The sequence below is a fragment of the Chlamydotis macqueenii genome, chromosome 6 (genome assembly GCF_036417535.1).
Source record: "Chlamydotis macqueenii isolate bChlMac1 chromosome 6, bChlMac1.mat, whole genome shotgun sequence".
NCBI classification, from domain to species: Eukaryota; Metazoa; Chordata; class Aves; order Otidiformes; family Otididae; genus Chlamydotis; species Chlamydotis macqueenii.
Window position 1 is genome coordinate 45,103,075 of NC_141561.1, and position 60,948 is coordinate 45,164,022.

At 50.0% G+C, this 60,948-nt stretch overlaps 3 protein-coding genes and 1 pseudogene across 3 annotated transcripts; 2 read left to right on the forward strand and 2 right to left on the reverse strand.

The window, feature by feature from the left end:
• Positions 1-4,518: 4,518 nt before the first annotated feature.
• On the reverse strand, positions 4,519-14,222 carry LOC147600378 (ubiquitin carboxyl-terminal hydrolase 36-like). The gene is made up of 15 exons (XM_086751270.1): positions 13,994-14,222; positions 13,701-13,922; positions 12,851-12,958; positions 12,457-12,559; positions 11,757-11,824; positions 11,252-11,322; positions 10,756-10,838; positions 10,312-10,423; positions 9,871-10,011; positions 9,457-9,557; positions 9,032-9,155; positions 8,582-8,771; positions 8,356-8,447; positions 5,671-5,805; positions 4,519-4,584 (listed from the first exon to the last, which is right to left on the reverse strand). Exons 1-15 carry the CDS (start codon positions 14,220-14,222, stop codon positions 4,519-4,521), a joined length of 1,845 nt encoding a protein of 614 aa, XP_086607396.1.
• Positions 14,223-14,596: 374 nt separating this feature from the next.
• On the forward strand, positions 14,597-34,714 carry LOC147600379 (E3 ubiquitin-protein ligase RBBP6-like). Its single transcript, XM_086751271.1, has 12 exons — positions 14,597-14,762; positions 15,792-15,891; positions 16,089-16,127; positions 16,709-16,745; positions 18,307-18,351; positions 19,504-19,592; positions 19,695-19,791; positions 20,630-20,769; positions 21,779-21,945; positions 22,691-22,794; positions 23,242-23,376; positions 34,325-34,714. Exons 1-12 carry the CDS (start codon positions 14,597-14,599, stop codon positions 34,712-34,714), a joined length of 1,509 nt encoding a protein of 502 aa, XP_086607397.1.
• A 384-nt stretch (positions 34,715-35,098) lies between these two features.
• LOC147600380 (ubiquitin carboxyl-terminal hydrolase 36-like) lies at positions 35,099-40,644 on the reverse strand (annotated as a pseudogene).
• Positions 40,645-41,018: 374 nt separating this feature from the next.
• LOC147600381 (E3 ubiquitin-protein ligase RBBP6-like) lies at positions 41,019-58,232 on the forward strand. The gene is made up of 14 exons (XM_086751273.1): positions 41,019-41,184; positions 42,204-42,303; positions 42,501-42,539; positions 43,121-43,157; positions 44,719-44,763; positions 45,903-45,991; positions 46,094-46,190; positions 47,029-47,168; positions 48,178-48,344; positions 49,090-49,193; positions 49,641-49,775; positions 57,044-57,160; positions 57,586-57,646; positions 58,150-58,232. Exons 1-14 carry the CDS (start codon positions 41,019-41,021, stop codon positions 58,230-58,232), a joined length of 1,380 nt encoding a protein of 459 aa, XP_086607399.1.
• Positions 58,233-60,948: the final 2,716 nt, after the last annotated feature.

The window sequence follows — 60,948 nt, forward strand, 5'->3', positions numbered from 1 at the left end:
TACACGTGGGACTTCCCCATCCTCCCGCATCACCCACCAAGTACATCCAGGCCCTTCAGCAAAAGCAATCCCACGGGTGGGTTTGCCTTTGCCCAGGGGAGGAATAACCCAGACCGTCTTTCCTAACATACTCCTTAGATGCACCACAGGGACTTTATCACCCTCTGCAATATGTAACAGTTCTGGCTGGGCAGGGCCAGCTCGATTGGTGGATCCCCGAGTGTTGACTAACCAGGTGGCTTTTGCTAAATGTTTATCCCAATTTTTGAAGGTCCCACCACCCATTGCTTTCAGTGTAGCTTTCAGCAGTCCATTGTGCCATTCAATCTTTCCAGAGGCTGGTGCGTGATAGGGGATGTGGTATACCCACCCGATGCCGTGCTCTTTGGCCCAGGGGTCTATGAGGTTGTTTCGGAAATGAGACCCGTTGTCTGGCTCAATTCTTTCTGAGTGCCATGTCGCCAGAGAACTTGCTTCTCAAGGCCCAAGATGGTGTTTTGGGCAGTGGCGTGGGGTACGGGATAGGTCTCTAGCCACCCAGTGCTGGCTTCCACCATTGTAAGGACGTGGCGCTCACCTTGACGAGTTTGTGGGAGTGTGATGTAATCAATCTGCCAGGCCTCTCCATATTTATACTTCAGCCATCGTCCTCCCTACCAAAGAGGCTTTGACCGCTTGGCCTGCTTAATAGCAGTGCATGTTTCACATTCATGGATAACCTGTGCAATAGTGTCCATGGTCGAGTCCACCCCTCGATCACGAGCCCATTTGTATGTTGCGTCTCTTCCTTGATGGCCCGAGGTGTCATGGGCCCACCGAGCTAAAAATAGCTCACCCCTGTGTTGCCAGTCTAGGCCCACTTGGGAAACTTTAATCGTAGCAGCCTGATCCATCCTTTGGTCATTTTGGTGTTCTGCCGTGGCTCGACTCTTGGGTACGTGAGCATCTATGTGACGGACTTTTACAACCAGATTCTCCAGCCGGGCAGCAATCTCCTGCCACAGTGCGGCAGCGCATATGGGTGTCCTGGTTCTGGCTAGAGCAGAGTTAATATTCACCTGAGCTGTGCAGAGAACTGGAGCTGGTGGCCCCTATTGCTGGGGCACCCAGCTGGGATAGTTAACTAATGAGCCAACAGCTGGGGTTAATTTACCCAGCTGAGCCCATCCCATCTCAGAATCACAGAATCACAGAATTATTATCAAGATTGGAAAAGACCTAAAAGATCATCCAGTCCAACCATCACCAGTACTTCTCAGCTAAATCATATCCCTCAACACAACATCCAAACGTTTCTTGAACACCCCCATGGTCGGTGACTCCACCACCTCCCTGGGCAGTGCATTCCAGTGCCTGACTACCCTTTCCGAGAAGTAATATTTCCTAATGTCCAGCCTGAATCTCCCCTGGCGCAGCTTGAAACCATTGCCTCTAGTTCTGTCACTGTCTACACGAGAGAAAAGGCCGACCCCTAGCTCACTACAACCTCCCTTCAGGAAGTTATAGAGAGCTATAAGGTCTCCCCTGAGCCTCCTCTTCTCCAGACTGAACCATCGCAGCTCCCTCAGCCGCTCCTCATAAGGCCTGTGCTCCAGACCCCTCACCAGCTTCGTAGCCCTCCTCTGAACGCGTTCCAGGGCCTCAATGTCTTTCTTGCAGTGAGGGGCCCAAAACTGAACACAGTACTCAAGGTGCGGCCTCACCAGTGCCGAGTACAGGGGGACAATTACCTCCCTGTTCCTGCTAGTAACACTGGTTTTGATGCAAGCCAGGATGCCGTTGGCCTTCTTGGCCACCCGGGCACACTGTCGGCTCATGCTCAGCCGAGCATCAATCAGTACCCCCAGGTCCGTTTCCTCCACACAGTCCTCCAGCCACTCCACCCCAAGCCTATAGCGCTGCCTGGGGTTGTTGTGGCCGAAGTGCAGGACTCGGCATTTGGTCTTGTTGAACCTCATCCCATTGGCTTCAGCCCAGCTCTCCAGCCTGTCTCTGGAGACAGTTCCCTCTGTAGGGCGCACCTCCGCCAGTTCCCTCAGCACTCTTGGGTGGATCTCATCCGGCCCCATGGACTTGTGGCAGTCCAGTTGGAGTAGTAAGTCTCTGACCGTTTCTTCCAGAATCACAGGGGGGTTAGCGTGCTCCCCAGCCGAGACTACCAGGTCAGAGAGAGGAGTACCCTGAGGATAACTGGTCTGACCTTTAAAGACAGACGTAAAGAAGGCATTCAGAACCTCCGCCTTTTCCTTATCCTCAGTGGTCACATTCCCAGCCTCATCCAGCAAAGAGTGGATATTCTCCTTTGTCCTCCTCTTACTGTTAATGTATTTATAAAAGAGTTTCTTATTCCTTTTCACCCCTGTGGCCAGGTTAAATTCAAGCTGGGCTTTTGCCTTTCTGATTTCACCTCTACACATCCTAACGACTTCCTTGTATTCATTCTCTGACACCGTGCTCAGGGTATCAGTGAGGAGGGTGCTGAGGGGAGCCTCCTGCTACATGGAAGAAATGGGGTGTGGAGATTTGTAAGCCATCGTACTGTGTTGGTATTCCATCACTGTTTTGTGGTTTTTTTTTTTCTATTATTGCTGTTAAATTTACTTTTTATTCAATCTCAACCCACGTGTTTTTGCTGGTTTTTTTTGTTTACCAATTCTCCCCCTATTCTCTCGGAGGGTGGGGGAACGAGAGAGAGACTGCGTGGTCTGGTCCCGGTCAGGGCTGAAGTACGAAACATGGTGTTTCTGTGCCTGTGAACCCCCTGGAAAAGAGCGCTCTGGGGCACTCAGAACCCTGGGCTCTGTTTGCCCCTTACACACAGACGTGTGTGACCCATCCAGCCTTCTTCAAAGGGAAGCTGTGCGTAGAACAATTTATGGTCTCCAGCATTTTTAAACTGGTATTTAAGGTGCAGACTATTTGAAGGAGAAGCTATCCACTGCACCTTTAATTGAGAAAGACAGATGCAAGTGTCATGATTTCATTTTACAGCAATAAAAGGACACACAGGTTGGGAGCTGGGAGATTAATTTTGCATTCACATTAAGTGATTTTCCGACAGTTAGCACAACCTGCAGGTTTTTACAGTTGACTGTGTCCTTTCAACATACAAATTGTAACATCAGCCTTATGCAGAACACATTACTGAAGGCAGTTGGGTTTTTTTTTGTTAAGCAGAATTGTTCAAATGTTTTTATGACACACTGGTCCAGACACCAGCAGGGTCTAAGGGAGTGACTGTCGGTTATTTGGACCTTCAAGCCCCTGTCGCTCAGATCAACCACTCATGGTTTCGTTTTCATATGCATTCATTTACAGAAGGAAAAAGCTACTTTCAAGATTTTAATAAATGGTTATTTCATAAACACAGTAACATAATCAGTTCCATTAACATTAACAGAAACGTTTACTGCTACATGACTAATTTGTTTGAACTGAAACAGTTTACAAAAAAACACCCAAAACCTGCAAAAATTTACTAGGAATAGAACAAAATTAAAATATGTCATTTTAGACATACTCTAATCAAACAGCCTCCTCCTCTTTCATAGTCTTTCCCCTCCTCCATCACGTTGTTCCGTCATGGCTACTCCTTCTTTCATAAGCCTTCCTGTGATATGGTGGAACACCTCTGTATCTGTTAACGTTCCCCCGCTCTCGTCCCCCTTCAGGTACAGTCCGTTCAGTGGGAGTCCGACCTCTAAACCCTGGGGACCTCGATCGTGAACGGTATCTTCTGTAGGGGGGTGACCTTGATCTGGAATGGCGAGAGCCACGTGACCTTGACCTGGCACGAGAGTTACGGCTCTTCCCTTTGCCTCTTCTTGGATGAGGTGGTGATCGCAGGTAGGAACGGGAACGGGAATGGCTAAGTGATCGAGAGGAGGAGTTAGTGCGGGAGGAACTTGATCTTGAATTGGAGTAGCTGAAAGAGTAAGATGAAGCAAGATGAGGAGACTTGGATCTTAAAAAAACCACAGCACACACAAAAAACAGATGATGTTAATTCAAAACAGTCACTCTCCCCAGTTCTTTACCTCCCAAATTTGGTTTGGTTTCTTTACCTCTCCACAACTGCTGCTTTGTCAGTGGAAAAGCAAACAGGAAGGGTCAGTGTATGTATGGTCTGTCCCATGAACGACCATAGCTGTTGACTGATTTAAACTGGTGCATACTGGCCGCTACTGGTATGTGAACGTGCACATTTTTCACTGCTCCACAAGTACATCCAGTGCAAATCAGTTGTGTTGCAGTAAGATAGAAAAAGAGCAAGTCCTAACGGCTACAGGGCAGTAACAAACACCAAGAAAACGTGATTTAGCCTGGAGACAGTAAAGCTCAACTCTAAAAGGCCAGCTTAGTCTACTTCGCTTCATACTTAGGTGGTGCTTGGAACGGGGTGAAAAATACTTGTCCTGCAATCCTACATACAGGGCTATTTGATCAACACTTCTAGCCAGGTGTCCCAGCAAAATCTGGCACATACCTCTCGCTCTGACCAAGGACAGCGATCGCATTTCAAGCAAAATCATATCGTAACGCTTCTACACTTCGCCTCTCGTCATACGACTCCATGCCATTACTCTAGGAAAGACCCTGACAGCATGACTAAGAGAGAGTCCCGGTTAAAATCTCTCCATGTATCCACAGGAGATACAGAAAAGAGGAAATCCTTCTAGACAATCTGCTTCTCCTTCACAGAGGAACCGAGAGGAAACGGCCTTAAGCTGCACCAGGGGAGGTTTAGATTGGATATCAGGAAAAATCTCTTCACCAAAGGGTGGTCAGGCACTGGAACCGGCTGCCCGGGGAAGTGGTTGAGTCACCATCCCTGAAGTTGTCCTAAAATAACAGTGTGGAATTTTCCAATCATTTGCTCCAGCAGTATCGGCTAAGTTGTTAAAGGAATCATGTCGGAGGCCGATTTCTATTGGGAAATCAATTTCTACAGCCCTGTTCAGCCAGCAATCAAAAGCCTGGCTTTCCACCTGATCCTTTAATTAGATTTAGTTTTTATATGTAATTATGGTTTGCTCAAAAAGTATTCTTTGTTCAGAGTCCTCTTTTCAATCACGTAGCAGAGGTTTTTGTAAAATAATCTTACTGCAAGCACAGAACCCCTTTGTTAAAGCCAAGTCCAATTAAGCCATTTAAAAATTAATTACCGCCTGTATTTTCCACAGCTCTCTGCGCATACGTATTCCATTATAAATCAGCTGCTGTATAAGTGATGTGTTACGGCCTCATTTAACAGGTGACAAGTAGTCACCTACTGCATTTCTGTAGAACACTTACCGTTCCCAGCCCGGTCTGGCACCTGAGCAGTGAACTGCAGTGGCTCTCATGGGGTGACCTTTTGGAGTGGGGAGAGGGAAAAGGGAAAAAAAATCCCATTCAGTTTATCTGAAGATTTTTTTATTTAAGAAATTCTGAAGTTCCTGTCACTTACCAGCTGTGGGTATGGGCTGTCCTGGGGGGCCCAGCAGACTCGGCAGTGCTGGCTGTCTCAGTGCAGGAGCCTGACAGCCCTTGTGAATACAAGCAAGAGTTGCAAAATAAGCTCTACTGAAATACAAGACTCGCTGCTTGTGTTGACATAAAACTGAGCTTCTCTTCCAACACACTGCCGACGGACAGCGAGGAAGATGTAGCGAGTTCAGCAGCACTCACCAGAGCAGCAGGAGGGGTAACAGCCAGGAGTGGTGGTGGAGGTGGTGGCAGTGGCGGCGGCTGCTGCTGCGGCTCCCGAATCTGCGCAGAGCGCCTTTTTGTGTAGCCAGTTCCGTTGCTGAAGCTGTTCACAGCCTAGAGGCAGAGAAACATTTACAAAGAGGTGACAGGAAACTTCAGGAGATGTACGAAGAAAAGCCTCCACAGGGTACAACCCCTTGTGTATTCCTGTCCGTGCTATCAGCCCTACAATAAATCAACACACAGAGGTGTGAACAGATGGCATTAAACACCGGTATCAATGACTGGCAACGCAGAGTCTCTGTCTTTGAGGGCCTTCACTGTTAACACCAAACTTGAAAGGGAGGCAATCCTGTTAAACAACAGCGGGACCTGAATTTGCCCCATGGCCTCCACAGCGTTGTGAGCTTCTGTAACAGCAGATCATGTACTTGAGCAGGTGTCATAGTTCAGCCCCGATTGGACCAGACTACGCAGTCTCTCTCTCACTCCCCCCACCTTCCAAGAAAACAGGGAGAGAAAATATAAGGAAAAACGGCTCGAGGTTTGAGATAAGGACAGGGAGAAATCCTTAAAGTTACCGTCACGGGCAAAACAGACTCGACTTGGGGAAAACTATTCATTTATTACTACAAACAGCAGGAGAATGAGACAGAGAACAAGATAACCTCCCCCCACCCCAAGCTTAACATTATCTCTACCACCTTCCCCCCCCCGAGCGGGAATGGGGGTTGCGGTCAGTTCATCATACGTTGTTTCACGCCGCTGCTTCGTGGTCGGGGGAAGAACTCCTCACATTCCTCCCCTGCTCCATCGTGGGGTCCCTCCCACGGGCCACAGTCCTTCGTGGAACTGCTCCGGCGTGGGTCATCTCTTCCACGGGTGCAGTCCCTCTAGAACAGCTGTCCCAGCGGGCCACAGCTGCCTTCAGACATCCACCTCCCCCGGTACGGGGTCCTTCACGGGCTCCAAGTGGATCTCTGCTCCTCCGTGGACCTCCATGGGCTGCAGGGGAGCAACCTGCTCCACCATGGTCGTCACCACAGGCTGCAGGGGAATCTTGGCCAGGAGCTGCATTACTCCTCCCCCTCCTTCTGAACTGACCTTGGCGTCTGCAGCCGTTCCTCACAACAGGCTGGCAGACGCCTCTCAGGATCCTTTTTCCATCTTATTCACTTCTCCTCTCCTCTCCACTTCTTGCAGCTGGGCTGGACCGAGTCGGGCCCAGACGGCTGCCTGGCGAGAGGCCAGAGGGTGAGGCCTGCAAGGCCCATGAGGCCTGTGCCTCCCCCTCTGCGCCTCTGCCCCCGCTCAGCTTCTTCACATCTTCTCTTCTCTCTCTTTTTTTTCTGTTTTCCCCTTCTTAAATACGTTATCGCAGAGGTGTTATCATGAGACATTCTGCTACCAATCGGCTCGGCCTTGGCCAGCAGCAGGTCTGCCCTAGGCCCGGCCAAGTCCCCTGAACAAAGGGCAGCGACTTCTAGCAGTTTCCTACAGACGCTAGCACCTTAGGCCCCCCCTCACTAAACAAAACCACGACAGCAGGAAACTGAGCCGTATTCAATCCAGCCCTGCTTAAGGCCGTGTCAGTGAATGCTTCCTTCCCTGCCAGCTGTTTGCAAGTAGACTTTTCTGACAATCAGTTTACGGAAAAGTCATCATGTTACCTGGCGTAGGAACCTGTTGGCAACTAATGCATCTGGAGAAACGTCTGTCTGGTGACACGTTGGGCAGGTGTGTTCCTCAGATTCCAGCAGCGCTGTTCTAATGCCTGTGAAGAATTAGAATCATCAACACAGATTTTAGCCCAACCAAGGACATATTGAGAGTTCTAAGCAATGCTAAAAAGACATCTCTGATTAATGGGTGAATGCGGTCTTGAATGGAGAGCATGGAGCTCTAATTGTCCAACAGCGTACAAAATGTCTAGTACGAAGCAAATACCTGTACGGTTTTGATATTTCACTGTTGTAACATTGGAAGCTGTGGCGAAGGCTCTGTCCTGGTGTTTTGACTCGACTTTTTTCCTCCGTCCAGTACAGTGAGCAGTCCCCAAGCTCAAGGGGTGGCCGAAAAGTTTTGCCTGGTGGTCAGTTCTGCTCGCCTGCCCCTGGGTGCTCCCCTGCATTATTGACATAAATAAAAACTCTGTGGTCTACCGAAAAGAAGTTTTTGTGCGCCAAGAGGAGAAAATAAAAGGTGGAGCCCAGAGAAAGGGGAGCGGAACAGAGGCAGAGGGAGGGAAGTAGGGGGTGGTAGGAGAAGAAATCAGAGTTGTTTTCAGTCAGAAGCACAAAGGAAAAAAGGAAGGAATCTGAAGAACAGAAACCCCGCGCACCGTCACCAGCCCTGGCTGCACAGCGGCGCCCACAGGGCCGGTCCCATGCCGCTGCCCGGGGAAGAGGCAGCTCCCCAGCCCTCCAGCTGCGGCCTCACCTGCTCCCACTCACCCCAGGGGAGCGCTACCCCGCGACGGCCGGCGAGGCCGCCCCGCCGGAGAGACTGGCAGAGCCGCCCCTCCATCCTGAGCGAGAGGGCAGGACCCATGTCTCCTGCAGCACTCAGGGATGTGAGCGACAGTGGGGGCCCGGCCCCGTGCCCCGACCCAGAGGGAGGGCAGAGACACTGCCACAGCCCTGGGGCTGGGGGGGCTCTCCCCACCCACCGCCGGCTTCGCAAGATCCCCAGTGCTGGCTCCACGCTCGCCCCCGACACAAGCCCCAGCTCCGAAGGCATGAGGTGCCTGCCGAAGTCTGCGGGCAGAAGCTCAGGCTCACCTTTTTGGCAGAGAGTGCCGGCTTCTTGGCCCGCGGTGGTGACGCGGTGCTGCTCAGGTCCAGAGCAGCGCTGGCCCACAGGGACCGACTCACATTTGCTGAGGGGGCACTTTGGGGTGCAGCTGGCCTGGTGCCGGGGCCAGCAGGGAGGGGCAGTTTGGGCCATGGGGACTCAGCGGGCCGCTTCAGCGGAGCAGTGCTGTTTGGCAGCTTCGTCCCCATCCTGAACGTGCCGCGGGCCACAGGGCCTCCCACCTCCTCCAGCCCTGGCAGCTTCCTCCCCGGCAGCACGCCTGGTCTCTAGACAGAGAGAGAGAGAGAGAAGTTCAGAGAGGAGAGAGTTGGAGGCAGCCAGGACACAGAGCCACACTGCCCTCCCCATCTCTCCCCAGGCCCACACAGGATCCCTCCTGCAAACCCTCCTCCCTCGCGCCTGCCCCTTCGGAGCCGCGCGCCTGCCTCCCCGCCAAGCTGCAGCCCACCCGCCCGCGCAGAGCAGACGGGGGGCAGCAGCTGCCAGCTCCCGGGAGCGCTGGCCGAGAGCAGCCCTCAGGACTCACCGGGCCCAGCAGCGGGGAAGACACCGTTTTCCTGACCCGACCGCAGATGGCGCCGGTGCGGCCAGGCCGGCCGGAGGCAGCTTTGGCCAATGGCCCCTCCGGGCTCTTCTTGGGGCTGGGGATTCTGGCAAAGGCAGAGCAGCGCACGCATTAACTGCGAGGGTTTGCGTGATCGTAATGCTCTCGCCAGAGATGCACGCAACAACAGGAGCCAGGAGCTCCGAGGAGGTGAGGGGCTCTTGCCCTGCACAAGGTCACGGCACGGGGCTGGACCTCTCCCTGCCACCCTCCTCCCAGCCAGTGCGTGCGCACGGGCATGGGGCTACGTGGGCCCAGCTCCTTCCAACAGGCAGGCACGTGCTACCAGCCCTGTCCCAGATGCTGAGAGCAGGGGACAGGGGCCGGGAGACACCGGGCGCTCTCACCTCCGGTAGAACAGCAGGTAGGCCTGCTGGGCCAGGACCACTGAGATGTTGCTGGGGCGGACCAGGTCATCGTCCATTTGGTACCACTGCCCGTTGCTGGCCTGCGGAAGGAGAAGAGAGAAGGGGGTCGGGCTGTGTCCGGGGACCCTCCTGGCCTGAAGAGCAGCAGGAACAGCGCCCGCCAGCAGAGCCCCTCCCCCCCCAAAACCCACAGGCGGCCCAGGGCAGGCAAGGGGACTCTGCGAGAGCAGACCTCCACGCTTCTGTGGCAGAGCACAGCCTGCACCCCCCACCCACTGCTCCACACCACTCCATCTGCTGAGCACCCTCCTTCCTGCGCCCCACCAGCAGGGACCCACCAGCGGCCAGCAGCCCCCAGCCCAGACTGGAGCCAAGAGAGCGCCGCGGGCTCACCTTCACGTGGCAGTAGTAGTGCCCTGACTGGCTGCTGGTCCCAGCGTGCACCAGCACGGCATAGAGCCCATACACAACAGGATCCCCGTTCTCCTGGGACATGTAAGGGCGGACGTTCAGGAGCTGGGGATACGGCACGTTCTGCGGAGAGAGGACGCCTTGGGAGCCTGCACAGCAGATGGCTTTCTTGCTACAGCAAGAGCAGCTCAGTGGTCCTACGCGTCCCATCGCTCGAGGGAGGGGGACGCGCTCTCCCCAGGCAGAGGTCACGCTGAGGAAGATGCCATGATGAGCCAAGCTCCCCCCGCACCACACAGCTGGGGAGGGGCTGCAGGACTGCAGCAGAGCTCACGCTGTGCACAGGACCCCCTCCCACCCTGCCCTGGGCAGTGGGGCCTGGGGCCAGGAGACAGCCCCTCATCGGTGTTGCCAAGCACTCACCTTTGTGATTTTGCCTCCACCAAATTTAGCAACGCGGTTCAGCCTGAGCATGAGAACGTGGGAGGCTCGGTGGATAGTGAAGCCTTTGCTTGCTGACACTTTCTGCATGCACCTGGAGAGGAAGAGCTGGAGCTATTCAAGCTGTTCCACCACCCAGATGATTGCCAGCCCTGGCCAAGCGGCAAACCCCACAGAAACGACCCTGACGACCCCAAGCACCGCTCCAGGGCAGCTGCTCACGGCCACGTCTGCTGGCCCACGTCCTGCTCACGAGGGGAGGGAGCTGAGGAGTGGCGGGCTTCATTGCAGGCTTCCATGGCCACGTACTTCACGGTGTGGCCACGGAGCAGGTAGAGAAGCCCTCCCGTAGAGCGACAGGCTTTCCACCTGCTTCCCACCAGCACACCCGCGGGCCCCTTCCCGCCCACAGCCCCACACACTCACTTGGCACATGTGTAGGCGTTCTCCCCGCGCAGCACAGCCGGCCTCACAAACTGCTCCAGCGCCTGCTCGAGGTTTGCGGCTTGCTGCAAGGACAGAGCAGAGGTCAGGGCACGAGCGGCCTGTCCACACGACAGACCAGCTCCCTGCCGAGATGCCGGCCCCAAGACAGAACCCAGAACATGAGCACAGGGCCACGGACAGCGCCAAACCTGTGAGCCGGCCACCAGCTAGCCGCTGGCCAGCATGCCGCGAGGGACGGCCCCACTGCCCCTCACCACCACAGAGCCCCGGCGGAGGAGTCGTGGCTCACGCTCAGGCAACGGGCGCTGCTCTGCCCGGCACAGAAGGCAGCGCAACAATGGAAGCTGCTTCCCCCTGGCCTGCAGCGTGCCTTGGCACTGGCAGGTGAAGGAGCCTTGAGAGCAGGCACGGGGCAGCTGCAGGAACATCCCCGCGAGAGCAGAGCTCCTCCCCGTCCCCGACCCTGCCGCACTACCTCGATCTCCAGTGTCAGGTCCAGGTACGGGTCATAGGTGTCCGAGACGCCCTTGCACAGCGAGCACTTCACTGCGACAGAAAGAGGAGTGAGCACAGCCTGGCACCACACCTGCACCCGCCACCAGCCCAGCGCAGCGCAGGCAGCTGCAGTATTCCTGCTCTGCGGGTGTGGGCTCTGGGATGGCAGCACCGCGATTCACAGCCTGGCAAGGAGGAAGGCTGGCAATTCCACGGTGCGCTGGGACAGCAAGTGCTGCTGGAAAGCTGGCAACACAGGTTCCTTTGCTGGTGGCAGCGAGCCGGGGACCCGCAGCCAACAGCCTTTTCCATGGCCGCCACAGGGGCCACCACCCACTGCTGCCGCAAGACTGAGCAACTGCAGACACCCAGCTGTGGGGAATTTGCACAGCTCAGCAATCTTCCCAAAGATTTGTACTGCAAGGCTGTCAGGGAAGCAGCAGCGCTGAGAGTCACAGGCCCAGGACGTGGCAGCCAGCACTCACCACGGGACCGCAGGTAGCCGCCAAAGATCTGGTGAACCAGCGTCGTGGCCTGGGTCTGGCGATCCAACCTAGAGACAGCAGCACCAGATCACGCACCACCCCTCCACAACGGCTGCCACCGCTGTCTTCTCAGCGCAGCTCCCCTGCGCGCTCCGGCCAGCCAAGGGGCTGCAGAGCTGCGGGAGCAGAGGGAAGTCGCAGCCTCTGCCAGGCTGCCCTCCCAGTGCCGGGGCTCACAGGGTGACACCGGGCTCCCACGTGCACCTTCCTCTAGAAGGAGCAGAAACTCCTGGCCGCAGCTCAGAGCTGGGCGCTGCACACAGCGGCCACGCAGGCTGCCCGGGACAGAGGGCCCAGGGGAAAGCTGCTCTCCCGCAGCCACAGAGCTGGGGCTGCCCTAGCAAGCACGCCTGCATTCCTCAACCACTGGGACAGCATCCAAACCCGTAGCAGCCTCAGCATTTGGGGACAGGAGCGCAGCTGTGCTGGGGCAGAGGGGTCAGGAGAAGGGAGAAGGCAGAGCTGTGTCACAGAGGGGCAGAGGGGGGCCATGCACCCCCAGGCCCCTGGAGGCAGCACCTCCCTCTAGGAGTCCCAAGTGGGGGACACGCTCACCCTACCGTCCCCTCCCGCGGGCGCAGGGGACCAGCGAGGGGGCAGCGCAGAAGAGCAGCCGTGGGCCGTCAGAGGCCCCACATACCTGCTAGAGCCATTCAGGCAGGCCTTCTGCATGGCATCAAGGGTGCAACACAAGAAATCATGCGCGTCCTCCTGCCTGCCGAACTGCATGTGCCAGGCAATCCCTGCAGGAGAGGGAGGAATCAGCCCCAGCACATGATGCAACAGATGCAGACCTGTCCTCCCTCCCTCCCTCCCTCACTCCCTCGGGGCAGGGACTCGGGGTCTGAGCCCCCTCAACCCAAACCACACGACAGACTCATGCCGGCCACGGAGGAAGCTCCGCGCAGCCCCTGGCAGGCTCCGTGAGTCACCTCTGAAGAGCCAGCTTGCCAAGACCCGCCCCGATCTCCCGCCTTAGGCACCGCGCTCCTGCATGGTGACGGGAGGGGAGGGAAGGGCAGCCATCCTTACGCTTGAGGCCCTGATGATAGACACTGGCTTTATTGCTGTGCCGCTGCTGGAAAAAGCCTGGAACGTGTGCTTCTCCATAACACACAGCATGCAAAAGCCTCTTCGCTGGCCTGCAGCAGGAGAGAAGACAGGACGTCGGGACAAACCCCGGAGAGATGGAGGCAGGACAGGGGGCAGGGGACCTCCGGTCCAACACAGCTCAGCCGCGCTCAGTTTTCCCTAGGAGCTCTGTGCTCCGGTGCAGCTCGGGGGCATCCCGGGTGCACAGGGACCACCACACGCCACCCCAGCTGGCGCAGCCCGAGTGACAGTACCAGCCAGCGCAACCCCCCAGATGAGACACTGTCCACGTGGACGGAAAACAGGTCACAGGGACGCGCTGGAGGAGCCCAGCGCTCGGCCCTGAGGGGCAGATCCCAGCAGAGCCCTACGCACAGGGCTGCGAGCCCCACATGCTCCCCTTGGGCACAGCTGGGAGCGGTGCCCGCCGGACTCCCTTTCAAAGCCCCCCAGCAACAGCAGCTGCTGCCTGCACGCAGCCTTGGGCCCTGCCCTCACGCGCTCCCCGCAGGCAGGGGCTGTGTGGGACCCCCAGCTCAGCCCCCAGGAAGCCAGCAGACCCCCTTGGACCCATCTCAGTCCTGGCTACGCCGAGCTGAGACAAAGCCTCCCCGGACACAAGGATGACCTCTGGACGGAGAAACAGGCAGGAGGGAGCAGAGCAGGCGCATCCCGACACCCGCACGGCCCTGGCCAGAGCCACGCACAGAGGTGCTGAGCGCGGCGCCGGGAGCAGGACAGGCAGGCACTCCTCCTCCCCTGCCGCCCGCCGAGCCGGGCCTCCCCACTCACAGGTCTGGCTGTGCTCCCTGGAGAGCAGGTAGTTGGCGAGCGGCGGCGTGTGGGTCAGGCACTGCAGGCCGGCGTTGAGGAAGCAGGTGTTCCCCACGTTGTGCAGCCCAGCGCCGACTGGGTACATCTGCTCCCACTCCATGGAGAGGCGCTCCGCAGGGAAGAGCACCTTCTGGGGTGCGGGGATGCCATCTCCCACGCTCCCCGACTCACGGCCGCTGCCTGCGGGGAGAGGGGCGGTGAGCCGCAGGGCTGCGAGCGCGGGGAGGCTCCCCCTCGCCCTCTCTGCCTACCCTGCTTGCCGGGCAGCCCCTCCTCGGGGCCGCGCTGGCCGTCAGCGGCCTCAGCCTGGGGGCCGAGCAGCGGGTACTTGCCCCGCAGCCGCTCCCATGGGCAGGAGGAGCCGCGGCTGGCAGGCTCCCACTCCATCTCCTGCAGCTTCTCCAAGGAGGCAGCCAGCAGCCCACCCAGCTCCCCCTCCTCGCCCGCCTCCCTGCGGCCCAGCTTCAGCGCCTCCTCCATCTTCCTCCCGGTCAGGGTGATCCAGTCCAGTGGCCCTGGCTGCACAGCCAGCAGACAGGTGACCGGGCGTGGCCGGACTGTTCTGTTTGGTTCCGCTCGTGGCGCCAGGCAGCGTCTTGTCGGGGCAACGGAACGTGGCCTAGAACCACCGCTGGCCCAGCCCCTCTGCTTGGTGCCCCTAAAGCCCTGGCGGAACGCTGAGGCCGGGGCACCGCAGTCGCCGTAGCCACCAAACACACCGGCCTGGCAGCGCTGTGTGCCAGACAGGGAGCGGAGGCCGAGCCGGGGCTGCGTGCCCCAACTCAGAGCAGAGCCCACGGCCCTGTGTGCTGCGGTAGGCGCCGCTGCCGAGGACACACCGCCTTGCCCTCACCATGTCCTGCCTGCACTATAAGTTCTCCTCCAGCCTCAAGTACCACACGCTCATCTTCAACGGCCTGCACATCTCCCTGCGCGACCTCAAGCGCCAGATCATGGCCCGGGAGAAGCTGAAGGCGCCCAACAGCGACCTGCAGATCACCAACGCCCAGACCAAAGAAGGTGCGTGGGGGCGGCGGGCGCGGGGTGGGAAGCGACAATGGGATTCGCCCTCCATCCCTAGCTGGGACTTGTGCTGGGAGCCCCACAGAGCTGTTCCTTCCTCGCGGCTCTTCTGACAACCACCGCCAGAGCTGTGTTTCAGCCACACAGCCAGGCTACAAGTGCCCGCGCTTCATGTGCAACGTGGAGAGCTCACTAAGGTTTTGCTTTCCGGGAATTCTTCAGGGAAAATGATACGGAAATGTGGGAGGATATCTGATAAGAACAGGCTTGCCAGATTTCTTTGAAATCTGCTGGAGGAAGCTGAACGGGATGGCAATGGAACAGGTGGCTGACTTGAAGAAAAACAGCGGGTTTGGTCACTTAACTTTGCCTTCAACTTCTTGTACACCGCGGCACTGGAAAACTGGTTCTGTGGCTGTTGCAGAAACTGCTCCCCAGCAACATTTTGGGTCAAGAGTGCAGCTGTGAGTTGGAATCTCAGCAGGGCCCTTAAAGCCATCGTGCACTTGAGTGTTGGCTGCCTCTGAAGGACAGTTTGGCATTTCTTGTTAATAGAACTGCTGCTGTACACCAGGGACACTGCCACGCAGATGCTATGGAGCATCAGTTCATCATTCATTTCTAACCGTGGGTGGTTTTTTCCCTGATAGTGCACGGTAACGGTGTCGGGCCGGTACTGAAGTTTTGCGGCAGAACATTTATGGTGAATATAAGCAAGAAGGATTCTTAGAGAAGTCATAAATTCATTTAAATCTGCTCAATGGTGCTTGATTCTTGGAGCTGATAATGGGTTTGTATTACTTAGTATGATGTTTCCGTTTGGTGATCTGCCATCTTGAGGAGCTTGAATGTGATTGGAGACTTTGGGATGGGATTTTCAGAAATAATGAGACTTGTAAATTGTTTTCACTCCTTGAACATTATCTTTTTTCCTTTAGTTCTCTGGCACCCTTACAACAGTCTTTTCTTTAGAATGTGTTCTAGAGTTTTTTATCTCTTCCTGATTTATTCCTGTATTGCTTTCAGAATACACAGATGATGATACCTTGATTCCGAAGAACTGCTCGGTAATTGTGAGACGAATCCCTGCTGGAGGAGTTAAAGCTCCCAGCAAAACCTCTGTCCCGTGAGTGTCCCTAAAGCATTGTATTCTTTGGTAGCGGGTGCAGTCTGTTCACTTTTTCCTGGATATTGGCGTACAGAGGCATTCAGATTTCTCTTTCCTGTTAAAGCTGCTGTTAATTTTTGTTGTGATGGGGTAGGTTCGATGTCCCAAAGCAGACGGACATTTTTAAGCCTGCTGGGACAGTATGTTTGTCACAGGACTCCTAAATCACACCAGATCCTAGGAACTGCTGTCAGGTGACATTTCTACTCCTGTTTTCAGCCCATACAGCAGATGTAACACATTTGGTATTTTTGGCGCTGCCATGGCTAAATATGGTCAGGTGACTGATCTTTTTGCGCTAAGTACACTTGCCCTTCGCAGTGTCTAGGCCATCACTGTTCTTTCTTAGAAACTCAGTTCTGTATCTGGTGCCTGTTTGTAACACCAGGGATCTACAGCTTGGCTACAGTTACCTTCCTGGTTTGATGGCTGGTTATTTAAGAACAGGACACTGTAGCACAGATTTCCTGGTTTTGATACTTAGAGAGCAGAGGCAAAATACCTGAGGACTTCCTCTTGCCCTGTTGTGTTCTGTCCCTGGAAGTCTTGGAATAATTTGTGACAGAGTAGAATTGGGATGTTTGTGGTTGTTTTTAGTGGCACTGGATGTTCCAGGAGAGAACAGTTTATGTATATGAATAAATTCCCACATTCGCTGGGCTATCAGAACATAAGGTGCTGATGTTGAGGCTTTATAATCTGTCTTCACTGCTTTCTGTGGGGTACAAGTGCTTTATTTCAAGTTCTGATCACCTTTCTTTCTTTCTTTTTCTAGAAGTCCAGCTGAGCCAGTGAGCGGAACACCAAAAGCAGTATGTAAAAACACACTCTCACACTTGTTCCTACACACCGCGCTTGATTCCATACCCACATACACACATACTTGTGCACTTTATATAAAACACACACACACCTGTGTCATTTTTGCCATTTTCACTTTGTGTCCTTCGCTTTTGTTTTAAATACTTTTTTTTTTGCCTAATGCAGTTTACAGACGTTATCAAAAACCACTGACAAACCACTCTTGTTAAAGTTGGTGCTGTTCCTTACATGGGACTTGAGGTTCCAACAAATACCAAACCCAACACATCCCATCCATGTTGAGAACAGTTCTGTGAGGCTAACTGATTCCTTTTCACATCCTTCAATACTTGGGTCTTTATTCCTAGAACTGGATAATTGAAGTGATGTTGGTTGGGCCCCTCTGAGGGCTTAAACTTCTTTAATAGATTGCGGTGGATTTAACTTGTTGTGACACAAAGTGGTCTTCTACAGCTCTGCATTTGATCTTTCCACTTTATCTGATGAAGCAGTTCAGTTTAGCAGTTTGTCTGCAAATGAAAATATCTAAAACCCAGTGTGGAGATCTTGCTGCAGGGTTAGAGCCGGGTGCACCTGTGGGTAAAATCCCCGTCGCTTTCCTGAACTTCTGCCTGCAGTACATTTTTGGATCTGGGTGACTTCAGGGTTGATGCTGCTTTAATTTCCCAAAGGTGAAGCCTTTCTTTAGTGTACTGCCACTTGGAATTTACCCGTGGAGAAGGGACAGCATTTTTCTTCAGAGTTGACAGCACTGCCATTCGGCTGCTGAAATATAAAGAAGTAACAGAAGGAGATACTTGACTGGTGATGGTCGAGATCTTGATTTGTCACTCGGGTCGAATACTATGCGTAACTACGCATTTCAAAATAGTCCTGATAGCAGAAAAGTTACTAGGTGGTGTTTTGTATTTTTCACCTTTCTTTTAAGGATAACTGCTTTCTCTTCTCTGGAATGGTGAGAGGCGTTCCTCTAACCCTGGATCATTGGATCTGATCCTGGATAAGCTGTCATCTAATCCAGAAGTTCATGAACAAAGTATAAGCTTTTGTGCATACTTGCTGCTTTTGATATTTGTTTAGGAGAAAAGAGTGCCACCACTTTCGTAAGAAAATCAGACTGTTGCCTGCAGGCCATACAACAACTGCTTCCTGAAAAAGGACAAGAACTAATTAACAGTTTCTGAACGGTTCCGTTTCAGTAACTGGTCGATGATAAACTGTTTAATGCTGGACTCCAATAGACAGCTTTCCTAATTTCTTGTTTGCTTTCCGAGGATGGGGCCAGGGTCCCTCTCCGAGATATTCTGGAGCAATAGGTTGATCCCAAGCGGGTTTGGTTATTTTCATTTCTTCTCAGGAACCACAGAGGCACTCTTCAGCGGTCATAGGCTGGGACTGTGTTTTGAACAAACTCAAACGACAGCAGGTTGGAAATGCCTCTTTCAGTGACACTCAGAGGACAGAGTGCAGACGTTCAGACTACAGCAGAGGTTCACTGTTGCTGTGTTTTGCTTGTAGAACTTGACTATGTGTTTAATGTGTTGTGAACAGGTGCACGGCTCTTCCGCATCGATTTCTGTGTCCCAGCTTACACAGGTATAGATATGTTCTGTCAAATACTTAAAAGAAAAAAAGTGTTTGCTCGGTGTTTTTAAATGTTATACGGTGATGTACAGCTGTGTGTATATTTGATGCTGCCGTGTAAAGAGTAGTTCTCAGTTTGGGAAGACAGAAGGGGAGCACACCTGAGCAGCCTCTACATAAGGCTGCATAACATCAAGTATTTCAGGAAAATTCAGGAACACGACACAGAGCAGCTCAAAAGTGTTGCTTTAACCTCTTTAGTGCAGACTGGCAGTGCGTGCGGGCAAGGTGCTAACAGATTTCTGGTTTATTATTGCTAATCAACAGTCACTCCCTTACACCCTGCTGGTATCCGGACCAGTGTGTCATGAAAACATTTGAGCAAATACTGCTTAAAAAAAAAACCCAGCTGCCTTCAATAATGTGAACACGTAGTTCTGTGTAAGGTTGATGTTACAATTTGAATGTTGAAAGGACACAGTCAGCTGGAACAAAAACCTGCAGGTTGTGCTAACTGTCGTTAAATCACTTAATGTGAAGACGTTAGTAGCGGGGGAACGCACAGTTTGGCCTGCCTACAGCACACGGTGGCCAGGTTTCTACTGAAAAGAGTATTTTGTCCTGATGAGGGATTATAAAAAACCTGATTCCTTTTAATGCTTCTGTGTCTGAGGCTGAATTTCAGCAAGCAAAAAACAATTTTCCTAGTCTTGTGTGTCCTTTTATTGCTGTAAAATGAAATAAAGATACAGGCATACCTCTTTCTCAATTCAAGGTACAGTTGATACCTTCTCCTTTGAATATCTGCAGATAAATTCCAGTTTAAAAATACTGGAGAGTAGAAATTGTTCTACGCACAGCTTCTCTTTGAAGAAGGCTGGATGGGTCACACACGTCTGTATGTAAGGGGCAAACAGAGCCCAGGGTTCTGAGTGCCCCAGAGCGCTCTTTTCCAGGGGGTTCACAGGCACAGAAACACCATGTAACGGCGTAAGGACCCCCAGAACACCGTCGGGACACCTGTGTTTTGTATGAGCAGCTGTTTCTGCGCAAGCGCAGCCAGTGCCGTGCTGCTCTTTACAGCAGTGGGTGAGTGCTGGTGTCGTTGGCTGTGTGGGCTGAAGGGTGTTTCTAATGTGTGTCAAATAATTCCCCGTTACACAGACTGCCAACCTGGCTGAAGCCAGTGCCACCGAAGAAGAGAAGATAAAAGCTATGATGACGCAGTCTTGCCGTGAATATGATCCAGTCAAGTAGGTGTTGATAATGTCAAATGTGTTCTTTGGAGCCTGTGGACAAATTGTAGAGAGACACATGCATACCTTTTTCTTTTTTTTTTCCCAAAAAACTTCTAGTTACGTGAAGAATCCCTTGGCTTCCCCTCCACCATCATATACTTGCTTCCGTTGTGGGAAACCTGGCCACTACATAAGGAACTGCCCAGCACATGGGGTAAGACCGTGGGGGATTTGTGGTGTTACCAAGCTTTTAATTTTTGTGCCGTGGCACTTAGGTAACAAATCCGTGAATGCTCACGTTAAGAGTTGTTTCTCCTGGGGTGAAATACAGAGCTTATACGGCAATGCTGCAAAGGCCTTCAAACTGGAAGGGAAACCTGGAATTATCAGTGTAACTGTTTTGGATTTTCTACGTCATGGACATTAAATTTGTCCACAGATGTTTCTCTGTGAACTTTCAGGCTTATTTTTCTATATTTCAGTATTAATGGAAATTTTTCTGGTTTTAGGTTTTTTTTTCAAAGACCGTTCACATTTTTTAGTATTTTGTGTAAACACAAGATGTTTCTGTTGACCCCATCTGTGGAATATTTGCTGATGTGAATTCCACAGCCTCTGGTTGAGCATTCCTGCCATTTAGCGTTGGGCACTGAATGGATATGCATGAGGTGTGAATCCAGCCTTCCTACAGAGACAGTGAATGTCAGTTTCCCCAGTGACTGGTTCAGAGCACTGAACTGAGCTCTCCCTCTGAACTGCGCTTTGCAGGAGGAGCGGGTTTGTGTCTCTTCTCTGAGTGGAAGGAGCCAAGGGATATCTCACCCTTAGGAACCTGAAGTTAAGCCAAAGAACATCGACTGAGTTCAAAGCACTGCTCAAGGCTTTGGGTCATCCTGGCTATAGTCATTTAGGAAATAAGTATTTCAGCCGAGCAGCCCCTACGATAGGTGAAAGGAGAGGAGTAAAGGCTTTGCCGCCTAAAATCATCATTGAAATGTCATTTTGCGTGTGGGTGTTAAGATGAGAGATGTCTGCGTTTCTTTTCTTAACAGGACAAAAAGCTGGGGTCTGTTCCCAGACTGAGAAAGAGCACAGGAATTCCAAGGAGTTTCATGATGGAGGTGAAAGATCCCAGCACAAAGGGCGCGATGATAACCACTGATGGAAAATACGTCATACCATTTATTAATGCGTAAGTATGGAATTAACTGGACTGACCAAGAAGCGAACGAGGGAAAGCATGCATAGATGTCCGAGTGGCAGTGCAAGCCAGCTGGCCAGGCTGTGTCATTTCGAGGGAGGAAACACTGTCTTTGTATCCTCACCTTCAAATCCGGGATCCTTTCCCATATGGAATTAGGGTGGTACCAACTGCTCGTGCCCCTGGAAGTTGGTTAAATTGCGGGTACGCTAAGGATCTGTCTGTCTGCAGAACATTTCAGTAGAGTTTCCAGGCAAGTCGTTCTCATTGAGAGCTCGTTTTGCTTCTGGTTGATCTTTCAAAGGCTTCTTGCAAAATTTAACCAATTGCTGTTGGACAGAGATTTCCTCCCGCTCTGACTTTGATCAGATCTCATGTGTGAAGCAGACTGAGGTTTTCCTGTGACTCTAAACTAAAAAAATCCTGCTGTGTGCTGAGAAGAGTGGCTGTTTGACAATGCACGTGGCAGCACTTCCGTTCTTCCGTCACGGATCTCCTTTAGTGGAAGCTGTGACATAGACTTCTGTCATTTATAAAATGTAGTTGCACAGAGATAACTTTATCCTGAGCCTGCAGTTCACATTTCCCCTCTGGCAAAGGAGAGGGGGGTTCGTTTCACCTGATTCCTAGCTGTCCAAAAGTTATTTTCCTAGTCTGAGCTAATCTCTTAGTTGATCCAATGAATGGGAGAATTCTGCAGAAGGAAAATTGTTCCTCCCTCCCTCTTGTAGTGCTGTCGCTGTAGAAAAGTATTTTGAACAACTAAGCCTGTGTTTTGGAAGGGGAATGTGCAGGGAGAAGAATTCCATCTGTTATTCAGGACATGGTTTAGTAGGCGTGGTGGTGTTAGGTTGACAGTTGGCCTTTATGATCTTGGAGATCTTTCCAGCCTTAAAGATTCTATGACTCTATGATCTTGCTGTGGTAAAATCCAAAGCTTGGAAATGTTTTCCTTTACCCATCTTTAACTTTTGTCTTTTTCCTTCCCCAACCCCCCCAGGGAAGCTTATGCTAGAGGAAAGAAGGAGAAGCCTCCTTTTCTGTCAGAGCAGCCACCCTCCTCCTCCTCAGATCCCGTTCCAGAGGAGCTGTTGTGTCCCATGTGCAAAGAGATCATGACTGACGCAGCTGTGATTCCCTGCTGTGGAAACAGTTACTGTGATGAATGTGAGTGTTACCCCCATGTTTGTTGATTCAAAAGATCACATCTGACCTTCTGAAAGCAGATACAGGAGATAACGGCTGTACTTGGAGACCAGTTCTGTTTCACACTGAAGTACACTGTGACTAGGAAAGGTCTCTTCTTGTATAAAGGAAAAAAGGCAGAAAGCTTTTTTCCCTTTTTACCTGTTGTTAAATCCTCTTTACATGTGGAAAGATGAGTGGGAGGAGAGTGCGGAACTGTGCAGGTGATTACAGCGTGAGATCTTGAAAGCATTGAGCTTGTCCACAGCCCGTTCTCTCATACAGAATTCTGTAGCCAGCTCTGGTGATTTCCTGTGGTCTGCAACCAACAGATAGTCAGGCATTTAATGCACATTCTTCTCCACGGGAGAGCTGGATAAAACCCTCAGAACTGGAACCTACTAATGTTTTTTGAGATGTGTTTTATTCGTTAATGTTGAGCTTGGGGACCGCTCGCTGTACTAGACAGCTGAAAAAAGTCGAGTCAAAACACCAGGACAGAGCCTTCTCCACAGCTTCCAATGTTACAACAGTGAAATATCAAAACCGTACAGGTATTTGCTTCGTACTAGACATTTTGTACGCTGTTGGACAATTAGAGCTCCATGCTCTCCATTCAAGACCACATTCACCCATTAATCAGAGATGTCTTTTTATCATTGGTTAGAACTCACAAAATATCCATGGTTGGGCTAAAATCTGTGTTGATGATTCTAATTCTTCACAGGCATTAGAACAGCGCTGCTGGAATCTGAGGAACACACCTGCCCAACGTGTCACCAGACAGACGTTTCTCCAGATGCATTAGTTGCCAACAGGTTCCTACGCCAGGTAACGTGATGACGTTTCCGTAAACTGTTTGTCAGAAAAGTCTACTTGCAAACAGCTGGCAGGGAAGGAAGCATTCACTGACACGGCCTTAAGCAGGGCTGGATTGAATACGGCTCAGTTTCCTGCTCAAGTACATGATCTGCTGTTACAGAAGCTCACAACGCTGTGGAGGCCATGGGGCAAATTCAGGTCCCGCTGTTGTTTAACAGGATTGCCTCCCTTTCAAGTTTGGTGTTAACAGTGAAGGCCCTCAAAGACAGAGACTCTGCGTTGCCAGTCATTGATACCGGTGTTTAATGCCATCTGTTCACACCTCTGTGTGTTGATTTATTGTAGGGCTGATAGCACGGACAGGAATACACAAGGGGTTGTACCCTGTGGAGGCCTTTCTTCGTACATCTCCTGAAGTTTCCTGTCACCTCTTTGTAAATGTTTCTCTGCCTCTAGGCTGTGAAGAGCTTCAGCAACGGAACTGGCTACACAAAAAGGCGCTCTGCGCAGATTCGGGAGCCGCAGCAGCAGCCGCCGCCACTGCCACCACCTCCACCACCACTCCTGGCTGTTACCCCTCCTGCTGCTCTGGTGAGTGCTGCTGAACTCGCTACATCTTCCTCGCTGTCCGTCGGCAGTGTGTTGGAAGAGAAGCTCAGTTTTATGTCAACACAAGCAGCGAGTCTTGTATTTCAGTAGAGCTTATTTTGCAACTCTTGCTTGTATTCACAAGGGCTGTCAGGCTCCTGCACTGAGACAGCCAGCACTGCCGAGTCTGCTGGGCCCCCCAGGACAGCCCATACCCACAGCTGGTAAGTGACAGGAACTTCAGAATTTCTTAAATAAAAAAATCTTCAGATAAACTGAATGGGATTTTTTTTCCCTTTTCCCTCTCCCCACTCCAAAAGGTCACCCCATGAGAGCCACTGCAGTTCACTGCTCAGGTGCCAGACCGGGCTGGGAACGGTAAGTGTTCTACAGAAATGCAGTAGGTGACTACTTGTCACCTGTTAAATGAGGCCGTAACACATCACTTATACAGCAGCTGATTTATAATGGAATACGTATGCGCAGAGAGCTGTGGAAAATACAGGCGGTAATTAATTTTTAAATGGCTTAATTGGACTTGGCTTTAACAAAGGGGTTCTGTGCTTGCAGTAAGATTATTTTACAAAAACCTCTGCTACGTGATTGAAAAGAGGACTCTGAACAAAGAATACTTTTTGAGCAAACCATAATTACATATAAAAACTAAATCTAATTAAAGGATCAGGTGGAAAGCCAGGCTTTTGATTGCTGGCTGAACAGGGCTGTAGAAATTGATTTCCCAATAGAAATCGGCCTCCGACATGATTCCTTTAACAACTTAGCCGATACTGCTGGAGCAAATGATTGGAAAATTCCACACTGTTATTTTAGGACAACTTCAGGGATGGTGACTCAACCACTTCCCCGGGCAGCCGGTTCCAGTGCCTGACCACCCTTTGGTGAAGAGATTTTTCCTGATATCCAATCTAAACCTCCCCTGGTGCAGCTTAAGGCCGTTTCCTCTCGGTTCCTCCGTGAAGGAGAAGCAGATTGTCTAGAAGGATCAGGAGGAGTTCCACTCCACCTCTCTGTCGTCAGATGCAGTGGATGGTTCAGGAGATCAGCAGTGATGGCAGTTTCATGTGTGGGTTGCCAGCTCAGATACGGCAGCGGTTACAGGTGACGGACAGTTATAACTGGGCAGCAGTTGTTAAGGAACAAGCGTCGCTTTTGCTAAAGCTTCTCTGTAACGACAGCCTTCTCCTCCCGGCAGCCGTGAGGAGGCTAGAAACTGAATAGCTGTGGCTGCTGGATTTCCTGCGTCTCCCTGTTCTGCTTGTAAGCATTGCCTCAAAGCACCGGGGAGGAGATACATGAGAGAAATTGTCTTCATTTCCTCCTTTCTGTATCTCCTGTGGATACATGGAGAGATTTTAACCGGGACTCTCTCTTAGTCATGCTGTCAGGGTCTTTCCTAGAGCAATGGCATGGAGTCGTATGACGAGAGGCGGAGTGTAGAAGCGTTACGATATGATTTTGCTTGAAATGCGATCGCTGTCCTTGGTCAGAGCGAGAGGTATGTGCCAGATTTTGCTGGGACACCTGGCTAGAAGTGTTGATCAAATAGCCCTGTATGTAGGATTGCAGGACAAGTATTTTTCACCCCGTTCCAAGCACCACCTAAATATGAAGCGAAGTAGACTAAGCTGGCCTTTTAGAGTTGAGCTTTACTGTCTCCAGGCTAAATCACGTTTTCTTGGTGTTTGTTACTGCCCTGTAGCCGTTAGGACTTGCTCTTTTTCTATCTTACTGCAACACAACTGATTTGCACTGGATGTAGTTGTGGAGCAGTGAAAAATGTGCACGTTCACATACCAGTAGTGGCCAGTATGCACCAGTTTAAATCAGTCAACAGCTATGGTCGTTCATGGGACAGACCATACATACACTGACCCTTCCTGTTTGCTTTTCCACTGACAAAGCAGCAGTTGTGGAGAGGTAAAGAAACCAAACCAAATTTGGGAGGTAAAGAACTGGGGAGAGTGACTGTTTTGAATTAACATCATCTATTTTTTGTGTGTGCTGTGGTTTTTTTAAGATCCAAGTCTCCTCATCTTGCTTCATCTTACTCTTTCAGCTACTCCAATTCAAGGTCAAGTTCCTCCCGCACTAACTCCTCCTCTCGATCACTTAGCCATTCCCGTTCCCGTTCCTACCTGCGATCACCACCTCATCCAAGAAGAGGCAAAGGGAAGAGCCGTAACTCTCGTGCCAGGTCAAGGTCACGTGGCTCTCGCCATTCCAGATCAAGGTCACCCCCCTACAGAAGATACCGTTCACGATCGAGGTCCCCAGGGTTTAGAGGTCGGACTCCCACTGAACGGACTGTACCTGAAGGGGGACGAGAGCGGGGGAACGTTAACAGATACAGAGGTGTTCCACCATATCACAGGAAGGCTTATGAAAGAAGGAGTAGCCATAGAGAAACAGTGTGAAACAGGAGTAGAAACAATATGGAAGAGTAGTATCCAGTTTCATTATTAGTATGTCTTAAATTCCTTAATTTTGCTATAGCCTTACTAATGTTTTGTGGGTTTTGGATGTGTTTTGTAAACCGTTTCAGTTCAGACAAATTAGTAATGTATCTGTAAAGTGTTTTGTAAATGTTAATGGAAATTATTTTGTAGATGTCGATCGCGATTATGTTACTGTGGGGAAAAGACTGTGTATATGAGAGAACCATTTATTAAAATTTTGAAACGAGTTGGAGTCTTTGGTGAATTAATGCATATGAAGACGAAACCATGAGTGGTTGATCTGAGCGACAGGGGCTTGAAGGTCCAAATAACCGACAGTCACTCCCTTAGACCCTGCTGGTGTCTGGACCAGTGTGTCATAAAAACATTTGAACAATTCTACTTAACAAAAAAAAAACCCAACTGCCTTCAGTAATGTGTTCTGCATAAGGCTGATGTTACAATTTGTATGTTGAAAGGACACAGTCAACTGTAAAAACCTGCAGGTTGTGCTAACTGTCGGAAAATCACTTAATGTGAATGCAAAATTAATCTCCCAGCTCCCAACCTGTGTGTCCTTTTATTGCTGTAAAATGAAATCATGACACTTGCATCTGTCTTTCTCAATTAAAGGTGCAGTGGATAGCTTCTCCTTCAAATAGTCTGCACCTTAAATACCAGTTTAAAAATGCTGGAGACCATAAATTGTTCTACGCACAGCTTCCCTTTGAAGAAGGCTGGATGGGTCACACACGTCTGTGTGTAAGGGGCAAACAGAGCCCAGGGTTCTGAGTGCCCCAGAGCGCTCTTTTCCAGGGGGTTCACAGGCACAGAAACACCATGTTTCGTACTTCAGCCCTGACCGGGACCAGACCACGCAGTCTCTCTCTCGTTCCCCCACCCTCCGAGAGAATAGGGGGAGAACTGGTAAACAAAAAAAAACCAGCAAAAACACGTGGGTTGAGATTGAACAAAAAGTAAATTTAACAGCAATAACAGAAAAAAAAACCAAAACAAAACAGTGATGGAATACAAATACAGTACGATGGCTTACAAATCTCCACACCCAGTTTCTTCCAAGTAGCAGGAGGCTCCCCTCAGCACCCTCCTCACTGACACCCTGAGCAATGTCAGACGGGATGGAACAGCCCTTGGGCTCAGCTGGGTAAATTTACCCCAGCTGTTGGCTCATTAGTTAACTATCCCAGCTGGGTGCCCCAGCCATAGGGGCCACCAGCTCCAGTTCTCTGCACAGCTCAGGTGAATATTAACTCTGCTCTAGCCAGAACCAGGACACCCATATGCGCTGCCGCACTGTGGCAGGAGATTGCTGCCCGGCTGGAGAATCTGGTTGTAAAAGTCCGTCACGTAGATGCTCACGTACCCAAGAGTCGAGCCACGGCAGAACACCAAAATGACCAAAGGATGGATCAGGCTGCTACGATTAAAGTTTCCCAAGTGGGCCTAGACTGGCAACACAGGGGTGAGCTATTTTTAGCTCGGTGGGCCCATGACACCTCGGGCCATCAAGGAAGAGACGCAACATACAAATGGGCTCGTGATCGAGGGGTGGACTCGACCATGGACACTATTGCACAGGTTATCCATGAATGTGAAACATGCGCTGCTATTAAGCAGGCCAAGCGGTCAAAGCCTCTTTGGTAGGGAGGACGATGGCTGAAGTATAAATATGGAGAGGCCTGGCAGATTGATTACATCACACTCCCACAAACTCGTCAAGGTGAGCGCCACGTCCTTACAATGGTGGAAGCCAGCACTGGGTGGCTAGAGACCTAACCCGTACCCCACGCCACTGCCCAAAACACCATCTTGGGCCTTGAGAAGCAAGTTCTCTGGCGACATGGCACTCAGAAAGAATTGAGCCAGACAACGGGCCTCATTTCCGAAACAACCTCATAGACCCCTGGGCCAAAGAGCACGGCATCGGGTGGGTATACCACATCCCCTATCACGCACCAGCCTCTGGAAAGATTGAACGGCACAATGGACTGCTGAAAGCTACACTGAAAGCAATGGGTGGTGGGACCTTCAAAAATTGGGATAAACATTTAGCAAAAGCCACCTGGTTAGTCAACACTCGGGGATCCACCAATCGAGCTGGCCCTGCCCAGCCAGAGGGCAGAGGGTGATAAAGTCCCTGTGGTGCATCTAAGGAATATGTTAGGAAAGACGGTCTGGGTTATTCCTCCCCTGGGCAAAGGCAAACCCACCCGTGGGATTGCTTTTGCTGAAGGGCCTGGATGTACTTGGTGGGTGATGCGGGAGGATGGGGAAGTCCCACGTGTAGCTGAAGGAGATCTGATGTTAGGTGAAAATAGCCAATAATTTGACCTGTATATAATCATTTCTATAGTTCTTACATGTCACGTCAAAGGTATTGCAGCAAGGAACACCCTGATCAGTGAAGAATGAGCTTCAATAAAACCGAGAGAGATGCAACGGTGATGGAACAGGAACTGGCGCCCAACAACTTCCTCAAGATCAACATCTTCCACTCGCAGACCATGGGCATGATACACCAGCCACGCCAGATGTACCAACTGTGAGTTCCAGGTGCAGCAGGCAACAACCCCACACTACATACCATCTCTCTTGTCCTGAAAGACTGTCAGGACAGATGGAGCCCAAAGTCATGGACTAAATGAGCTCAACAGACTGAAGGAGTTACATCTCCGTGTATATACACACACACGTATATATGTATATGCATGACGTAGATTGTATGGAATAAGGGGTGGACACTGTCCGGGTTTTGGCAGGGATGGAGTTAATTTTTCCTCTCAGTAGCCGGTGTGTTTTGGATGCCCTGTGTGAAGAATGTTGATAAACACCCTGATGATATGAGTTGTTGTGAATGAGACCAAGGACACCGTCCTGCTTTCCAAGTCTCGCTAATTTGCAGATGCGGGAAGCTGGGAGAAAGACAGACAGAATAACTGACCCAAACTGGCCAAAGAGTGTTTCATGCCTGAACGCCATGCTCAGTAGAGAAGTGGGGGCTGGCCACGGCGGGTATCTGCCTTCCTGGCATCCATCTTCCTTCCTCGTTTGCTGGCATCGTTCCCTCTCCCTTGCTGGCTCCCTTTTGCTCCTTTGCTTGCTGCTCAGTTTTGTTTCCATGATCGCTGCTCGGGACGGGCTGTGTCGGTCATTGGGACATCGGGTGGTGAGAAAACACATATTGTTCACTTTGTATATTTTAATATCCGTATATTCTGTTATTATTGTAGTTTTCCCTTGTTATTTTAGTAAATTGTCTTCATCTCAACCCATGGGTTCTCCTTCCTTCCCCACTGGGGAGGGGGAGTATGAGCGAGAAACTGTGTGGTAATTCGGGCTAAACCATCACAAAGGAAAAAAAAGGTTGCAAAAATGAGCAAAATGATTAACGCTTTGATGGCGCTTTATTTTGGGGCACTTTTGATGTTGGGCACTGCTATGCTTGTGTTGGTTTACCTGTGTTCACCTTGTGATTGTCCTCGTGAACAATCACCCTCCTCTTCTGATCCCCCAGAGCCACAGGCCTCAAACTTGGCCTGGGACACATTTTTAGTTTGGTAAGATAAAACGTTGTTAATTAGATTTAGAGATGTTAACATAATTTACTCAGATAAGATGTTGTTAAGTAGATATAAGGGAAAATGTTAATTAGATTTAGATATGTCCTCCTTTTGAAGGCCCGAATCATCATTTTTCATTGCCAGCCTTCATGTTTAGGGCACAAAGCCTCATTTCTTAGTCCAAAGCTGCATCTTCAAGCCACACAATCCTATTTAAAGGGCCCCAAATCCTCAATTTAGAGACTAAATCATCACTGTTCTGGTTTTGTTTAGCGAGGGGGGCCTAAGGTGGCAGCTTCTATCGGAAACTGCTAGAAGTTGCTCCTCTTTGTTCAGTGGACTCGGCCGGGCCTAGGGCGGACCCGCTGCTGGCCAAGGCCGAGCCAATTGGTGTCAGCACGTTCCATGATAACGCCTCTGCCGTAACACATTTAAGAAGGAGAAAACAGAAAAAAAAAGAATTAGAGAAGATGTGAAGGAGCTGAGTGGGGACAGAGAGGGGGAGGCGCGAGCCTCGTGGGCCTTGCAGGTTTCACCCTCTGGCCTCCCGACGGGCGGCAACTGGGCCCAACTGGGCCCAGCCCGGCTGAGAGAAGTGGGGAGGAGAGGAGATGTGAATGAGATGTAAAAACGTCCTGAGAGGTGTCTGCCAGCCTGTTGTGAAGAATTTTCCTTGTGAGAGGAACGGAGACTGCGTAGTTTGGTCCCGATCGGGGCTGAACTACGACAATCATTTTCCGGGTCCAAGGGCTCATTTCAGTGTCCAAAGGCCCAGTTTTAACATCTGGTCACATGTTTTTAAAGTTCAAACTTCAAGTCTCATTTTTAGGGCCCAAACTCTCATTTTGGTTGTCCAAACAGTCATTTTCAAGATCTAAATTCTCATTTTTAGGATACAAACCCTCATTTAGAAGTTCAAGCCCTGCTCCAAAGGTTCAAAGACTCATTTTAAGGGCCCAAAGTGTCATTTTTAATGCCTCAACTCTGATTTTGAGGGTTGAAAGGCTCACTGTTAGGGTCCAAGGCCTCCTTTCCAGGTCCAAACACTCTCTTTAGCTCCCAAAGCTCCCATAGACTAATTTGTAGGATCCATTCTGGAATTTTTAGGGCTTAAAGCCTCTTTTTTTTTTTTTTTTTTTACAATATGATAGAATAGAGTATTTAAGTTGGAAGGACCTACAACGATCATCTGGTCAAACTGCCTGACCAGTTCAGGCCTGACCACGTTAAAGCTCGTTAATACCGACACTGCCCAAGTGCCTCTTAAACACTGACAGGCTTGGGGCATCAACTTCTTGTGGCCAAAGTCTCATTTTTAAGGTCCAAAGCCTCATTTTTATTTTCCAGACCTCAATTTTGAGGGCCTGAACTCTCTCCTACAGATTTCAAAGCCTCGTTTTTATGGTCCAAACCTTCACTTTAGGTCCAATGTCTAATATGTGGCCTGACTCCTGATTTTCAGGGTCAAAGCCTCGGGGTTAGTTTGCAAAGTCTCCTTTTTAGAGCCCAAACATTGCTTTAAGACACTGAAGCTCATTGCAGTGTCCAAAGCCTCATTTCCGTTTCCAAACCATCCGTTACAGGGCTCCAAGCTTCATTTCTGGAGTCCAAATTCTCTTTCACAGGGCCCTAACCCCACTTCTACAGCTCAAAGCCTTCATTTTAGGAATCACAACATTATTCAGGCCTAGAGCTTCATTTTAAGCGTCTAAACTCTCATTTTTAGGGCAAAGCCCACTTTTTATAGGTCCAAAGATGCACCGAGAGAGTCTGCACTCTCACTTTTGGCCTGCAGGAAAGGCGGCAAGAGTGGAAAAAGCTGGGCACCCTGCAGGGGCGGGGCAGGCTGGCTCCACCAATCACGCCGTGTGGGAGAGCAGCACGTGATGATTGATAAGCTGTCTGACCCGTCATTAGATGGGAGGAGCAAGGGGGAAATCCCAGGCAGCCAATCAGAGCCAGCATTGCCTCAGGGCAGGCCCAAACCGGGGCAGAGTGACAGAAATAATTTCAAACTATTTCTTCTCTAGTGTTGTACAGGTCTCGGCTATCGGAATTTAGCTTCTTTGTCCTGTTTCTGTGCTGTTCTTGAAGGAACTTTGTAGAGCTCCTGGAGAGATAACTTTGATCACAAAACTCAATGTAAGAAATTGTGCCACTGAGTAATACCACGCTGTGAAAACTGAGCAGCTCATGAGAGAGAAGGAAAATCAGCTCTTGTGTGCCACTGCTTAATTAACCGAGGCAGATCAAGGGACTGGCGTGGATCTGGTTTAGGAAGAGGTGAGACTGCGGTTTTGTGGTGTCTTCTCCTACAACAGGAAGTGGTAGTTCTGGACTGCTGATGCCAATTCTGTTGCTAACCGTCTGGATAGATCTTTGGTATCTTTCCTGTGTTTCCCCTGATCCTCCTGGGCTCATCTATGCTTATGCTACTTTGGAGTGATGATCTACAAAACCAAGAGCATTTTTGGCAAAGAATTCGTTTTGTCTTTAATGGCACATGGACTATTTGGAGGAGTTCTTTTTGTTTGTTTGTTTGTTTGTTTGTGGGTTTTTTTGCTTGTTTGTTTGTTTTTTTCCGAACTGACCTGTTGATGTGTGAGGATGAAAATACTGCCTCATCCGGATAGATGGACTAGAGTCACTCAGCAGCCCTGCTTGACTTCCTCAAATGAAAGCATTTTATGTACAGAGTAAGTGCTGCCACTGTGTTCCTACACACAGTGTTAGCGTACAGGATCCAGAAGGAGTGCATGGTGTTAACGAATCCAGAAACTGTGGTCTGGTATCGTGTCTGTCTAGATGCAGAGGAGGGGAGCAGCTCCTGTGAGGAGGCGGAGGAGGAGAAGAAGAGGTTGAAAGAGTAGCAGCTACAGGAAAAGACAGGTAAACCGATTGTAGGTGTTAGAGATGGTTGTAGGAATGCAAGACCGACTTGTGTAACTTCAGGAAAAACGCTGTTTAAACACAAAAGGCAAAGGAACTCAACAGACAGCAGCTGATGTTAGAGAAGAACGTAGGAATTACTGTTGTGGTGGCAAACGTTGAAACGGAGTAATTACGACAGGCTCTGAAAACGGAAACAAGAAAACCTCTAGAAGTCAGGATGCTTGTTATACCCAGTAGTAGCTGGGTATAATGAGGTGTGTGGACTATGCTGAAGCCCTTTTGGACAAAATCAGCCAAAAGTGGTGGAATAAATGTACCAGCACTTTTCCTGTTCTTTGCACAAAGTACTTCTCTGGCAAAAATCTGCAAAGAGGAGGAGGTCGGTGCTTTCTCTGTTATTTGGTAGGTCATTACTGATACTGCTAATAAATCTGAAATAACTCCCAGCTCAAGAAGCTAAAGGTGTCCTTTCTGTGAATGTGGTGCTGAGTCAGATGAAAGCAGCTTCCCGGTGGAATGGTGCTGGGACCTCTCGGCATGGATTGTGTCTGCCCGCCTCTTCCTGCTTGCCCGTGGCCCAGTAGGAGGTAGAGAGAAGGAGCCCAACACATTGCAGAAGCAGGGTAATTGTTTATTGGAAGCGCAATATGTGGATGCGTTAGATGAGTACTGGCTCTCCTTGTCTGTAATGATTTGATTTTGGTGTTTCAGCTCTGTAGGCACGCTTCTTGTGAACAGACAGAAGCCTGGTGTAATGTTTGAGTGTGGGAAGGCAGCCTGGGCTAAGGGTCTGGGTGTTCCTGGCCCCTTGGCTGTAGCGGTTTGAGGAGGGGGGTGGGGAGAAGCAGGTCGTGTGGTTGTTGAGCTGTCGGGGAGCAATGCCTTGGTGGTTCCCCTGCGGGGCCTGCAGAAGAGTCCCTTGTCCTGCTTGGGCAGCCAAGCTGGTTGTCGTGGTCCCCCAGCTGCTGGCAAGGGCTTTTCCAAAAGGGCCAGGAAGGTCTCTCAAACAGGGTGAGGGATTTGAGGGAGGGAGGCAGCACAGGGAAGTTTGTGCGCGGGGAAATAAAACTCGGTGATGCACGTTCTGGAAGGGGAAGGTGACGCTGCTTTCCCAGCTCTTTCCTCAGGGGCGTTGGATGTGCTGGTGTGTTAGGCTCCTGTGGTCAGTGGCACCAAGGCCAAGGCAGGGATGGCTTGTGTGTGAGACAGAGGAGAAGGGATGGCACCTATCAGGTCCTTCCCTTGTCTCTTGACGGGTGACGAACGACTGGCTTTTGGGCAGCTTGGTCTCGCGGGTACTTGGTGTTGGTTTTCCCAGGGGGATTCTGTGGTTTGTAAAGGTGAGTTCCAGCTTCATCCTTGCCCTGCAGCAGAGGCAGAAGAGTTCCTTGGTTCCGGTTCTGTTTCCGTGGCGCCTGTGGGCAGATGTTGTCTGTGGGACTTCCGTGGCAGTTGGCCGCACTCCTGCATTGAGCGTGGAGCTGGAAGGAGGCGAGAGACGTGGCTCTGCGGTTCCTGCATCGCAGGAGCTGTAGGAGCACTTCACGCCTTCCCTGTGTCCTGTGGCATCGCCCATGTGGCATCTGCATCTCTGAGGAGCCTTGGGAGCCATGCCGTGTAAGGAAGGGCGGAGGAACAGCCCACCCAAGCATGTCCGGTTCCTGCTCCCCAGCACGAGCTGGCGGGAGGAGCCTGAGTGGGAGAGGAGACAGGCTGCTGCCACCGAGCTCTCAGCCCCAGCTGAGACCCATTGGCCGCCTGTCTCGATAGAGCGTGGGCAGACTGACGAGGCCGACCAGCCACCCGTCAGCAGCAATTGGCGGAGGAGACTTGCGGCTCGCCTGCGTGGACGGCGCAACCCCGCTCGACTGATGCCAGCCCCCCTGGTGCACCCGAGCCCCCAGTCCACTAACTTGGATTTGTGTGGTTTGTGTCCATTGTATTTATGAATTGAGGAAACCCTTTTGTGCCTGATGCACGGTCGTTGTTGTGTTACCTGTTGCATTTATCTGTTTCTTAAAGATGTGGAGAGGAGAGAAGGTGCTGCTGCGGAGCTGTCAGCCCCAGGGGATCTGTTGGCTGATGCCCTGTGCGTCTTGGAGGAAGATGGGCAGACTGGCAAGGATGATCGGCCACCCCTCAGGCGGAGGTGGTGGAGGAGACTTCTTGCCAGTCTGCGTGGATGGCACAGGAGCCGTGGAGGGAACAAGACCTGTGGAGCAAAGGCTGAGCCTCTGGCAGAGGCTGCTCCAGAGCCTCTGGCAGAGGCTCTTCCTCTGGCTGTTCCTCTGGCAGAGGCTGCTCCAGAGCCTCTGGCAGCGAGTGATCCTCTGGCAGAGGGTGATCCATATCCAGATCTTCATCTTCTGGCAGATCTTGTGCCAGATATTTGGGCAGATCTTCATGTTCTAGCACATCTTCTTGCAGATCCTCTGGGGGATCCAGACCAGTTTGCACAGAGTGTTAGTTAGTCTTAGTTTGTTTTGACTTGTGTTTGTCTGGTTCTCAAATATTTGTAATTTTCCTTTAAAAAAAAATCTGATAGTTCTGTTGTTGTTGTGTTGCAATAAATAATTGTAAAACTCGTTTAAAACTCATTTCTGTTGTGTTTTTTGAAAGTAAATGGCAAGTCTACCTACTACTTGTGTGTTGCTTTGTTTTTTGGGGGATGAAAGCAGATGGTTGCCAGTCACACTCGGTTTTGGTTAGTAATGGGTGGGTGTAACGGTGCAGTCTTTAGAGAAAGCCTGGTTGTGAGAGAAGGGGTTAAAAGAAAACTCCTAAGTAGGTATAGCATTAATCAATTGCAGCTGTGCACACTAAGGCAGATGGTGCTCTGTGCTTTACTAACCAGCCATCGTGCAGACTATCTAAAGCGAGAAGTCTTGTCTCCCTCCCAAGGACAGTTCTTGATAAGAGCGGAGGGGCCTTCTGCGTGAACCAGCCAGAACCGACCCTGCGGGCTGGACAAGAACCAAAGCATAACCGAGTCTGCACGAAAACAAAGGGTTACTAGCGGTGACGAAGAGGAGCAGCTCATCTTCATCCCCACGACCCCCGACGACCACCACCAGGAGGCACTGCGCAAGCACAGGTGGGGGGAGTTTATGAAAATGGCCCCTTGGGACTAATTTTAATATGAAGCGAGGATAGATCGTGCATATGTACAGGTGAATTACAGAACTTCATGTGTATGTAACACCTGGATGTATAAATTCAAAGTGAGGTGCCGCGTCAGGTGCGCACGGTTTTGGCGGGACTACCCCCCATGCTGCCCGGCGCTGAATAAACATACCTACTTTACAATCTCACAGATTGTGGAGTCCGTTTTCCACACGTCAGTTTGGCGAGCCAGCCAGGAGGATCTCTGCTTGGCTACGGGAGCAGCTGTGGAGCGGACACTCCTAGGCGCGCCCCGAGCACTTTCCTCGGAGGAGCCTCCGCTGCCAGCCGCTCACCGCGGGAGCAGACAACAACCTCCTGAAGCCGCGGACCAAACGGTATGTTTAATGGTAGGGGCCTGTAAGTCGTACGCGTGGCTGGGGCAGCTGGTAAATCGCGCAGAGACGTCTGGCGTGCAGCATAGTCCCCGTTGGGTGGGTACCCAGCTTGGTTGGTTTGGGGCGCCAATTGGGACTCCCTGACCGATAGAGCGGCCGCTAGCGATCTTGGGAGTGGATCGAGTGAGTCTGTGTTTTGCCGGTATTGATTTCTGGCTGTCGTAATAAGGCATTTGGCGTTGGCTACTGGTTTGGACTTGTTGAACCACAGTGTTCGTGTGAGGGATTTTTGTGTGTGTGATCTTCTGTGCTGCGTGGTAAAATTCTATGTTGTGTGCAGGACCTTCTACAGTGTAAATACCTGTGTTGTGAGAGCGTGAGTGAGTCCCGGGAATCTGAGCAACGCTGTGACTGTGTGTGTGGCGTGAGGTCTGTCCAGCCACCCCTAGCCACCCAGATTCTTCTGAGGTGGGCTAGAAAGCAAGGGGACTTTCCTCTTTCTGAAGTTTCTTGTATGATTGTGTGACCACTGTGAGTGTGCAGATGTCCATGAGAGTGTGGACACTGTGAGCACCTTTGTATGTCGGCACGAAGAGAGCTTACATAGAGGTGTGAGAGACGATTTTCTGTGTGGATTGTATTGTTTGTGTGCGAAGACTGAACTGGATCCAAAGTGTGTGTTTGTAACCGCGGTAGTAGTTTATTGTGTTTTGTCATTGTAGATTCCTTTGTTGCCTTGTGGTGGGACCCCGATGGTCCTGAATGGTGTCCTTTACACCACGATAACTCTTGTAAACCTGTATTTGTTCCAGAGTGTAAGTGTTGTAGTGAAAAGTTGTGGGTAGAGTTTGGCTGGGATTTTGAGTGTTCTAACTGTAAAATTTAGACAGAAATTAGGATAGGAAAGAAAGGGCTCTGTTTGTGTACGGCAGAAAAGAGGGATAAATAATAAATCAATAAATATGGGAGGGGGTCAGAGTGGAGGAATATTAAGGAAAAGTCCTCTAGGTTGTGTACTTGCTCACTGGAAAGATATTGTTGGGACTGGAGGTACAGAAAGTAAGAAGACCCTTATCAAATATTGCAATCAGTGGTGGCCGTTGTATAAGCTAGAAGGCAAGGCTAAGTGGCCACTCAATGGGTCAATAGATTATAACACCCTTTTACACCTGATGCTGTTTTTAAGAAGAGAAGGGAAATGGGACGAGGTTTCCTATGCAGATATGTTTTTCACCCTCCGAAACCACCCGGAGTGGCAAAGGGGCTGTGGAATGGTACCCCCACAGGACCCTATGGTACTCGCGCTTGAGCGAGAAAACAACAAGGAGCGTAGAGGTAAACTGAGGCGGTGCTGTTCTGCATGTAGCATTGGACAAAGATGTACTAAGACAGATAAAATTCACCAGACATCAGAACAAGATTTAACTGATTTGTTTAAGCCTCCCCCTCGACCACAGGAACAGGATGCGGACTCGGACAGAGCTTCGACCCCCCCGGACAGCCCCGTATCTTCCCATACCAGGAAGAAATCCGCTCCAACGGTTTTGCAAGCACCTCTCCGGGAGGCGGTGGGGCCAGATGGTGGGATGATGTTAATCAAAGTACCCTTTTCTACTGCTGACCTAGGGGAATGGAAAAAGATTGCAAAAGATTATAGAAGTGACCCGGTAAGTGTAACTAAACATTTCCAATTTATTGTAAAACAACACAATCCTGATTGGAAGGATATACAACTATTACTGCAATAGATGACTGTGACAGAGAAACAACTGATTTTAACAACAGCAGGGAAGCTGGCCGAAGACCATTATAAGATTACAGGAGGGGATATTAAGGAATATTTCCCTCTCCAAGATCCAAAGTGGGATGTTAATAGATCTGTACATATGGTAAGATTACAGGCGTATCAGGAGTGGACTTCAAAGGGAATGGAGAGGGCAATCCCCAAAACTATAAATTGGTCAGCTTTGTATGCAATCAGACAGGGCCCTTCCAAGTCCCCATCTGAGTTCCTGGATCGACTGAGGGACGCGATGCGCCGCAGCACACCGCTGGATCCTGGGTCAGAGAAAAAACCCTGGAACCGCAGTGGGAAGGACCGTATCAGGTACTCCTCACCTTCTTCACAGCAATCAAGATCAGAGAGCAGAGCGCCTGGATACACCGCACTAGGGTAAAAAGAGCACCTAAGTCTACATGGAGGGTCACACAAGTACAGCCTCAAAAACTTGTATTATCACGACGCTAGTCGTTATCCTGACAAATAAAGTCGGGGCACGGGAAAGTAACACATTTCTGCAGCTCCATGAAAAAGTTGCTAAAGTCATGAGTTGGTCTGACTGTTGGTTATGCTCGCATCTGCCGAAAAACGTGGGAGTGGACACCCCGTAACGGCTATGGTCTTCCCAAAAGGTCTCAAGGCTTTCCTAGGCATGTCTCCCGAGGCATATGCAGAGATAAAATGGGAAGATCTTAATTGGCAGATAAACTTAAATTTATGGGATGAAACCCAAGGTGTACCGTGCATTCAAGGGTGCAATTTTACAACTGCCGCACCACTTGTGGGGGAAACTAGCACTGCTCCAAGGTGTAAGGGGAAGACATTTGTAGGACAGTACCCCAATTGTACCAGCTATCTTCAGTGGGCAGGAGACCAGATCCCAAAGGCCAAAGGCGCTAAATACTTGTGGACAAAAGACAAGTCCACAAGAATAAAAAAAATCAAACTGATGGGATTCCCCGCCCCACATGGTTGGTACTGGATTTGTGGACATACAGGATATAAAGTCTTGCCATTTGATTGGGCTGGCCGATGTACTATAGGGATCATAATACCTAACATCACTGTTACGCGGAACCTGACCTACCTTAACACACCAAAATTCTTACACGCCCACATGAGACTCTTTCGGCAGAGGCGTGGTAACAACCCCCTAATAGACAGGCCCACTGGCTTTCATAGTTTTGTGCGGTGGTTTATTCCATGGTTGGGAGTGAGTGAGTTAGAAAAGGCTTTAGTAAATATTTCAGCTGCTGTGGAAAGTCTCGGTACTGCGACAGGGGATGCAATCCAAGCCCTCCAAGAGGAGACTTCTTCCCTGAAAAAAATGGTCCTCCAGAATAGACTGGGTTTGGATATGTTGTTTGCCCAGCAAGGGGGATTGTGTACTGCTACAGGCGAGCATTGTTGTACATATGTAAACCAAGAAAAAAGGATAGAGAAAGACTTATCTAAAATCTGGGAACAAACTAAAAGTTTTCGTGAAATAACCAGGGACAACATTTCCTGGGGATTTTCTGACTTGTGGGAAAAGTTAACCTCTTGGCTACCAAATTTAACATGGCTGAAACAACTATTTATTGTAACAATTATAATTGGAGTTTTATTCATAATCCTTTTTATAACAATTCGGTATGACTTTTCGTGTTTCCAAAGCACAGGAAATTCCTATAGTAATTGGAAGACAAACCAATTACGACAGAGGCTTAAGTCTAATCAATACTTTGAGAAAGTGCTAAATAAATAAACATTTTGCCAGAATTAGGTATACTAAAGGAATTTAATAATTCTCTAAAAAAGGGGGGACTGAGAGAAGGGGTTAAAGAAACTTTAATAGATATGGCATTTATTGATTATTGCTGTGCATGCTAATACATATGACGCTTTATGCTTTATAATTTACTAACTAGCTATTGTAAAAACTATCCGAGGGGGGGAAGTCTTGCATTCCTCAAAAGACAGTTCCTGATAAGAACCAAGGGGCCTTGCTTTGTGCTTTGAACTCTTTATCTGAAACGAGAAGTCCTGCACCTCCTCACACGGACAGTTCCTGATAAGAACTAAGGGGCCTCCTTCAAGAACCAGCTAAAACTGACCAAATGACTCCCTGGAACTAATTTTAATATGAAGCGGGGATAGCTCATGCATATGTATAGGCGTGTTTTTTTGAAACTTCATGTATACATAACACCTGGATGTATAAATTCAAAGCGAGTTGCCACGTCAGGTGCGCACGGTTTTGGTGGGACTACCCCCCGTGCTGCCCGGTGCCGAATAAACATACCTACTTTAAAATCTCACAGATTGTGGAGTCTGTTTTCTGCACGTCAACACCCAGCAGAGACAAAGCCTCCCCGGACACAAGGATGACCTCTGGACGGAGAAACAGGCAGGAGGGAGCAGAGCAGGCACATCCCGACACCCGCACGGCCCTGGCCAGACCCACGCACAGAGGTGCTGAGCGCAGCGCCGGGAGCAGGACAGGCGGGCACTCCTCCTCCCCTGCCGCCCGCCGAGCCGGGCCTCCCCACTCACAGGTCTGGCTGTGCTCCCTGGAGAGCAGGTAGTTGGCGAGCGGCGGCGTGTGGGTCAGGCACTGCAGGCCGGCGTTGAGGAAGCAGGTGTCCCCCACGTTGTGCAGCCCGGCACCGACTGGGTACATCTGCTCCCACTCCATGGAGAGGCGCTCCGCAGGGAAGAGCACCTTCTGGGGTGCGGGGATGCCATCTCCCACGCTCCCCGACTCACGGCCGCTGCCTGCGGGGAGAGGGGCGGTGAGCCGCAGGGCTGCGAGCGCGGGGAGGCTCCCCCTCGCCCTCTCTGCCTACCCTGCTTGCCGGGCAGCCCCTCCTCGGGGCCGCGCTGGCCGTCAGCGGCCTCAGCCTGGGGGCCGAGCAGCGGGTACTTGCCCCGCAGCCGCTCCCACGGGCAGGAGGAGCCGCGGCTGGCGGGCTCCAACTCCATCTCCTGCATCAGCGCCTTCTCCACGAGGCAGCCAGCAGCCCACCCAGCTCCCCCTCCTCGCCCGCCTCCCTGCGGCCCAGCTTCAGCGCCTCCTCCATCTTCCTCCCGGTCAGGATGATCCAGTCCAGTGGCCCTGGCTGCACAGCCAGCAGACAGGTGACCGGGCGTGGCCGGACTGTTCTGTTTGGTTCCGCTCGTGGCGCCAGGCAGCGTCTTGTCGGGGCAACGGAACGTGGCCTAGAACCACCGCTGGCCCAGCCCCTCTGCTTGGTGCCCCTAAAGCCCTGGCGGAACGCTGAGGCCGGGGCACCGCAGTCGCCGTAGCCACCAAACACACCGGCCTGGCAGCGCTGTGTGCCAGACAGGGAGCGGAGGCCGAGCCGGGGCTGCGTGCCCCAACTCAGAGCAGAGCCCACGGCCCTGTGTGCTGCGGTAGGCGCCGCTGCCGAGGACACACCGCCTTGCCCTCACCATGTCCTGCCTGCACTATAAGTTCTCCTCCAGCCTCAAGTACCACACGCTCATCTTCAACGGCCTGCACATCTCCCTGCGCGACCTCAAGCGCCAGATCATGGCCCGGGAGAAGCTGAAGGCGCCCAACAGCGACCTGCAGATCACCAACGCCCAGACCAAAGAAGGTGCGTGGGGGCGGCGGGCGCGGGGTGGGAAGCGACAATGGGATTCGCCCTCCATCCCTAGCTGGGACTTGTGCTGGGAGCCCCACAGAGCTGTTCCTTCCTCGCGGCTCTTCTGACAACCACCGCCAGAGCTGTGTTTCAGCCACACAGCCAGGCTACAAGTGCCCGCGCTTCATGTGCAACGTGGAGAGCTCACTAAGGTTTTGCTTTCCGGGAATTCTTCAGGGAAAATGATACGGAAATGTGGGAGGATATCTGATAAGAACAGGCTTGCCAGATTTCTTTGAAATCTGCTGGAGGAAGCTGAACGGGATGGCAATGGAACAGGTGGCTGACTTGAAGAAAAACAGCGGGTTTGGTCACTTAACTTTGCCTTCAACTTCTTGTACGCCGCGGCACTGGAAAACTGGTTCTGTGGCTGTTGCAGAAACTGCTCCCCAGCAACATTTTGGGTCAAGAGTGCAGCTGTGAGTTGGAATCTCAGCAGAGCCCTTAAAGCCATCGTGCACTTGAGTGTTGGCTGCCTCTGAAGGACAGTTTGGCATTTCTTGTTAATAGAACTGCTGCTGTACACCAGGGACACTGCCACGCAGATGCTATGGAGCATCAGTTCATCATTCATTTCTAACCGTGGGTGGTTTTTTCCCTGATAGTGCACGGTAACGGTGTCGGGCCGGTACTGAAGTTTTGCGGCAGAACATTTATGGTGAATATAAGCAAGAAGGATTCTTAGAGAAGTCATAAATTCATTTAAATCTGCTCAATTCTTGGAGCTGATAATGGGTTTGTATTACTTAGTATGATGTTTCCGTTTGGTGATCTGCCATCTTGAGGAGCTTGAATGTGATTGGAGACTTTGGGATGGGATTTTCAGAAATAATGAGACTTGTAAATTGTTTTCACTCCTTGAACATTATCTTTTTTCCTTTAGTTCTCTGGCACCCTTACAACAGTCTTTTCTTTAGAATGTGTTCTAGAGTTTTTTATCTCTTCCTGATTTATTCCTGTATTGCTTTCAGAATACACAGATGATGATACCTTGATTCCGAAGAACTGCTCGGTAATTGTGAGACGAATCCCTGCTGGAGGAGTTAAAGCTCCCAGCAAAACCTCTGTCCCGTGAGTGTCCCTAAAGCATTGTATTCTTTGGTAGCGGGTGCAGTCTGTTCACTTTTTCCTGGATATTGGCGTACAGAGGCATTCAGATTTCTCTTTCCTGTTAAAGCTGCTGTTAATTTTTGTTGTGATGGGGTAGGTTCGATGTCCCAAAGCAGACGGACATTTTTAAGCCTGCTGGGACAGTACGTTTGTCACAGGACTCCTAAATCACACCAGATCCTAGGAACTGCTGTCAGGTGACATTTCTACTCCTGTTTTCAGCCCATACAGCAGATGTAACCCATTTGGTATTTTTGGCGCTGCCATGGCTAAATATGGTCAGGTGACTGATCTTTTTGCGCTAAGTACACTTGCCCTTCGCAGTGTCTAGGCCATCACTGTTCTTTCTTAGAAACTCAGTTCTGTATCTGGTGCCTGTTTGTAACACCAGGGATCTACAGCTTGGCTACAGTTACCTTCCTGGTTTGATGGCTGGTTATTTAAGAACAGGACACTGTAGCACAGATTTCCTGGTTTTGATACTTAGAGAGCAGAGGCAAAATACCTGAGGACTTCCTCTTGCCCTGTTGTGTTCTGTCCCTGGAAGTCTTGGAATAATTTGTGACAGAGTAGAATTGGGATGTTTGTGGTTGTTTTTAGTGGCACTGGATGTTCCAGGAGAGAACAGTTTATGTATATGAATAAATTCCCACATTCGCTGGGCTATCAGTACATAAGGTGCTGATGTTGAGGCTTTATAATCTGTCTTCACTGCTTTCTGTGGGGTACAAGTGCTTTATTTCAAGTTCTGATCACCTTTCTTTCTTTCTTTTTCTAGAAGTCCAGCTGAGCCAGTGAGCGGAACACCAAAAGCAGTATGTAAAAACACACTCTCACACTTGTTCCTACACACCGCGCTTGATTCCATACCCACATACACACATACTTGTGCACTTTATATAAAACACACACACACCTGTGTCATTTTTGCCATTTTCACTTTGTGTCCTTCGCTTTTGTTTTAAATACTTTTTTTTTTGCCTAATGCAGTTTACAGACGTTATCAAAAACCACTGACAAACCACTCTTGTTAAAGTTGGTGCTGTTCCTTACATGGGACTTGAGGTTCCAACAAATACCAAACCCAACACATCCCATCCATGTTGAGAACAGTTCTGTGAGGCTAACTGATTCCTTTTCACATCCTTCAATACTTGGGTCTTTATTCCTAGAACTGGATAATTGAAGTGATGTTGGTTGGGCCCCTCTGAGGGCTTAAACTTCTTTAATAGATTGCGGTGGATTTAACTCGTTGCGACACAAAGTGGTCTTCTACAGCTCTGCATTTGATCTTTCCACTTTATCTGATGAAGCAGTTCAGTTTAGCAGTTTGTCTGCAAATGAAAATATCTAAAACCCAGTGTGGAGATCTTGCTGCAGGGTTAGAGCCGGGTGCACCTGTGGGTAAAATCCCCGTCGCTTTCCTGAACTTCTGCCTGCAGCACATTTTTGGATCTGGGTGACTTCAGGGTTGATGCTGCTTTAATTTCCCAAAGGTGAAGCCTTTCTTTAGTGTACTGCCACTTGGAATTTACCCGTGGAGAAGGGACAGCATTTTTCTTCAGAGTTGACAGCACTGCCATTCGGCTGCTGAAATATAAAGAAGTAACAGAAGGAGATACTTGACTGGTGATGGTCGAGATCTTGATTTGTCACTCGGGTCGAATACTATGCGTAACTACGCATTTCAAAATAGTCCTGATAGCAGAAAAGTTACTAGGTGGTGTTTTGTATTTTTCACCTTTCTTTTAAGGATAACTGCTTTCTCTTCTCTGGAATGGTGAGAGGCGTTCCTCTAACCCTGGATCATTGGATCTGATCCTGGATAAGCTGTCATCTAATCCAGAAGTTCATGAACAAAGTATAAGCTTTTGTGCATACTTGCTGCTTTTGATATTTGTTTAGGAGAAAAGAGTGCCACCACTTTCGTAAGAAAATCAGACTGTTGCCTGCAGGCCATACAACAACTGCTTCCTGAAAAAGGACAAGAACTAATTAACAGTTTCTGAACGGTTCCGTTTCAGTAACTGGTCGATGATAAACTGTTTAATGCTGGACTCCAATAGACAGCTTTCCTAATTTCTTGTTTGCTTTCCGAGGATTGGGCCAGGGTCCCTCTCCGAGATATTCTGGAGCAATAGGTTGATCCCAAGCGGGTTTGGTTATTTTCATTTCTTCTCAGGAACCACAGAGGCACTCTTCAGCGGTCATAGGCTGGGACTGTGTTTTGAACAAACTCAAATGACAGCAGGTTGGAAATGCCTCTTTCAGTGACACTCAGAGGACAGAGTGCAGACGTTCAGACTACAGCAGAGGTTCACTGTTGCTGTGTTTTGCTTGTAGAACTTGACTATGTGTTTAATGTGTTGTGAACAGGTGCACGGCTCTTCCGCATCGATTTCTGTGTCCCAGCTTACACAGGTATAGATATGTTCTGTCAAATACTTAAAAGAAAAAAAGTGTTTGCTCGGTGTTTTTAAATGTTATACGGTGATGTACAGCTGTGTGTATATTTGATGCTGTCGTGTAAAGAGTAGTTCTCAGTTTGGGAAGACACCTGAGCAGCCTCTACATAAGGCTGCATAACATCAAGTATTTCAGGAAAATTCAGGAACACGACACAGAGCAGCTCAAAAGTGTTGCTTTAACCTCTTTAGTGCAGACTGGCAGTGCGTGCGGGCAAGGTGCTAACAGATTTCTGGTTTATTATTGCTAATCAACAGTCACTCCCTTACACCCTGCTGGTATCCGGACCAGTGTGTCATGAAAACATTTGAGCAAATACTGCTTAAAAAAAAAACCCAGCTGCCTTCAATAATGTGAACACGTAGTTCTGTGTAAGGTTGATGTTACAATTTGAATGTTGAAAGGACACAGTCAGCTGGAACAAAAACCTGCAGGTTGTGCTAACTGTCGTTAAATCACTTAATGTGAAGACGTTAGTAGCGGGGGAACGCACAGTTTGGCCTGCCTACAGCACACGGTGGCCAGGTTTCTACTGAAAAGAGTATTTTGTCCTGATGAGGGATTATAAAAAACCTGATTCCTTTTAATGCTTCTGTGTCTGAGGCTGAATTTCAGCAAGCAAAAAACAATTTTCCTAGTCTTGTGTGTCCTTTTATTGCTGTAAAATGAAATAAAGATACAGGCATACATCTTTCTCAATTCAAGGTACAGTTGATACCTTCTCCTTTGAATATCTGCAGATAAATTCCAGTTTAAAAATACTGGAGAGTAGAAATTGTTCTACGCACAGCTTCTCTTTGAAGAAGGCTGGATGGGTCACACACGTCTGTGTGTAAGGGGCAAACAGAGCCCAGGGTTCTGAGTGCCCCAGAGCGCTCTTTTCCAGGGGGTTCACAGGCACAGAAACACCATGTAACGGCGTAAGGACCCCCAGAACACCGTCGGGACACCTGTGTTTTGTATGAGCAGCTGTTTCTGCGCAAGCGCAGCCAGCGCCGTGCTGCTCTTTACAGCAGTGGGTGAGTGCTGGTGTCGTTGGCTGTGTGGGCTGAAGGGTGTTTCTAATGTGTGTCAAATAATTCCCCGTTACACAGACTGCCAACCTGGCTGAAGCCAGTGCCACCGAAGAAGAGAAGATAAAAGCTATGATGACGCAGTCTTGCCGTGAATATGATCCAGTCAAGTAGGTGTTGATAATGTCAAATGTGTTCTTTGGAGCCTGTGGACAAATTGTAGAGAGACACATGCATACCTTTTTCTTTTTTTTTTCCCAAAAAACTTCTAGTTACGTGAAGAATCCCTTGGCTGCCCCTCCACCATCATATACTTGCTTCCGTTGTGGGAAACCTGGCCACTACATAAGGAACTGCCCAGCACATGGGGTAAGACCGTGGGGGATTTGTGGTGTTACCAAGCTTTTAATTTTTGTGCCGTGGCACTTAGGTAACAAATCCGTGAATGCTCACGTTAAGAGTTGTTTCTCCTGGGGTGAAATACAGAGCTTATACGGCAATGCTGCAAAGGCCTTCAAACTGGAAGGGAAACCTGGAATTATCAGTGTAACTGTTTTGGATTTTCTACGTCATGGACATTAAATTTGTCCACAGATGTTTCTCTGTGAACTTTCGGGCTTATTTTTCTATATTTCAGTATTAATGGAAATTTTTCTGGTTTTAGGTTTTTTTTTCAAAGACCGTTCACAGTTTTTAGTATTTTGTGTAAACACAAGATGTTTCTGTTGACCCCATCTGTGGAATATTTGCTGATGTGAATTCCACAGCCTCTGGTTGAGCATTCCTGCCATTTAGCGTTGGGCACTGAATGGATATGCATGAGGTGTGAATCCAGCCTTCCTACAGAGACAGTGAATGTCAGTTTCCCCAGTGACTGGTTCAGAGCACTGAACTGAGCTCTCCCTCTGAACTGCGCTTTGCAGGAGGAGCGGGTTTGTGTCTCTTCTCTGAGTGGAAGGAGCCAAGGGATATCTCACCCTTAGGAACCTGAAGTTAAGCCAAAGAACATCGACTGAGTTCAAAGCACTGCTCAAGGCTTTGGGTCATCCTGGCTATAGTCATTTAGGAAATAAGTATTTCAGCCGAGCAGCCCCTACGATAGGTGAAAGGAGAGGAGTAAAGGCTTTGCCGCCTAAAATCATCATTGAAATGTCATTTTGCGTGTGGGTGTTAAGATGAGAGATGTCTGCGTTTCTTTTCTTAACAGGACAAAAAGCTGGGGTCTGTTCCCAGACTGAGAAAGAGCACAGGAATTCCAAGGAGTTTCATGATGGAGGTGAAAGATCCCAGCACAAAGGGCGCGATGATAACCACTGATGGAAAATACGTCATACCATTTATTAATGCGTAAGTATGGAATTAACTGGACTGACCAAGAAGCGAACGAGGGAAAGCATGCGTAGATGTCCGAGTGGCAGTGCAAGCCAGCTGGCCAGGCTGTGTCATTTCGAGGGAGGAAACACTGTCGTTGTATCCTCACCTTCAAATCCGGGATCCTTTCCCATATGGAATTAGGGTGGTACCAACTGCTCGTGCCCCTGGAAGTTGGTTAAATTGCGGGTACGCTAAGGATCTGTCTGTCTGCAGAACATTTCAGTAGAGTTTCCAGGCAAGTCGTTCTCATTGAGAGCTCGTTTTGCTTCTGGTTGATCTTTCAAAGGCTTCTTGCAAAATTTAACCAATTGCTGTTGGACAGAGATTTCCTCCCGCTCTGACTTTGATCAGATCTCATGTGTGAAGCAGACTGAGGTTTTCCTGTGACTCTAAACTAAAAAAATCCTGCTGTGTGCTGAGAAGAGTGGCTGTTTGACAATGCACGTGGCAGCACTTCCGTTCTTCTGTCACGGATCTCCTTTAGTGGAAGCTGTGACATAGACTTCTGTCATTTATAAAATGTAGTTGCACAGAGATAACTTTATCCTGAGCCTGCAGTTCACATTTCCCCTCTGGCAAAGGAGAGGGGGGTTCGTTTCACCTGATTCCTAGCTGTCCAAAAGTTATTTTCCTAGTCTGAGCTAATCTCTTAGTTGATCCAATGAATGGGAGAATTCTGCAGAAGGAAAATTGTTCCTCCCTCCCTCTTGTAGTGCTGTCGCTGTAGAAAAGTATTTTGAACAACTAAGCCTGTGTTTTGGAAGGGGAATGTGCAGGGAGAAGAATTCCATCTGTTATTCAGGACATGGTTTAGTAGGCGTGGTGGTGTTAGGTTGACAGTTGGCCTTTATGATCTTGGAGATCTTTCCAGCCTTAAAGATTCTATGACTCTATGATCTTGCTGTGGTAAAATCCAAAGCTTGGAAATGTTTTCCTTTACCCATCTTTAACTTTTGTCTTTTTCCTTCCCCAACCCCCCCAGGGAAGCTTATGCTAGAGGAAAGAAGGAGAAGCCTCCTTTTCTGTCAGAGCAGCCACCCTCCTCCTCCTCAGATCCCGTTCCAGAGGAGCTGTTGTGTCCCATGTGCAAAGAGATCATGACTGACGCAGCTGTGATTCCCTGCTGTGGAAACAGTTACTGTGATGAATGTGAGTGTTACCCCCATGTTTGTTGATTCAAAAGATCACATCTGACCTTCTGAAAGCAGATACAGGAGATAACGGCTGTACTTGGAGACCAGTTCTGTTTCACACTGAAGTACACTGTGACTAGGAAAGGTCTCTTCTTGTATAAAGGAAAAAAGGCAGAAAGCTTTTTTCCCTTTTTACCTGTTGTTAAATCCTCTTTACATGTGGAAAGATGAGTGGGAGGAGAGTGCGGAACTGTGCAGGTGATTACAGCGTGAGATCTTGAAAGCATTGAGCTTGTCCACAGCCCGTTCTCTCATACAGAATTCTGTAGCCAGCTCTGGTGATTTCCTGTGGTCTGCAACCAACAGATAGTCAGGCATTTAATGCACATTCTTCTCCACGGGAGAGCTGGATAAAACCCTCAGAACTGGAACCTACTAATGTTTTTTGAGATGTGTTTTATTCGTTAATGTTGAGCTTGGGGACCGCTCGCTGTACTAGACAGCTGAAAAAAGTCGAGTCAAAACACCAGGACAGAGCCTTCTCCACAGCTTCCAATGTTACAACAGTGAAATATCAAAACCGTACAGGTATTTGCTTCGTACTAGACATTTTGTACGCTGTTGGACAATTAGAGCTCCATGCTCTCCATTCAAGACCACATTCACCCATTAATCAGAGATGTCTTTTTATCATTGGTTAGAACTCACAAAATATCCATGGTTGGGCTAAAATCTGTGTTGATGATTCTAATTCTTCACAGGCATTAGAACAGCGCTGCTGGAATCTGAGGAACACACCTGCCCAACGTGTCACCAGACAGACGTTTCTCCAGATGCATTAGTTGCCAACAGGTTCCTACGCCAGGTAACGTGATGACGTTTCCGTAAACTGTTTGTCAGAAAAGTCTACTTGCAAACAGCTGGCAGGGAAGGAAGCATTCACTGACACGGCCTTAAGCAGGGCTGGATTGAATACGGCTCAGTTTCCTGCTCAAGTACATGATCTGCTGTTACAGAAGCTCACAACGCTGTGGAGGCCATGGGGCAAATTCAGGTCCCGCTGTTGTTTAACAGGATTGCCTCCCTTTCAAGTTTGGTGTTAACAGTGAAGGCCCTCAAAGACAGAGACTCTGCGTTGCCAGTCATTGATACCGGTGTTTAATGCCATCTGTTCACACCTCTGTGTGTTGATTTATTGTAGGGCTGATAGCACGGACAGGAATACACAAGGGGTTGTACCCTGTGGAGGCCTTTCTTCGTACATCTCCTGAAGTTTCCTGTCACCTCTTTGTAAATGTTTCTCTGCCTCTAGGCTGTGAACAGCTTCAGCAACGGAACTGGCTACACAAAAAGGCGCTCTGCGCAGATTCGGGAGCCGCAGCAGCAGCCGCCGCCACTGCCACCACCTCCACCACCACTCCTGGCTGTTACCCCTCCTGCTGCTCTGGTGAGTGCTGCTGAACTCGCTACATCTTCCTCGCTGTCCGTCGGCAGTGTGTTGGAAGAGAAGCTCAGTTTTATGTCAACACAAGCAGCGAGTCTTGTATTTCAGTAGAGCTTATTTTGCAACTCTTGCTTGTATTCACAGGGGCTGTCAGGCTCCTGCACTGAGACAGCCAGCACTGCCGAGTCTGCTGGGCCCCCCAGGACAGCCCATACCCACAGCTGGTAAGTGACAGGAACTTCAGAATTTCTTAAATAAAAAAATCTTCAGATAAACTGAATGGGATTTTTTTTCCCTTTTCCCTCTCCCCACTCCAAAAGGTCACCCCATGAGAGCCACTGCAGTTCACTGCTCAGGTGCCAGACCGGGCTGGGAACGGTAAGTGTTCTACAGAAATGCAGTAGGTGACTACTTGTCACCTGTTAAATGAGGCCGTAACACATCACTTATACAGCAGCTGATTTATAATGGAATACGTATGCGCAGAGAGCTGTGGAAAATACAGGTGGTAATTAATTTTTAAATGGCTTAATTGGACTTGGCTTTAACAAAGGGGTTCTGTGCTTGCAGTAAGATTATTTTACAAAAACCTCTGCTACGTGATTGAAAAGAGGACTCTGAACAATGAATACTTTTTGAGCAAACCATAATTACATATAAAAACTAAATCTAATTAAAGGATCAGGTGGAAAGCCAGGCTTTTGATTGCTGGCTGAACAGGGCTGTAGAAATTGATTTCCCAATAGAAATTGGCCTCTGACATGATTCCTTTAACAACTTAGCCGATACTGCTGGAGCAAATGATTGGAAAATTCCACACTGTTATTTTAGGACAACTTCAGGGATGGTGACTCAACCACTTCCCCGGGCAGCCGGTTCCAGTGCCTGACCACCCTTTGGTGAAGAGATTTTTCCTGATATCCAATCTAAACCTCCCCTGGTGCAGCTTAAGGCCGTTTCCTCTCGGTTCCTCCGTGAAGGAGAAGCAGATTGTCTAGAAGGATCAGGAGGAGTTCCACTCCACCTCTCTGTCGTCAGATGCAGTGGATGGTTCAGGAGATCAGCAGTGATGGCAGTTTCATGTGTGGGTTGCCAGCTCAGATACGGCAGCGGTTACAGGTGACGGACAGTTATAACTGGGCAGCAGTTGTTAAGGAACAAGCGTCGCTTTTGCTAAAGCTTCTCTGTAACGACAGCCTTCTCCTCCCGGCAGCCGTGAGGAGGCTAGAAACTGAATAGCTGTGGCTGCTGGATTTCCTGCGTCTCCCTGTTCTGCTTGTAAGCATTGCCTCAAAGCACCGGGGAGGAGATACATGAGAGAAATTGTCTTCATTTCCTCCTTTCTGTATCTCCTGTGGATACATGGAGAGATTTTAACCGGGACTCTCTCTTAGTCATGCTGTCAGGGTCTTTCCTAGAGCAATGGCATGGAGTCGTATGACGAGAGGCGGAGTGTAGAAGCGTTACGATATGATTTTGCTTGAAATGCGATCGCTGTCCTTGGTCAGAGCGAGAGGTATGTGCCAGATTTTGCTGGGACACCTGGCTAGAAGTGTTGATCAAATAGCCCTGTATGTAGGATTGCAGGACAAGTATTTTTCACCCCGTTCCAAGCACCACCTAAGTATGAAGCGAAGTAGACTAAGCTGGCCTTTTAGAGTTGAGCTTTACTGTCTCCAGGCTAAATCACGTTTTCTTGGTGTTTGTTACTGCCCTGTAGCCGTTAGGACTTGCTCTTTTTCTATCTTACTGCAACACAACTGATTTGCACTGGATGTAGTTGTGGAGCAGTGAAAAATGTGCACGTTCACATACCAGTAGCGGCCAGTATGCACCAGTTTAAATCAGTCAACAGCTATGGTCGTTCATGGGACAGACCATACATACACTGACCCTTCCTGTTTGCTTTTCCACTGACAAAGCAGCAGTTGTGGAGAGGTAAAGAAACCAAACCAAATTTGGGAGGTAAAGAACTGGGGAGAGTGACTGTTTTGAATTAACATCATCTATTTTTTGTGTGTGCTGTGGTTTTTTTAAGATCCAAGTCTCCTCATCTTGCTTCATCTTACTCTTTCAGCTACTCCAATTCAAGATCAAGTTCCTCCCGCACTAACTCCTCCTCTCGATCACTTAGCCATTCCCGTTCCCGTTCCTACCTGCGATCACCACCTCATCCAAGAAGAGGCAAAGGGAAGAGCCGTAACTCTCGTGCCAGGTCAAGGTCACGTGGCTCTCGCCATTCCAGATCAAGGTCACCCCCCTACAGAAGATACCGTTCACGATCGAGGTCCCCAGGGTTTAGAGGTCGGACTCCCACTGAACGGACTGTACCTGAAGGGGGACGAGAGCGGGGGAACGTTAACAGATACAGAGGTGTTCCACCATATCACAGGAAGGCTTATGAAAGAAGGAGTAGCCATAGAGAAACAGTGTGAAACAGGAGTAGAAACAATATGGAAGAGTAGTATCCAGTTTCATTATTAGTATGTCTTAAATTCCTTAATTTTGCTATAGCCTTACTAATGTTTTGTGGGTTTTGGATGTGTTTTGTAAACCGTTTCAGTTCAGACAAATTAGTAATGTATCTGTAAAGTGTTTTGTAGATGTTAATGGAAATTATTTTGTAGATGTCGATCGCGATTATGTTACTGTGGGGAAAAGACTGTGTATATGAGAGAACCATTTATTAAAATTTTGAAACGAGTTGGAGTCTTTGGTGAATTAATGCATATGAAGACGAAACCATGAGTGGTTGATCTGAGCGACAGGGGCTTGAAGGTCCAAATAACTGACAGTCACTCCCTTAGACCCTGCTGGTGTCTGGACCAGTGTGTCATAAAAACATTTGAACAATTCTACTTAACAAAAAAAAAACCCAACTGCCTTCAGTAATGTGTTCTGCATAAGGCTGATGTTACAATTTGTATGTTGAAAGGACACAGTCAACTGTAAAAACCTGCAGGTTGTGCTAACTGTCGGAAAATCACTTAATGTGAATGCAAAATTAATCTCCCAGCTCCCAACCTGTGTGTCCTTTTATTGCTGTAAAATGAAATCATGACACTTGCATCTGTCTTTCTCAATTAAAGGTGCAGTGGATAGCTTCTCCTTCAAATAGTCTGCACCTTAAATACCAGTTTAAAAATGCTGGAGACCATAAATTGTTCTACGCACAGCTTCCCTTTGAAGAAGGCTGGATGGGTCACACACGTCTGTGTGTAAGGGGCAAACAGAGCCCAGGGTTCTGAGTGCCCCAGAGCGCTCTTTTCCAGGGGGTTCACAGGCACAGAAACACCATGTTTCGTACTTCAGCCCTGACCGGGACCAGACCACGCAGTCTCTCTCTCGTTCCCCCACCCTCCGAGAGAATAGGGGGAGAACTGGTAAACAAAAAAAAACCAGCAAAAACACGTGGGTTGAGATTGAACAAAAAGTAAATTTAACAGCAATAACAGAAAAAAAAACCAAAACAAAACAGTGATGGAATACAAATACAGTATAATGGCTTACAAATCTCCACACCCAGTTTCTTCCAAGTAGCAGGAGGCTCCCCTCAGCACCCTCCTCACTGACACCCTGAGCAATGTCAGACGGGATGGAACAGCCCTTGGGCTCAGCTGGGTAAATTTACCCCAGCTGTTGGCTCATTAGTTAACTATCCCAGCTGGGTGCCCCAGCCATAGGGGCCACCAGCTCCAGTTCTCTGCACAGCCCAGGTGAATATTAACTCTGCTCTAGCCAGAACCAGGACACCCATATGCGCTGCCGCACTGTGGCAGGAGATTGCTGCCCGGCTGGACAATCTGGTTGTAAAAGTCCGTCACATAGATGCTCACGTACCCAAGAGTCGAGCCACGGCAGAACACCAAAATGACCAAAGGATGGATCAGGCTGCTATGATTAAAGTTTCCCAAGTGGGCCTAGACTGGCAACACAGGGGTGAGCTATTTTTAGCTCGGTGGGCCCATGACACCTCGGGCCATCAAGGAAGAGACGCAACATACAAATGGGCTCGTGATCGAGGGGTGGACTCGACCATGGACACTATTGCACAGGTTATCCATGAATGTGAAACATGCGCTGCTATTAAGCAGGCCAAGCGGTTAAAGCCTCTTTGGTAGGGAGGACGATGGCTGAAGTATAAATATGGAGAGGCCTGGCAGATTGATTACATCACACTCCCACAAACTCGTCAAGGTGAGCGCCACGTCCTTACAATGGTGGAAGCCAGCACTGGGTGGCTAGAGACCTATCCCGTACCCCACGCCACTGCCCAAAACACCATCTTGGGCCTTGAGAAGCAAGTTCTCTGGCGACATGGCACTCAGAAAGAATTGAGCCAGACAACGGGCCTCATTTCCGAAACAACCTCATAGACCCCTGGGCCAAAGAGCACGGCATCGGGTGGGTATACCACATCCCCCATCACGCACCAGCCTCTGGAAAGATTGAACGGCACAATGGACTGCTGAAAGCTACACTGAAAGCAATGGGTGGTGGGACCTTCAAAAATTGGGATAAACATTTAGCAAAAGCCACCTGGTTAGTCAACACTCGGGGATCCATCAATCGAGCTGGCCCTGCCCAGCCAGAGGGCAGAGGGTGATAAAGTCCCTGTGGTGCATCTAAGGAGTATGTTAATTAGATTTAGATATGTCCTCCTTTTGAAGGCCCGAATCATCATTTTTCATTGCCAACCTTCATGTTTAGGGCACAAAGCCTCATTTCTTAGTCCAAAGCTGCATCTTCAAGCCACACAATCCTATTTAAAGGGCCCCAAATCCTCAATTTAGAGACTAAATCATCACTGTTCTGGTTTTGTTTAGCGAGGGGGGCCTAAGGTGGCAGCTTCTATCGGAAACTGCTAGAAGTTGCTCCTCTTTGTTCAGTGGACTCGGCCGGGACGAGGGCGGACCCGCTGCTGGCCAAGGCCGAGCCAATTGGTGTCAGCACGTTCCATGATAACGCCTCTGCCGTAACACATTTAAGAAGGGGAAAACAGACAAAAAGGAAGTAGAGAAGATGTGAAGAAGCTGAGCAGGACAGAGAGGGGGAGGCGCGAGCCTCGTGGGCCTTGCAGGTTTCACCCTCTGGCCTCCCGCCGGGCGGCGACTGGGCCCGACTGGGCCCGGCCCGGCTGAGAGAAGTGGGGAGGAGAGGAGATGTGAATGAGATGTAAAAACGTCCTGAGAGGTGTCTGCCAGCCTGTTGTGAAGAATTTTCCTTGTGAGAGGAATGGAGACTGCGTAGTTTGGTCCCGATCGGGGCTGAACTACGACAATCATTTTCCGGGTCCAAGGGCTCATTTCAGTGTCCAAAGACCCAGTTTTAAGGTGCAGTCACATGTTTTTAAAGTTCAAACTTCAAGTCTCATTTTTAGGGCCCAAACTCTCATTTTGGTTGTCCAAACAGTCATTTTCAAGATCTAAATTCTCATTTTTAGGATACAAACCCTCATTTAGAAGATCAAACCCTACTCCAAAGGTTCAAAGACTCATTTTAAGGGCCCAAAGTATCATTTTTATTGCCTCAACTCTGATTTTGAAGGTTGAAAGGCTCTCTGTTAGGGTCCAAGGCCTCCTTTCCAGGTCCAAACACTCTCTTTAGCTCCCATAGCTCCCATAGTCTAATTTGTAGGATCCATTCTGGAATTTTTAGGGCTTAAAGCCTCTTTTTTTTTTGTTTTCTTACAATATGATAGAATAGAGTATTTAAGTTGGAAGGACCTACAACGATCATCTGGTCAAACTGCCTGACCAGTTCAGGCCTGACCAGGTTAAAGCTCGTTAATACCGACACTGCCCAAGTGCCTCTTAAACACTGACAGGCTTGGGGCATCAACTTCTCATGGCCAAAGTCTCATTTTTAAGGTCCAAAGCCTCATTTTTATTTTCCAGACCTCAATTTTGAGGGCCTGAACTCTCTCCTACAGATTTCAAAGCCTCGTTTTTATGGTCCAAACCTTCACTTTAGGTCCAATGTCTAATATGTGGCCTGACTCCTGATTTTCAGGGTCAAAGCCTCGGGGTTAGTTTGCAAAGTCTCCTTTTTAGAGCCCAAACATTGCTTTAAGACACTGAAGCTCATTGCAGTGTCCAAAGCCTCATTTCCGTTTCCAAACCATCCGTTACAGGGCTCCAAGCTTCATTTCTGGAGTCCAAATTCTCTTTCACAGGGCCCTAACCCCACTTTTACAGCTCAAAGCCTTCATTTTAGGAATCACAACATTATTCAGGCCTAGAGCTTCATTTTAAGCGTCTAAACTCTCATTTTTAGGGCAAAGCCCACTTTTTATAGGTCCAAAGATGCACCGAGAGAGTCTGCACTCTCACTTTTGGCCTGCAGGAAAGGCGGCAAGAGTGGAAAAAGCTGGGCACCCTGCAGGGGCGGGGCAGGCTGGCTCCACCAATCACGCCGTGTGGGAGAGCAGCACGTGATGATTGATAAGCTGTCTGACCCGTCATTAGATGGGAGGAGCAAGGGGGAAATCCCAGGCAGCCAATCAGAGGAAGCATTGCCCCAGGTGGAGGGCGGGCACTGCAGCCCAGCAGCCTCACCACCCGGGGACAATCACAGCCAGCATTGCCTCAGGGCAGGACCAAATGGGGGCAGAGTGACAGCCCAGAGGACCAATCCCAGACAGCATTGCCTCAGGGCAGGCCCAAACGGGGGCAGAGTGACAGCCCAGCGACCAATCCCAGGCGGCATCCCCTCGGGCGCAGGCCGAGCACCGCCCCCGCGCGGCCGGGCCTGGTCAGCAGCTGCGCAGGACGCCAAGGACGCCGTGAGGGTGTGCGGGCGTAGAACTGGCAGTGCCAGCGCCCGGCGAGAGCTGAATCTGCCGCTGCCGTGAGAGAGCGTGAAAGCTGTGTCTGCACAGACAGGAGCAGCAGCAGCAGGGCTGAGGAGAATCCCCGTCCCTGGCGGGGCAGGGGCAGCGCGGGGACAGAGGCTGAGGAAAAGGCTGCGGCGCTGAACGCCTCCTGCGCCTCATCTGTGCCGGCGAGCTGTGCTCAGGGTGCCCAGCCCCCGAGCCAGAGACCGGCACGGGGAGCACGATGCAGCCCCCACCCCCCGGGGGAAATGGTCAGCGCCCTGCGACCGCACTGCGACACACACAGATCTGCGGGGCCGGGCGGGACCCGCCCGTTGGGGCTGAGGGTGCTGGCCGAAGCGCTCGGCAGGCCACTTTCCACCACTGCCCAGCAGCCCTGGCCGAGCGAGGAGGCCCCGGCTGACGGGAGGGCAGCACGCGTGACGCCCGTCCACAGGAAGAGCCACAGGAGGATGCAGGGAAGCACAGGCCTGTCAGCCTGGCCTCAGTGCCGGGGAAGGCTGTGGAGCAGATCAGCGTGAGTGCCGTGGCCTGGCCCCGACAGGACAGCCAGGTGAGCGTTGTGAGCTTTTCTTGGCCTCAGAAAGTGTCATGGCTGAGGGAAGGCTGTGGGAACGTAGTCACGGACCCCCGCTGCACGCTAAGTGAAATCATTTATTGTTACAGCTTATGTGCTTATCTACCCTCCCATCGCCCATCCACCCCCAGATGTCCTTTCTCTTGTTTTCCTTCTCTTGGAAAGTCCCTTGTTTCTCATTCTCGTGGCTTCTTGTTTCTCATTCCCGTGGCTTCTGATACTCGTCGTCCCCAACAATTCCCCCTTCTTGTTTAAAGTAATTTTCTACTACAGCATTCTTCTGCTGTTACAGACATAACAACTGCAGCAACCTCCTTACCTACAAAGCCAGTGACTAGTTTTTTGCAAGCCTCTGTTGAAACAAGCCATAAGTTCTGCTGACAATGTCTTGTATCCTAAAGCTTCCCTTCTCCTGCCATGGCTTCTTCCTGCGAGCAGGATTGTATCCCTCCCCCAAGGACGGTGCGCTTTCACTGGCACCGTACTGGCTGGAGAAATACCCACATCTCCCCTGCTTTGTTTCTGAGAAGAGGCTTGTTCCAAGGCTTTATCTGTTAAAGTCTGCACACATTTCCACACGCACGGAATGCAGATAAGAAATGCACATCTAAAAGGAATGAATGAGCATCCTACAGCTACTTGTAGTAAGCTTTTGTCAACCCACCAAAAAGATTTCTGGATACATCAAAGCCATCCCTTTGTTGCCGTTTCTGTACTCCTTTTTGCAAGTTTTGAATGCTTTTGTGAATGGATTCCGAATGATCAGACAGATTCACGCAGCAAAGCCCATCAAAATCCTGGCAACCGTGATTTTGTGCTCATAATAAAAAATCTATTGCTGCTCTGTTCTGTTACCACCCCGACTACACCGGAGACACCGCCGAGCAGGAGGGTGCTTATCAGCAGGGTCAGGGCAGAGAAAGGAGGGAGGCGCAGCACCTTCAGGGCTCCCCTGTTGTTCGCAGAGTGCGCTCTGGGCCCTGTCTCTCTCCTGCGCCCCGAGCCACCTCTGTTTATCCCCTCGGCAGATTCAGAGGAAGAGTACTGACCAGACGCTGCTGCACGCGTGGCCAGCGCACGCAACCAGGCCTGTCAGATGTGCTCTGCAGGCTGACAGCGGTTCTGTTTTGTACAGTAGCGTCGCGTGCAGCACCTGCATCAGTCAGCAGCGCTGACAGCGCCGATGCAGTTGCATTTGTTTGCTTAGCAAGCCAACAGCCCAATTTATTTAGCGTAGCGAAGCCTGGGCACTTGCCACACCAAGTGCAAAGACTGGAGCAGCAATAATTTCACTTGAGTTCCCAAACTCTGTATTGTCTTGGCAGTCAGATTCAAAGCTACGTGTACTTCGTTTAGGTCTTTTACGCTGTAAAATCACTGCGTTATTGGGTGTAAACATCCCCAAGGTTCCCATGGTGCAGGGCCCCCCATATGGGAGGGCATCCCTGCCCACGCACGGTCCCCACATATGAAAAACCCCCCATCAGGGCGGGCACTGGAGTAGTGCTGGGTTTTGATAGTTCCCTACACATTTCTGCTTTCCGTGACTGATGTCCATGGAGCTGCCACACAGCTCGTTAACAATCCGACAAACGCGAGGCAGCCTGGAGCGCTGGTCGTACCCATCGCGCAGGGATCCACGTGTTCACTGCTGCTGTAGAGACACAAGCGTATCCTTTTCCCCACGTTACAAGAGGGAACGGTCCTTCCCAGTTCCCTGCTTCCAGATTCTGAACCATCCCCGGAGCTTGCCCTCGGATGGCCTCAGGTACAGGAGACGATCCAAAATGTTTCTGTATTGGGGAAGAATTGTCACTCCAACCATTTAGACAACTGAGCACATACATTGCTTTCGCTGACTTTTCGTTTGCAGATCTCCCTTCCGTTCCCCCTTCTTGTTCTAACAGCATATTTTTAAGTGTGCCATAGGCGCGTTGAGTGACGGCCTGTCCAGTGGGGTTGTGCGGGATACCAGTAACATGCTGGGTGCCCCACAGAGCAAGGACGTTTTGGACTGCGCGAGAAGCATACGCTGGCCCGTTACCTGTTTTGACACGCGTGGGAACCCCCATGAAAGCAAACGCTGACGTCCAGTGTTGGCAAACATCTTGAGCACGTTCTCCTGCATGAGCAGAGGCAAACAATAAGCTGGGATGGGTGTCGATAGTTACATGCACGTATTTGTGTGGGCCCAATGACGGGACGAGAGTTATATCAGATTGCCACAATTCTTGAGAGCACAAACCGCGCGGATTAACCCCATATCAAGGGGGCGTAACTGTGTTCTGGCAGCTGCTTCAGGAACGCACAGTTGCCCGAGCTTGTTCCCGTGTCAGCTGTAGTTGTCGTTGAAGGGCTGCAGAGTTTTGGTGATAAAATTCATGGGACAGCTCAGCCTGCGTGAGTGTGTTTGGAACGAGGGCCGCGTTAGTGAGAGCATCTGCTCTCGCGTTACCTTCTGTGACAGGTCCCGGTGCTGCAAAACTTCTGAAACAAATGGTGCAAAACCTTCGAAGTGTTGCAAACCCCTTATGAATACCAGCTCGCTGCTAGGAAACCCCGTACCCTTCCATCTCGATCTGGGTATCGAGGACTTCAATCAGCAGAATTATAATTAATAACAATATCAATGGTTAATAATAGGAGAATACTTAATCAATGTGATTCTGGAATATAAATGTAGAGTGATTTTACTAACCATAGAAATATAGGGTTAAGTTTTATATATGAAGTATCCTTACCTTAAGGAACATAAAACTTCCTTATCTGAGAAGGATGGCACCTCCTTATCTTAGATAATTGGCCCATTGTGTTGGGGAAAGTTTGGGGGTGGTAGAACGAGGCCCAGGTAGGTTGTTTGGGCTCTAAGCCATCACTTTTAAGCCAGAAGATTCAAGGAAAAGATGACCTTGTTCTCAGGACCACATACGGAGATTTCAAGGATGGGTTCGACCGACGAATTTGAGGAGGGGGTGTCCTGACGACCCCCGAGACCACCAGAAGACCCCTGACTCAAATTACTGAGCATGCGCGAATGGGAGGAGATGTATTATAATGATTTCTCGGAAAGTTGATGTTTATGCGTGACATTTCTCGTAAATCTATTGAATATGTATATCAAATGTGTATTTAACTGTGCTGTTGGATGAGACAGGCGTGCACGCTGGGTGGAGCGATCCCCGTGTGCCCAGCGCTGCAAGAAAGAAGTGCCTGCTTCTTAACTTCTCATTGCTGTTAAGGAGTTCTATTCCGGATTTCGGTAGCAGCCCGAGTCACAGTACCAGCCAGCGCAACCCCCCAGACGAGACACTGTCCACGTGGACGGAAAACAGGTCACAGGGATGCGCTGGAGGAGCCCAGCGCTCGGCCCTGAGGGGCAGATCCCAGCAGAGCCCTACGCACAGAGCTGCGAGCCCCGCGTGCTCCCCTTGGGCACAGCTGGGAGCGGTGCCCGCCGGACTCCCTTTCAAAGCCCCCCAGCAACAGCAGCTGCTGCCTGCACGCAGCCTTGGGCCCTGCCCTCACGCGCTCCCCGCAGGCAGGGGCTGTGTGGGACCCCCAGCTCAGCCCCCAGGAAGCCAGCAGACCCCCTTGGACCCATCTCAGTCCTGGCTACGCCCAGCAGAGACAAAGTCTCCGCGGACACAAGGATGACCTCTGGACGGAGAAACAGGCAAGGAGGGAGCAGAGCAGGCGCATCCCGACACCCGCACGGCCCTGGCCAGAGCCACGCACAGAGGTGCTGAGCGCAGCGCCGGGAGCAG

Coding starts and splice junctions, on each gene's coding strand:
- LOC147600378 (XM_086751270.1), bottom strand. CDS start 14,222: ATGGAGGAGGCGCTGAAGCTGGGCCGCAGGGAGGCGGGCGAGGAGGGG. Junction 11,825..12,456: donor TGCCTGAATGGCTCTAGCAG/GTATGTGGGGCC, acceptor TGCTGTCTCTAG/GTTGGATCGCCAGACCCAGG. Junction 10,839..11,251: donor ACCTGACACTGGAGATCGAG/GTAGTGCGGCAG, acceptor CTGTCCTTGCAG/CAAGCCGCAAACCTCGAGCA.
- LOC147600379 (XM_086751271.1), top strand. CDS start 14,597: ATGTCCTGCCTGCACTATAAGTTCTCCTCCAGCCTCAAGTACCACACG. Junction 14,763..15,791: donor CAACGCCCAGACCAAAGAAG/GTGCGTGGGGGC, acceptor TATTGCTTTCAG/AATACACAGATGATGATACC. Junction 23,377..34,324: donor TTACCCCTCCTGCTGCTCTG/GTGAGTGCTGCT, acceptor TGTTTCTTAAAG/ATGTGGAGAGGAGAGAAGGT.
- LOC147600381 (XM_086751273.1), top strand. CDS start 41,019: ATGTCCTGCCTGCACTATAAGTTCTCCTCCAGCCTCAAGTACCACACG. Junction 42,540..43,120: donor ATCCTAGGAACTGCTGTCAG/GTGACATTTCTA, acceptor TTCTTTTTCTAG/AAGTCCAGCTGAGCCAGTGA. Junction 45,992..46,093: donor CGTGAATATGATCCAGTCAA/GTAGGTGTTGAT, acceptor AAAAACTTCTAG/TTACGTGAAGAATCCCTTGG.